The following is a 54667-nucleotide window of genomic DNA, read 5'->3' on the forward strand; positions in this document are numbered from 1 at the left end:
ATTGTATGTTGTCGTGTTGGTCGCATTCAGACGGTGAGGAGAACGTTGGAGACCAAGAATTCTTCGACGACCAGCAGGACCAGCACAAGTTTGTGAACCAAGGCAAGTATAGCATGGGCCTACCTTGATGTCCTATTTCACTTTAATCAATTACTCATTTGCATGTGTCAAATTTTGATACCCGTAAGAACATTCTAGTGATTGATTATCCTGTTCCTTGTCTCCTATGGGTTAAATGCATATGGGTAGATTGCTAGTGCTCTAACTGAACTTGATCTACATGATGATGAATGATTCTATGGAACTAAGAGTTTAACATGATTTATAACAACTGTTCCATAGGGCGAAGGTGCAAATGACCTTTGATCATGTTGCTCCCAGCCCTCCATAAGGTCTTATCTGTCGGCAAAAGCTAGGACTGGCAGTGCAACCAGGAGAGTCATATGGCTCTGACTTTAGCTCAGTAATAGGAACTTTTCTAGCTAGTTAGAGGTTACCTTTTTGGCGCAAACAGGGCTTGCCACGTTGGGTATAGGGCTGCCTCTATTCCTATGTGTATAGCCACGATGGATATGTGCCATAGGAAAGGGGGTTCCTACATCTGCCTGCCAAGGAAACCTAGCGGCCCTAACTTGTTAGAGAAACCTATGAAATGGCTTCATAGTGTACCCTGCCCGCTCACCTTGACAGTGACATGGGAGTAATTAACCCGAACATATGGGAATCACGACTCGCGGTGAATGTGCACCACCTCTGCAGAGGGTAACAAACTATTATAACAGCCGTGCTCACGGTCACGAGCGGCCTGGAAAACTCACAGAATAACTGGATACTTGTTGATGATCATTTAAGATGTTCTATGATGTTATACAATACACTTTACCCTGATATGTGTTCTTATGGGATTAAATGGGAGCTTAAGCATAAATTGATAACACCTGAGAATAAAAACTTGACTTACTAAAAATGCTAACTGCAGTAAACCAGAGTCAACCCTTTTTGAGCTTCATAACCCCATGTTAACTTGTTAAGTACGGGATGTATTTACGCTTGTTTATTTTTTTTATTTGGATAAAAATCCCGGATGGGTAACAGATGACAACGGGTATGAGGAATTCCCGGAGGATTTTTTAGGCTTGTGGTCAACCAGTTGACCTTCCCTGTGATGAAACCCACGAGAGTTTATTATCTTTTTATTTTTCACTGTGTGATGTAAGACTAAGTTGTATTATGGATCTGATGTAAGGACACCGTGATGATACTTTATATGATTTGTCGACTCGTGTGTGTGACTGATTCCTGGACACACATAAGTATTGTGCATTCAATTTTATCCTTAAAATTAGGTGTGACAACCTATCACACAGGCATTCATGCATATGCACGTGTGTACGTACGTGCAACATACTACCCTAAATAATCGCTTGCTACCTTACCAGGTTACTCCGTATATTGTATTGTATGGATCTCATCAGGCCCATGCTAACTAGCTAGCTAGTAGTGTGCCCGGCCATTATTATTAGCTAGTTAACTAATTAGCTGATGAAGGTCTTAGGGGATGTTTGGTTTGAGCTACTAAACTTTAGTAGCTACTAAATGGTTTAGTCATTTTTAGTAACTCTGGAGTTGGGGGTGTTTAGATCCAGCTACTAAAATTTAGGAGGTGTGTCGGAAGAATGTTGTATAGGGTGTTCGGATACTAATAAAAAATAAATTACATAATCCGTCAGTACTCCACGAGACGAATTTTTTAAGCCTAATTAATCCATCATTAGCATATGATTACTGTAGCAAACCATTGTCAAATCATAGACTAATTAGGCTCAAAAGATTCGTCTCGTAAATTAGTCGTAAACTATGTAATTAGTTTCATAATTAGTCTATATTTAACACTCCATGCATGTGTCCAAACATCCGATGGGAAAACGACTAAAATTTAGGAGGGGTAACCAAACACCCCCTTACTAGAGAGGACTAAAGCCCTTTTAATCACATTTAGTCATAGTGTTTGGTTAAAAAACTACTAAATTTACTAAAAGCTACTAAATTTAGTAGCTATTAGGCAAACCAAACAATCCCTTGGTACTACGAATACTGTACTGTAGTTGTTGCCGCCGATTAGATATTATGCATGCACACGTACGTGCACGTGTCGTCGTGGATGCCAATTCCACTTGTACTGTACACCGTGCTGAACGGGAGTCGTTGATCGACATGGTATGTTATTATGTACAATGTGATATATATGTTTGTGCTATTATTATTACTACTTGGTGTGCTCAAAACGTACTATATATATATATATATATATATATATATATATATATATATATATATATATATATATATATATATATATATATATATAATATCTGGAATTCTGGATCGATCGGTCCCAAGAAATAAGTCTAGCTACTTCAAGAAAAATCTCAGATGGCGTACTGCATGTACTCTCGAGTAATAACATGCGTGGGTGCCTAATCTAATTACTCACGCTTAGTTGAGGATTTGTGTGCGGTGTGCCCGTACTAAATAATAAGTACTCGATCATCATGAACTTGCACATGTAGCAAACCCAGAAACTACAACACATTTGCGTATGCAGCACAGCATAGGATCATCGGACAAAGCGAGGGGACATTGATCACAGATAATGGTTGTTGAACGGGGAATTGAACGGATGAGCGCTCATGCATGGCTACCTTAATAATGCGCGCGTTAATCAAATGGATACCATCTAGCTGGTCCAAAACGTAAAGAAGCATTTTTATGTGATACGGTGGAAGCAAGTACCTATGCTATCATGTACTAGTATATTGACGAACTTAATCAAACAACTATATATATAGTAGGCTTATTCATGATTTTGCCCCACTCAAAATATTTTTGGTCCAGTGAAAACATGGCACTCAAATTGGGTGCAAAAACAATCAGATCTGAGACAAATTTACTCTCTAGCTTTTTTTCACGAACATGCTTGGCATGTATTTCATTAAGAGGGAAAAATTACTGGATTCAAAATGACAGCACACACAGTTAATATAATTTCTTTTTATCATGCCACAGCACACACCGTTGCTAGTCCTTGTTCCGCGATTCCCGTTCACAACACGTATGCAAAGAGTGCCAGTTATTGGATGCTATTCCTGGTTTGAAAACGGGAGTGAAAAGGGCCGAAACGACGATCGGCCAAAGGAGCGAGACACAATTAAAATTCTTTAAAAGAACTTGGCCTATATCCAAAACCAACCCAAGAACAACTAGAGGAGCAGCACTTGCCAAGATCTCATAGTCAAGCGGACCTACGGAACCTAGAAACTTGGCTAGAGAGATGTGGAAGTGATCGGAGGGTGAAAAGGGCAAATCTTAACACTTTCAGCCAAAGCCATCTTAGCCTGTTTCTAAAACCGTCTTAGCCTATTCTTGCTGTTTTCAGCCATCAACCTCCAAAGGAGAAAGTCCAAATCCAATCAGACCATCATCTTTTGGCTTCTCACTTTTTGTTTGGTTAGTGGAATGAAAATGTGTTAATCACAAGCTAATAATTAATACTAGTATGAGGAATGAATTTATTTCATCCAAATTTGAGGGATGTGAGAGGACTAAGCAGATGCTCAAGGTCGAGGGGAGGGGTGAATTGAGCTAATCTAAAATTCTCGTGAAACTAAAACCTACCGCTTTTTGCCCATTTCACCCTTGTGCTTAAATTGTGTTTCTATCCTACCACACAAAATTTTGCACCCTAGTTCCAACCCTAGTCAAGCATGAAAATTTTAGTAACGTAAATACATAAAAGTAAATCACTCAAATGTAAAGGAGAAGGATTAGGAACATCGCGACGTCTTTTCCCGAGGTATCTAAGAGTTAGCACTCTCCACTAGTCCTCGTTGGAGTACCTCGCAAGGTATTTTCTCCCCCTTGATCCGCTCAAGGACCAACTGCTCTCTATGGGATGATACTTCGTCTCTGACGCGATGAATCACCCACAACCGTTTACACCATGAGTTGGGCCTCTCACGATCTCCACCGAGAGATCACCAAGCTCCCAATCACCACCGGGCCATCTAGGGTAATGCCGATCACTAAGAGTAACAAGCACCAACTTTCACTTGACCTAACCAAGCCTAATTAATGAGAAGAGTGGATTACAATTGCTACTCCCTAAGCACTAATGGAGTCCTTATTCTATGAATTATTAAATCTAAATCACTCCACTAGTCTTGAGCTCTCCCTTGGACACCAAAGAGTGCATGTAACTATTCTGAAATGTCAAGAGGGCTCTCTTGCACGAGATAGAGGGGTATGTATAGCCTCCACTCTGCAAACTAGCTTTTTGAACTCCACTCAGCAAAAATGACACCACCGGAAAAGTCCGATGATCGTTTGAACTGGGCACCGGAGTAATCCGATGCCATTCCAACGGTTATTTCAAAGCTAGTATTTACTGTATGGCATCATTAGCACATCCTCAGGTGGTAGCCATGCCGGACTAATCTGGTGAGCAAAAACCATTTCTATACCCTTACTGGAGAGCACCGGATGCTTACTCCGGTGCCATTCCAACGGCTATTTCAAAGCTAGTCGTTACTGTACGGCGTCATTAGCACATCCTCAGGTGGTAGCCATGCCGGACCAATCTGGTGAGCAAAAACCATCTCTAAAACCTTAGTGGAGAGCACCGGGTGCACCGGTGACCCTCCATTAGATTAATCCAGTGAGTCTGGAGGAACCTTTCTGTGCAGCACTGTTACCTTGTCGCCTTTGCTTTGGTTCTATCTTCTTCAGCAACACCAAAAGAATAGGTGGCACTATTCACTGAACAAAAATCAACTACATATACATCTTTGTCTGGTGCACCTCTGACTAGGGCATCGGATAAATTCGGTGCATGCAAAATACCCCATTCTCATCCAATTCAAACAACTTTAAGAATGGGCTAGCTTTCAAATGATCTTAGGGTTTTCTCTGAGCTATCTAGTGCTAAGTTTAATAAGTATATATGCGCCACACCCACTCACTAGACTCACCTAAGTCAATGTATTAGTTCGTACCCCCTTTATAGTATGATCAGAGGGGAAAAAAAGTCCTAAAGTACTCTAAATGTCTCCTAACGCCAAACGACGATAATTAGAATTAGTTCATCCTTAATCTTGTTGCTCATCCTTTGAAAACCAAAACAAAATCCATCAATAGGAGCATGGAAATCATTGATTACCCCATTAATCAATCATCATTGTGACCTAACTTATAATGCCTCTGCAAAACACACGTTAGTCGCAATTGATTGTGTTGTCATAAATAGCCAAAAACGAATTAGGAGTCTAGATACTTTCAGGATGGACGGCTCATGATCAAATTTTGGCTAAAATTCAGCGAAATATTAGCTGAACTTGAACACTTTGACAGGTCAAACACAAGTGAATCTCGGTTCGAAATTACCCAAATTTATGAGATTCACCTATTTCGGTTAGGTTAGAAATGTTTTATCATTTGAATCTGGGAACACTTGGTTACGAGAAATCACAACGTAGGAGGTAATTTGAGACTCCATCCCCATTCCCTGTTTTGTGATTGCATCTTTTTTTTTTCTTCGAGTGCCGTACTCCAAGAGGCCGGTCGCCGCGTTAATTATTAATTAGCACGCGTTCTGCGAAGTTTACCGTGACTCCTTGTTGACGATCCGCATATATAACCACGAGACAATCGAGAAGGTGCACCAAGAAATTAGCAAAGGGCCAACGCAGGCCAGGATCGGATATGCTGCCATTTGGGCGGCACGGCAATGGACATTGCCGGATCAGAGGTGCCGCGCAAGGCCGACGATGCATTCCGATCCCATTGAATATACAAAGGACTCCGTACGTCGCTGTTACACGCTACCAGCTAGCATCGAGGAAACGGCAGGCTGGGCAGCCGGTTTGTGCCAGGAACGCATCGACGAAGTCCAGAGTCCAGACAAGAAATTAGCAAAGGTGAACTGATTATTGGAGAGATTGTTACATCGATCCTACTGTATTAAAATCCTGGCCGCCTTAATACCGTGTAAGGCGGAGTGCCCAGATACGATGGCTTAATCCTGGCCAGGATCGGCTTCATTGTTAATGTTAACGTGATACATTAATTAATCAATGCAAATGGTGTTGGCATTATTTGTCACTTGTCAGGTTGTGGCTTGTCGCCTGAACTAGCGGACGACGGCACTGGACCGTATGCGGGTAGTACTATAACTGTGAGGAACGGAGTAGTCCCACCGCAGCAGGGCGGCAAGCGGAGGCAGCTATGGTCTCATTTGCAGCGTAGCGTGAATTGCCGCCGGCGGCCGGCCTCGCCGGAGTGCAAACGCTAGGTCAGCAAAGCAGAGAGCTAGCAGGAAGGGTCGAGGTCGTCGACGTCGAGGCATGGCGGGAAGATGGAGGCACGACGACAACCCGTTCGAGGAGGGCGACGGAGACGTCGTCGTCAACCCCTTCTCGGTACGTAACTCACGCTCTCGCAGCGTCGGTCCACTCGATCGTCCTCCTCGACCCCTGGGCCCTCGGTCGTTTCTCTCTAATTTTAACCAGCTCGTACGTCTGTCTCTCGTGATCAGGCGATGATTGCTGCTTATTTATTTCCTTCCTGCAGTATAAGGTGTTGTTGGTTTAGAGATCGAGTCCCCAAGTTTGAAGATTGTCGTCCCTCTCGCTCAAAATTCGATTATTGATTACATGTGAACGTATGACTGGATAAATCAAGCTTTGATAGTTGGAATCTTAGTTTCGATCGAAGAGAGTTTAACGTTGATTTCGCTAGTTTACAAAGACATAGTAGAACAAGAAAGCTAGATGGAGTGCAACGTTTTGGTACTTGAAACTCTTGTGCTTTCGTATTTCCATGTTCGATCGGATTTTTTTATATACTAATATAAACCCTGAAACTGAAACGATGGCAAATTATTGCAAAGTCCTCTTTTTTCAGTTGTGGAAACTCCGGGAGCTATTTGCATTGGCTCAAGTTTGCCTAACATTCTTCTAAACTTGCCAAAACTTGGCGAGAAAAATGCAACGGTGCCAACCACAACTCAGGTTGTCCAAAGAAATCTTGCCCCAACTTATTGTGTCAGTAACATATGGAATTAGAAAAAAAAAGGGGGGCAGGTCATGACTAACTTGAGTTTATATACACCTATGCAGTCACTACCGGAAACCGGCGATTTGCCGAGTGCCGAGGCTTTGCCGAGTGTATTTTATCGGGCACTCGGCAAATACCGTGTTTGCCGAGTGCCAAATAAAATACACTCGGCAAACAAAAACACACGGCAAAATACGTCTTTGCCGAGTGTTTTTTTCTGGCACTCGGCAAAGAAGCTTTTTGCCGTGTGCATTTTTTTTTGCCCTCGGCAAATCATTTTTTCGAAGCAATTTTTGAGGCCCTAAATGAATTCAAATGAAAAACTTTTCAACTACAAAGTTGTATAACTTCTCAAGATCTACAAAGTTTATTTTGGTCATTTCTTCATTTGACAAAGCGACAATAACGTTGTTCATAAAATCTACATATCTCATATCTCTCATATTAATTTCATGAAAGTAGAAGATACATATATAAGATTTGTGAACAATGTTACTACCACTACGTCGGATGAACAAATGACCAAAATAAACTTTATAGATCTTGATAAGTTATGAAATTTTGTAGTTGGCAACATTTTGATTTGAAATCATCTGGTCATGCAAAAACGACGTTTGAATTTGAAAATTTTAAAATTTGAATTTTTCAAACGACCTCGGATGAAAAAACTTCCTAAATGAAAATTGTAGATCTCCAAAAGTTATGAAACTATGTAGTTGACAACTTTTTGATTTGAAATCATCTTATCATGCAAAACTATGTTTGAATCTCTCAAATTTAAAATTCAAATTTTTCAAACGACCTCGGATGGAAAAACTTACTAAATGAAAATTGTAGATCTCAAAAAGTTATGAAACTTTGTAGTTGACCACTTTTTGATTTGAATTCATTTAGGGCCTCAAACAAGCAATTTACTCTCAGTTTGCCGAGTGCCTTTTTTCTAGCACTCGGCAAAGCCGTATTTTGCCGAGTGCCTATATTTTGGCACTCGGCAAAGAGGTATTTTGCCGTGTGCATTTTTTTGGTCCTCGGCAAATCAGTTTTTCGAATCAATTTTTGAGGCCCTAAATGAATTCAAATGAAAAACTTTTCAACTACAAAGTTGTATAACTTCTCAAGATCTACAAAGTTTATTTTGGTCATTTCTTCATTTGACAAAGCGACAATAACGTTGTTCATAAAATATACATCTCTCATTAATTTCATGAAAATAGAAGAGAGATATATATGATTTGTGAACAATGTTACTACCACTATGTCGGATGAACAAATGACCAAAATAAACTTTGTAGATCTTGAGAAGTTATGAAATTTTGTAGTTGGCAACATTTTGATTTGAAATCATTTTTCATGCAAAAACGACGTTTGAATTTGAAAATTTTAAAATTTGAATTTTTCAAACGACCTCGGATGAAAAAACTTCCTAAATGAAAATTGTAGATCTCCAAAAGTTATGAAACTATGTAGTTGACAACTTTTTGATTTGAAATCATCTTATCATGCAAAACTACGTTTGAATCTCTCAAATTTAAAATTCAAATTTTTCAAACGACCTCGGATGGAAAAACTTACTAAATGAAAATTGTAGATCTCAAAAAGTTATGAAACTTTGTAGTTGACCACTTTTTGATTTGAATTCATTTAGGGTCTCAAATAAGCAATTTACACTCGGTTTAGTATAATATATTGGGAACTAAAACGGAATCTAGATACAAGTGACAGTGTGGTGTAGTGGTAGAGGAGGTTTGTGCGCAGCGGGAAGGTCTTGGGTTCGAATCCCGTCGGCCGCGTAGCCGTGAAATTTACGCGAAAAAAGCCGGAGATGGATGGGCGCTGACCGGTGGGGGCCTCCACCAATTAAAAAAAAATTTCATTTTTTTTGGGTAAAAATTCCCATTTTTTTCGGCTTTTTTTCGGTTCCAACTTTGCCGAGTGTCGGCACTCGGCAAAGGCTTTGCCGAGTGCCCGACAAAAGACACTCGGCAAAGACGTCTTTGCCGACTCTTTTTTTGCCGAGTGCTCTTTGCCGAGTGCAGCACTCGGCAAAGCCTTTGCCGAGTGCAAATTGGGCTTTGCCGAGTGCCCCTGGCACTCGGCAAATTCACTGAGTCCAGTAGTGAGTAGAGTTGTTTATGCATGCAAACCTCGGGCGTAAGTGAGTGTTTACTATATATATATATAGATTATTGTAATTTTATGGGTTTGATTGGAAAGATTAAGTCGACACCTACTCTCTCTCAAATCCAAATTATATATCACTTTATTCTAACTAGCAAACGTGCCCGTGCGTTGCGACGGGAGAAAAAAAAAACTATCAAATTTTCATAAAAAATGAGAACCGGAACGATACATAGCTATTTATGTTTTACTCTTTTTATAAAATTTTAAAGCTATAGTTTATTTTATGATGACTATGGCATTCATAATATAAACTAATACTATATCATTTTAATTTTAAACTATCCATTCATCTTCTTTTGTGGATATATAAAAATTGTAATTCCAATCTCTAATTAAAGCTGGCAAGAAGTTGGTTGGGGAAATATCTAGCACTTGTCCGTTGGTTAATGATTATTATGATGGGAGACCACTCTCGGTTTTTCATATAGTAGTCCTCGTCGAAGATTACATTAGTACACGCACATAATTTTTGTTTCAAATGAAAATTGCATTAATAACTTTATTAGTAATGTAAATCTCTATTTTCTAAGGAGATCAAGGTTTAACTGCTCATAATATTATTATATCTATTGTTTTTAATATTTATATGTGAAAAAGAAAAAAACGGTAGTTAAGAACAGATCGAACCTAATAGAATCTCCTATCTCCTACGACTAAAAAGAACAAAGTGTGGATTTTTTTTATTTGCGACATTTTTTTTGGTTCGTCCGTCGACCCACGCCATCTCCCGCATGCACTGCCCTCTTGCGACAAACATGGAAAGTTTTGACCCTGATTTGCATGCGCTACAAATACGGAAAGTCTTGACCCTGATTTGCATGCGCTACAAACACGGAAAGTCTTGACCCTAATTGCCTCAAACAAGGAAAGCGATCACCCACATCTCACGCTCGATCATACCGCCCTCGTGCCACAAATATGAAATTCTTGACCCTGATTTGCATGCGCTACAAACACGGAAGACCATCGTCTCTCGTCGCTGCACGATCGAACGCGTCTTCTTGGTAGGACTCAAGCGCGTCACTGGTCGCTGCACAGAGATGATCGTCGCGTGCCCCATTCCTCAAGCCCCTGCACGATCGAGCTGCCCCTACTTCTTCCTCGTCGTGTAGTGGAGAAGCAACAGCAATGGATCATCCACCGTCTGCCTACCAGTGGATGCACCTGTGACTACATCATCGATCGCCGCAAGATCACCTCCCCGTGTGATCTCCCCTCCCCGTGCGATCTCCCCTCCATGACCTGCTCTATCATCTGGTTTGTGCGCCCGCGCCGTCATCCTCCCCGTGCGCCACACTGCCGCCTCCACGACGTCGCGCCATCGTCCTCGCCGTTCGCCCGCATCGTGCACCTGGAAACACCGCTGCCTCCACGACGTACGCGCCGTAGTCCTCGTCGTTCGCCTGCGCCATGCACCCGAGCCATCGTCCTCGGCTACTGCGCCACTACCTCGACGCCACCTGAGTCGTGCACCTGAGCCGTCGTCTTCACATATGTAGACCGATTAACGTCGCCCGTCCTCCATCGCTCGTCGTTCATGATGTTACACAACCATAGTTCATGATGTTGTAGACGTTCTTGTTATATAGTTAATCATCTATTTTGTTCGATATTGTGTGCCTACACATTTGGATGCCATTGTTTTTTAGCATAGTTAGCCCTTTGCCTGTACCAATCTCGTTTCAAGTAGCTCGAGCCTTATTTATTTACTGATAGTCTCAATTCATGAGCTTGGTGTACCAATATTAGATACTTTACTGGTAAAATATATTATATACTTTTCTCTTGTCAACTTTTTTTATGGCCACTGAATTTTTGGCTTGCTAATTTTTTTATTACACTGGGCGGTATTAAGATGTTTGGCATCAGGCCTTTGCACCTCTAGACCACGCTCGCTGAATTGGTGTTTCCGTAACAGCAACACCAAGCCAGGTCACAAAGTTATCTCTACACTGCAAAATGTCTGTGGATTAATCTTTGTTTATTTTTGAACAATCTGATGTAGGCAGGCAAGAAAAAGAATGATGATTTCTCACTAAAGTTAAACCTTAAAAAAGAGGGATTTCTCACTGAACTTGCCCTGAATTATTGTAATTTATTGTCATGGCTTATATTTGTAAACTCTAGAGGATGAGTTAATGGTTGTCATTGATATACTGATACTTGATGCAGAGCACAATTAGCTTCCATGTTATTGAGCTTAATATAATGATATTGTAACTAAGGTAACTTTTTATGTCTTGGCATGGCCATGTTGAGTCCAGGTTATAAATATGAAGCTCAGATAATTTAACTGGTAAAAATAGAAAGATGACAAGCAGTTCAGTTTTTAGGTTATACGTATAAAGCTCAAATAATTTTACTGGCAAAAATAGGAAGATGACAACCAATTCAGTTTTCTGAGAATGTGACAATTCATAGACATTGTTTTCTTAAAAAAATTATGGTCCTCTCTCTTTAATTGGATTAGTGATGATGTAAAAAAAGTTAAAAAAACAACAATGTCTCTATATCACATGTTTTCTTAAAAAAACACAGTGAATAGTCAAAAAAAATGTGGCGAGGCATTGCTTACTTGTTAATTATCTGAGTCAACAAAAAATTGAAAAGGTCTATATAGTAGAGTCGGTGAGCTTGCGACGTTGTGCTCTTCGTGACCGTGTTAATTTTATAAACTTTGCTTTTTGGATTGATGTCATTTTAATATGGGTATTTAATTTCACAGTATTGTTATTTTATCGCGCGATCCGTATGTTTTTAATATAAATTATTAGTTATCCCGTAGACGCATAGGCACGCTACCAAGTAGAAAAAGAAAAGACCCATAAAAAGACGTAACTAATCCCTCGTACGGGACGAAGAAAAAAAAAGACAAATACAGATAAACTTTTCTACGCTAATAAGGTAGACGGAAAAATGACACGTTGATTGGCCTGATGGCTTTGTTGCAGTTTTGAACGTTTGATTCGCTTGAGTAATTTAATTGTTTAAATGATGTGCAGCGGCTTATATATTTAATCCTTTTGGTTAGTCCTATCTACGGTTCAGAGACGAAGAGCATCTGGAACCGGTGAAAATCGATATTTGTTATCGTGACGACGGGCCAAACTCATTAGATTTGTTTCGATTTGGTCCGGTTGTCTCGTTTTGATATCGATTGGTACTCGATTTAGAAAATCTTTCCTGTGTCGGTCTCGAACTCTTCATTTAGCGCCCCTGTACGACCAGCTACCTAGATAGATAAGAAAATGTGACCGACGGACGAGAAATTGAGGGTGTTTTAGCAATATAAATTAGGATTGAGAGTGATCTATTTGGATTAGATTCCTATAGCTATCTATAGATTAGTTCAAATCTGTGTCCAAGCCGTATCTACATTTACGGAGCTAGGGGATCCAATTCCTATTCAAGTTACCAAGCATCGGACTAAGATCTTATTCCTATTCAAGTTACCAAGCATCCAACTATTTGTATTAGGAAGGTGGACCAAAAAAAATTGGCTGGATGTATTATGTTATGGGGAGTAAAAAGCTGGGTTGAAAGAGACGTATTGCTATATAGAAATAAATGAGACTTTGTCTAATTTATTTTCTATTTGAATAAGGATTCCTATTCCTATTCAGTTTATTCACGTTCGGAGAGATATGGGGTCATATAAGTTTAGATAGAAGAAACTCTCGACTACTGGTAGTTAGGGAGAGGTGGACGAAAAAAATAGATGGACGAAAAAAATTGCTAGAAATTTTGCTTCTTTATTATTAGGTATATAGATTTAAACTTTATCTAACTTTATCAAGTTTTTAGTCAAATAAATACACACTATCAAGACACATTCCATAGAAAATATATTAACATTTACAACTTTATCTAACTTTAATATAATCAAGTTTTTGGTTGATTAAGCTTTATAGGTCTTTGTTGCTGTGTTGTCTTTGTTAATTCTGAGTCTTCTCTTTTTTTAATATAATTGACAACTCTCTGACTGATATTTTTTTTTAAAAAAAATAGAAAATTCAATAAAACTAACTTCATGGTGTAAATATTGTGCATTACTGCATTTTTCTATAAACTTACTTATATTTGGAGAAATTTGACTTAGAATAAAATTAAGTGACCTATAATTTAGAATGGATGGAGTACTAGAATTTTCATCTAAATATATAGGTCCAAATGTTGGTTAATTTATATTCAAAGAAAGACAACATTTCTAAATGTGTGTCAGCTAAAGCTAAAATAGGCATTTTTTCGCATCGCCCATGGACATGGTCTTTAGTTTTTTATGAGATCATACTGCTCTTTGTATTTAGTTATTATGAGTTTGTGTTTATTTTTACTTTTTAATACTAGATGAGTGTCTGTGCGTTACAACGGTGCAACATAAATTGAATGAGATGTTTGTTAGCCAAGTTAAAATCAAGAATATATTAATTCAATTTTCACGTGTATTATACCATGATAATGTCTAGAAACACATTCATTATCGTAATGAATCTGAAATAAAAGCTAGGCTTGGAGCTTGTTGTCTGAAAGTTACGACAAACATCAGTTGCCTCAAAGGCTGAAAATTTATTGCTAGACATCGAATTGAATTTATCCATGCTCTGCCTTGCCAAAATATGTATACTCGGACTTACAATATCCTAGTCCGCATGAGGTATGGCAATAATTCATTTTTTGGGAAAAAATATTTGTTGTTAACACGCAACGCGAAGGACGACGAACGAGATTTGGATCACGATCATGATCATTGCATGGTGATATTCCAATAAATTCCTTTCTCTTCCCATAATTCTCTTTTCGTTTTATTCTATTTTATTTACTTGCCTTCCAGTGTCTCCATACGGTGATTATTTGCCTGCCGGTGATTCCGTGAGTTTTATTTCATTTTATTTATTTGCCTTCCAGTGTCTCTATGGGGTGATTATTTGCCTGCCGGATATGGATCGCATGAGATGCGGTGATTATTTGACTGCCGGATATGGATCGCATGAGTGTTTTAGTCCTATCGGATAGATGTTGACAATCCGTATGTTTTAGTCGTATAGATATAGATATATATATATAGAAAATACTAGCAGATATGCCCATTGCAACTCCTCAACCGGATGCCTTTGTCTAAAAAAACCATTCCATATTAATCCATATGATTCTGTTTTCAGAGAAGGCAATATCATTCCATTTCAATTTTTGTAGAGGAAATATAATTTCTTTTAGATAGACGGCAGGGAGCATGGGCTCATTACATTTTAGGCCCAAGCGAACAAACGGGCTTGAGTTCGACTAGGCTCGAGTCAAGCCGGGCGCCGGCCCAGCATCCTGCTCGTCTCGCATCCTAGTCCGGCGGGCGGCGGCTGCTCCGGTCTCCGGCGCACCGCGTGCCCGGCGGCGACACCTAAACTGCGGTGCATAGTCACTGGGTAGTTATTAGCCCACCCATCTCAGACGCTGGCTTCGCGGTTCTCCCTCCGCACGATGGTGCGTGCGGCACAGCAGCGGCGCGCTCTCTGGAGGGTGGTCGGCTATGTCTACGGCGCGCGCCGCCCCAACAGCGGTGACCTCTCGCCGCGCCGGAGGTACTTCGTTTGCGGGATTCGGTATTGATTAGAAGAACCTCGTCACGTATGATGTATCCACTATGCTTTCTCCACTTCCAGGTCGGATTGGGTCTTTTGGCTTGGCTGTAATATACCTGAACATTGCACGGAGTAACAAAATGCCCATTAACAAATTGCGCGATTATCTTAGCTGTTACCTGTTATGTGCTTCCTGCTCTTCACATGATTGGGCGTTTCTTCCGGAGATTGCCTGATTTCTCACGATCCTGTACATCTCTTTGAACCCAGCTTAGTTTCCGCATAACTCACTTCTCTACTATTGTATAAGAAATAAAATTTCTTAAACTTGGTCTGATGTTGCTACTAGGGAATCTATATACAGTGTACCCATATGTCTTCCATGCTGTGGTTTGTTCTATCGTATGATTCTTTAGCCCATTTATTTCGTTGATGTATCAACTTATTACAGACTTGCAATACAAAACGTATCATAGCAATCAATCAAACACGTGACAGACTGACACCATAAAACTGTACTTCTACATATCTTACTCATTTGTGTTATGCCTTGGCAAAACAGAAGACGAAAATATGTTGTGAATAGCACATAGGCATGCGGATTGCGGACACACTTGCCAAGCTCTGAATCAAAATTTAAAAATTTATTATGGGACCAAAATTATTTATGCGTGTTTCATTATCTTTGCTTTGGCTCATTATTACTGTCTAAGGATCATATCTTTTTGCTCATGTAGCATCCACGCCCAACTCCGCTCCCTCCTGAACCAGCTGGTTTCTACAATGATATTGGTGCATCTGTAGATATCCCACTTGATAACAAAAAGGTAGTTTGACTGCTTGAATTGCTTGGTTACCTATCGTTTACTACTATTTTAGCCTTTTTCGTTGATTTTGTACTATCTTTCAATCATTATGCAAAGCATCAAAATTACACATGTATGTCCACCTGATGTTCGGTTCCCATCATTCCATGTTTCCACTGTAAGCTAACAAATAAGTTTGCTATCTTTCTTTTTATTGAACCCATGGTTGGTTCTTATATGTGTCCTACGAAGTCACTGCTATGTCGTGGTATTGCAGAAAAGAAAAACTACCATGCAAGTGTCTGTACTCTGTAGGAATGTGATAGAAAACTCCATAATATTCTAAATAATTCTATTTGGGAAGCAGTTGTAAAACAGACAACTATTTGGAAGGCTGATAAAAAGGCTAGAAGTTAGGTTCAGGCTAAAGAGGAGGGATTAGAGACTAGTTTTCCTTTTCCCTTAGCAGTTTTCCTCTATGTTTCTTTCTTTCAATATCAGTATATCAGATCCTTTTGTGAGTTTGTCTACACAATCCAGGACCTCAAGAAAAAGGAGAGGGAACTTATGGCTAAAGAGGCGGAGCTAAACAGGAGGGAACAGGTATATACTAGTTAAGTCGAGTATATGATCTACCATTTACTGTTATTGTTTTATAAAGTATGCAACTAACTTTACACAGTTTTGAACTTTAGTATTTATTATATTGTGTAACCTTTTGTTCCTTTCTCTAGGAAATAAAAAGAAGGGAAGAAGCTCTTGTGAGAGGTAACCTTAATTTTATTTTTTGCATGTACCAGTTTTCTTCGGAAATGTCCCATGATTTTATATTATCACCCCTCTTTTACATGCAGCTGGAGTTTTAATAGAGCCCAAAAACTGGCCACCATTCTTCCCCATCATTCATGTTGACATTTCAAATGATATACCCGTGCACTTGCAGCGAGTACAGTATGTCTCTTTTGCATCACTCCTAGGTATGAAGCTAGGAAATGCGTGGATTAATTAAAAACTGCCCTCTTTAAGGATTACTGGCTTCCAAAACTATTGTAACTAATACTTTTTGCAAAATTCTCATGCAGGGTTGGTCATATGCCTCTTCTGGAACATTTTATGTGTAACTGCTGCTTGGATTACAGGGCATGGTATGTTCATAAAAAAAAAAATTATTTATGTGCTTCTAATAATCATATTATTTAAATTTGTTATTCCTGCTAGTTAGTATGAATGTTCTTCCATGCAGATCCTAGGATCTGGTTTCTGGCAGTCATATACTTCATTACTGGATGCCCAGGTGCCTACTTTTTATGGTACCGACCTCTTTATCGTGCCATGAGGTACTATATTCCTACTGAGCTTCCAAAACTATTTTTTTACAAAGTTTCTGTAAAACCATAAATTCACCTGATATTATAATGCTTTCACCAGGAAGGATAGTGCGTTCAGCTATGGATGGTTCTTCCTATTCTACTTTGTAAGATTTCTGTGTAAAACAAGATCCTTTGTATGGTCTCCTTGTTGTTCCATGGAGTAGAAAATCTGCTCATGACTTGGTATTGTCTCTGCAGTTTCACATTGCCTTCTGCATATACGCCGCTGTTTCTCCGCCATTCTTTTATGTGGGAAGATCATTGGCGTAAGTCTTTTGATAGCATAAGCTCTTTTCACATAGACACTCAAGTCTACATGTTTGTTATTTTACAAATACATGTTTCTATGAAGTAATTATTGTAAAATCGGGGCTTTTCTTAGAATATGTTGAATATAAGTAAAGGTTGCTTTGTTGTATCCAGTTTTATAACGCAGTGTGATAAGCTTGCTAATTTATTAGCTTTCTCGTGTGCATTATCTCGCTATTCGAACTATAATTTGCTTCATTTGTCTTATCTTATTATTTGCAGCGGAATTTTTCAATCGATCAGCGAGATAGGAGAGAATGCTGGTGTTGGGGTGAGTTGATACTATGTTAATACATGTACCATGAAAATACGAGGAACTAGAAATGATCAGTTGTCTTTACCTTCTATCAAATCTAGACATAAATCAGAATCAAATCGTTACCACTCCAGTCTCCAGTTCCCTTTGTCAATATTTCTATGCTTAGCTAGTGTAATAAAATATCAAGCTTGCTTTGCCACTGTTGTCCATCCCATAAAATGGCTTGAGCAGAACTAGTTACCTACTCCTTCAAGTTACTGCTGGAACCTGAACCATTGGCATGATTTTGTGAATGTTTTTCATGTGACATGTTCTTGAGACGGGGGTGCAGGGAGCGATTAGGGAATAACATCTGTGGCAACCATTTCCATGAGTTTCATACCACTGATACCTTTCGTGGCTGACAAGTACTTTTGCTTTCAGATAATGTACTTCATGGGATTCGCGTTGTTTGTGCTGGAGGCACTGCTGAGCATCTGGGTTTTCCAGGTAGGAATATACAGCATACATACACTTGAAAACATTCCTCCGACAAGTAAAACTGATGGGTTTTGTTCTGCAAACGTTTGTTTTTGTGGTTTGCAGAAAGTGTACTGGTTCTTCCGCGGGAAAGGCATTGAGGCGCAGATGAGGCCTGACGCCGCGTCTCGTGCGCCACCGTTCTGATGCCTTCTCCCCTGTAGTCCCGAACCAGGAGAGAAGAGGAATGAAGTATATGTGAATTAAGTTTGGTGTGACCGAGTGAACGCTGATTTTCAGCTGTTGGAGGAAGCAGTTTCGGGGTGCAAGCGCTACTTGTCAATTGCAGGTTGCAGCAGCGCCAGGCGCACAGCTGTAGCTGCTATTTTTGCCTTGTGGGGTTCCTTTCTTATCTGAAACGAAACTGAAATCCCCCGACAGGCGAAACAGAGAAAATGGAAAGACAGCCCCTGCATGTGGCCCCCGGACGCTTGACTTTTGCCCTTTCGGCAAAGCACGATAGCATACTGCTTGCCTGTGCTCATTTTTATATATTCTTTTGTGATTATGAACTCACATAGCATTTTTCGATGTAATCTGGCGAGTTTTACTTTTACACATTGCAAATGTGTCATGTCTCATGTGTGGCCCGAAAGGTTTCCTACGTGGCACGGAGTACATCGGGACGGTTATACAAGGGAGCAGGTAGGAGTAGGATATGGCGACGCCGTCGCTGTCTGGATGGCGTGGCTGGGGCGGCAAAGCCAAAGGTCCACCGGTGCCTCTTCCATTCGTTGCAACGGCTGATGATGTGTTTGACGGCGAAAACCAAATAAAGGTAAAATGCTGACGGCCGGGGATGGGTGACAAATCCACGCGGAGTCCTGCTAAAATTTTCGTCATCCCCCTGGTCCCTGCCCGTTCTAGACGCCATGGACGATGCGGCGGCGGAGGTAGTCAGGCATGGCTGCTTCTAGTCCGTCTGCGTTTTCTACGCGTTGGAGGAGATTGGGGGAAGTACACAAACACAAGGAGCAGAGGTCCAATTGGGCTGCTGCGTCCTCTGCTTCTTCTTCTTCTTCTTCTTGTGCTGCCCTGCCCCGAGTGCCCCTGTCCTTGTCCTCCTCTCTCTCCCTGCTGACATCGGAGCGGAGCGGAGCGGAGCAGAGCAAGGAGAGCCGCCAGGAGGGAAGGATCCATGGCGGGGAGATCCAAGTACGACAACCCCTTCGAGGAGGGCGGCGCCGACGAGGTCAACCCTTTCGCGGTAAGCCGTAAGCCTGCCCAGGCCCAGCTCGCGCCGGCGCTGAGCTCCGTCCGGCTCTTCCTCCCCCTGCTTCGATTGATTGCTTCTGCGTATCTGCTCCTTCGTTTCTTTCTTCCGGAGTTGCTTTATTTCCTAGCTGCTGCTCCTGCTGAGCTTGACTGCTTCCATGATCAAACTTTGTGCCAAGTTCAGTTGCAATGAAAAAGAACGGTATTCTTCAGAAGAGGAAAAGCCAGAGAACAATAGAGAAAGGCATGAGATAAGGTTGATGCTTGCAGAGAATAGACGATCACATGACTCTGTATCTCTGCAACTGGATTGAATTGTGTTGGAATTTCTATACAAACATGATCATGCAGGGGATCTGAGCTAAATCACCGGCCAAGGAGACGGATGAGTTTTTATTGTATCAATTTTTTTTTCTCGAACTGTATGCACCAACCTGATGGGGAAAAGTAGGCTTTAACACTGAGATACCAGTGAGTTGTGATCGGTTACCTTATTAAAATTCATTTTTTTTTCTCAAACTTCCGAGTGAAGGATTCCAGGAAAATCCTGTTACCGGCTTACTGCTGGTAATAATAGATTAACCATATACTTATATACCCCCCCCCCCCCCCCCCCCCCCCCCCCCCCTCCGCCTTCCTAGTTGCTTGCAAGCCCTGTTCCTTGTGCTTAGAGTTCATACTATGTATGCTCAAGTGATCAAGTCCTTATTAATCTTCCCTGCACACGCGCGCGCACACACACACACACACAATTCTGCACTCATGCTGCTCTATTCTCCAGGACCAGGCTAAAAGAGGAGGATCAACTGCTCAGTCCAGCTATTCCGGTGGCGCGTTCTACACGACGGTGAGTCTGCAATGCACGGAATGTTTCAGTGACAAAAAAGTAAAATAAAATGCTTTAGCTGAATGATCATGCGAATACAACATTGCATTCACGCAGCAATCACAACGCCCTTCTGCTCCTCCTAGCACACGCCTTTCGCCTCTTCCTCCTGAACCTGCTGACTTCTACAATGACTTTGCTACCCCAGTGGATATCCCCATGGACACAAACAAGGTAGTTGCGACTATTCATGTTACTAGATGGATGTTATCGACGTTAAGTCTAGTAACATGATAATTCATTCTTGCTTGGTTGTTCATGCACATAGGACATGAAGACAACGGAGAAGGAGCTTCTGGCCAAGGAGGCCGAGTTGAACAGGCGTGAGAAGGTAACTGGATCCAATACAGAGACTGGAATAGTTGGCATCAGCATGCTGTTCTTGATGATTTTGTGGAAATGGTCTTTGGTCTAACATACTATGGCGCAAAACTTTAGTAGAAATTATCCCGTACCTTGTATATTGCCCCAGTTTGTTGATTTCTCTGTTAAACCTAGCTCTGCTCCATGTAGGAAATAAAAAGGCGAGAAGATGCTGCAGCACGAGGTGGAGTTTCAGAGTTCATCATCTGACGTCGCTTTGCTATTTTTTGACATCATTCGCAAATACTTCCTTTCACTAATAATAATAGCATCGTTATCCATGTTCTCTTGCAGCTGGCATTGTATTGGAAGAGAAAAATTGGCCACCATTTTTCCCCATCATTCATAATGATATTGGCAACGAGATACCTGTTCATCTGCAAAGAACACTGTATGTTGCATTTGCGTCACTCTTAGGTGCGTTTTCTTTTATCCTTTATCTGAAATGCCATTGTTAGTACTTACCTGTGCTTCATGTTGTCTCCACGCAATAACGGTCTCTCATTATAATACAAAATTTATTAATGTCTATCCTGATATATGTCTGGTAGGGTTGGTCTTGTGCCTGTTTTGGAACATAATCTGTGTTACCGCTGCCTGGGCAAAAGGGTCAGGTATGCGATAAAAACCGACGTCGTATGGTTCATGGCCATGTGCATCTGCTGATGAAGAGGCGAGGGCAATTTAATTCATTATCTAAAGAAAGAATGTGTGCTATTTTGTTCCTTGGTGCAGGTCCTAAGATATGGTTTCTTGCAATCATATACTTCATTCTTGGATGCCCTGGTGCCTACTACCTTTGGTACCGGCCACTATACCGTGCAATGAGGTAAATGCAATGTTATCCATAAGTTGTTTCCTCCCCATAAATAATATCTCATTCTATGGGTTTAAACTTTGAAGACATATTAGCATTGCATAGCCTCATATAGCTTCTGTCCACAACACATGTGTACAGGAATGAGAGCGCTCTTAAATTTGGATGGTTTTTCCTCTTCTACTTGGTAAGCTTCCGGTAACATTGCTGTATTAGATTGTATTAACGATAAGCCGTATTAGATTGTGTTAACGATAAGCCTATAAATCTCACATGCTCATGCTGATCACACGCAGGTTCATATCGCCTTCTGTGTGTATGCAGCTGTTTCTCCTTCAATTCTCTTTGTGGGAAAATCATTAACGTGAGTTATACATTTTTTTACACTTTACGCTATTGTTTGGACATCTTTCTTTCTTGAGAAGTCCTGAATCTGAATTGTAATGTAATTTTCTTCCACCTGTCTACTTGTCGTGCAGTGGGATTCTTCCAGCAATCAGCTTGATAGGCGACAGCGTCATTGTTGGGGTGAGTGAGTTTACCGCTATTATTCAGTTTGAATCCAGTAAATCAGAATTCCACACGACAGTACCTATATTTCCTGCAAAGACAAATGATATATACATCAAAAACAAATTCTTGTCTCGCATAACATGTTTTCTGGACACAACAATAACTCTCCATTGCATGTTAAAACTATTTTGACCTGCAGATCTTCTACTTCATTGGCTTTGCATTGTTCTGCCTGGAGTCTTTGTTAAGCATGTGGGTCATTCAGGTGAAGTCACTGCCAACTGCTTTTCTATTCATCTCTTGATACCTTCAATTGGTTCTGAACCGTAAGCTTTGCTTCCTGCAGCGTGTTTACCTGTACTTCCGAGGAAGTGGGAAAGAATCAGAGATGAGGCGGGAAGCAGCACGCAGTGCAGCGAGGGCAGCATTTTGATGAAACCGTATCTATATATATATATATATATATATATAAGCACGACATGTATACTGTTCATAGTTTGAAGTGTTTTAGATCAACAGACATATGTAGAGTAGGGTTGGTGTACTGTAAATCTTCAGGATTTTTCTTACCACAGTGTTTTGAGCTCGTGTCAATATGACAGTATTAGTATGGAGTAAATACACATGGACGGATGAACCTAGACTATTTGTTCCATATTTGCAATTTTGTGTCCCACCTATTATCAGTTATTGTAGCAATAATAAAGTTGTAATGATGTTCTCACTCAAGATTTTTAGGAAAAATATTGCAAAAATATAATTACATGTCAAGGTGGTTCTACTCATACCCACTCACAAAGAGCTTTCGGTTTTTTTCTAATACCAGCAAATAAAAGTTCTTTCCAAAAAAATACCTGCAAATAATAAGCGTTCTCTAAACCAAACACACAACAGTGGCCGTCCATCACCGGGTGGTCGGCTCGTCCACTGTTGCATCCGCCCTCGTCCAATGTAACGCCCGGTTGGGCAGATGCAGCTACGTGATGGAAGTTTTTTTACTTTCTGATTATCCTGTACAGACTGCATTGCCTAATAGCCATCCAGCGGCATTGTGATTTGTATCTGACATGCCCAATTTGAAAGAGTTTTGACCGAGAATAAATGAGATTGACCTGGGACCTTCTTGACGAGTTCCTTTCATAATTCTTCAGTTCAGTTTGCCAGCTTTCGTTTACTTCGCTGCCTCTGCAGAACATCCTCCTCACTGGCTGGAAACAGGGTACGCTTGGTACTTGTTAACGGAAGACATTGAACTGAAGCGCTCCTCAAATTAACACGGTGATGTGGACGTGAATAGTACGTGATCTCTGGACAAGACAATACATCGGCCAGTCCCACTCAGATTGCTGTCTGAAACTCTGAATGATGCATCCCTCAACTGCCTTTCAGCATCTCTGCAAACTCAGAGCCACTTGCCTCTATCTGCAAAATCATACAGCACCGACAAACACAAACATAAGGTTACACAAAATCTCTCTCAATTCCCGTCAATGGTGTTATCAGGCTAGTCTTATTCTCCATCCCAAAATTAGCTCGCACAAAAAATATGCGTGTGGCCTGCTTTATTTTGTTTAGTACTAGTACTGTACTCGTCGGCTACTCGCTCAGGCAAAATGCAACGGGAGATTCGTTCAATCTTGGAAAAGAACGGCCAATGAAATGAACGGGTGAGTTGAGGCATATTACCCTTTTTCGATTCAGACAAGTGAGTAACAAACCTGGATGGTGAGTCCTGAAACAGATCGCGTGAGGTCGCGAGGGCTCTAGCGCCGCCGCTGCCACCGTCGTCCTCGGCTTCAGGTCGCATCCTCGCCGCCGCCTGAGCCCACCACTGGAAGCCCCGCGCGGACGCAACGCAAGGAAAAGAATGCGGCGGCGGGGTTCTTTGGCTCCTTCCCCGTGTGCGTTGGCGGCATCGTGGGCACACAACACGGGGCGCCGTCCATGAGGACGACGGTGCTGTCTACTTTCGTGGACTGCGGAGAGTCTCTCCATCCACAATAGGCGTATGATCTGCTTCGTCCTCCGGCCGTCCGGCGGGCATAGGCGTGGGCGTTGAAGTTGAAGATGTGGTCCGATTGCTGATTGCTCTTCGTTAGTGCTCTGATCGGGATGGGTGTGGCGCACTGCGGCTGGGAACCGAGCAAGCTCATGGTATGCAGGTGTTAGACTGAACTGAACTACATTATCGAGTCAAAGAACTCCACTTTGTGTTAAATTGTTTGGACTTGTGCCATGAAATTTCTTGCTCGAAACACACTTGTATTGACGGGGTCGTAACATCGTTTAGCTTTTTTTTCTTCTCTAAATTGACAGATTGTATTGCCACAAAAGAATTCTAGTATTCTGTAGATGATGATTATGTGGCCGGAATTGCATCTAGAAGCTTGCTGCTTGTCGCCCGAGTGATCCAGACAGCGGCGCTGCCATCACGTGCCCACTCCCACAAATAAAGGGCACGCAGGGGCATTTCGGCATGCATCTACACCCTTCCAATCTAGTCACACATAATTAAGTTACAGGCACCACCACTAGCTTATAAAACCAGGCGCCAAGCTCACAGCACGGATCACGGATGACAACGATTTCTAGGCTAACACATCATCCACGGGCTGTCTACGGTCACACGTCTCCATTTCTCCATGGACGAGACGACAGGAGAACTCAGATGGCGGCAAGGGTGGCTGGACGGCGGCATGCCGCAGGGGCCGTTGCTTGCCGTTTCGAGCATCGTCGCCTTCTTCCTCTACCTGACATGGCAGATCGACGAGTACGAGGAGCAGCTGCGCAGGCGCGGGCAGGCCGGGCTCTGCGTGCTCCTGCTGCTCGGGCTCCTCGCGCTGGTCGTGCTCGCGCACCACGCGCTGTTCGACGCCGACGGTAGGTTCGTCGTGCCGGCCGTGTCCTGGTGGTGGCGGGGCCAGTTTGAAGGTGGCGCGTCGTCGGACACGGACCGCGGCGGCAGCGGCACGTCGCCGTGGGCTGTCGCGGCGGTGGTGGCGCTCCTGCTGGTGTTGGCATCGCACAAGTCGTCCTTCCAGATGTTCCGCCCGCCGTTCTACCTCAAGTAGCAAATAACTCGAGTGCAGGCGTGGTCATAGTAAATGATACGGAGTAGGTTCTATGAAAAACTTTTGTGCTGTACAGTTGATGTGTTGTATCGTCGGCTCTGCTTATTTTTTTACACTTGGATTGGATGGATTCACCGGCTGCTGGGATATTCCAGCTGACCAGCGTATACAGTTATTATAGGTTGGTCCTGTCCGGTTAAGTTCTCGATTGGATACGACTGCTTTTTTTTTAAGTATTTAATGACGTTATTCTTTTAGCGATGTCGAGGACTAGGTGGACGTGCGTCCGTTCATAGGGGTGAGTGTGCGCTCTAGTATATGAATGTCTGCGTATGTAACGGCTAGCGCCTCAACGCCCGCACCCCGCATATGCACGCTGTTGCATCCGCCGCACGTCTACTTCAGGTAGGGGCCCACGGCTCTCGTTTCCCGCACATGCGCACGCCCACGCAGGGCCACATCTCCTTTTGCGCCTGCACCTTTCCTGCGCCTGCCACTCGTGCCTCCTACACACCCACGTGCATGCACACCGGTCCAATAGCTATAGTAGGCGGTTGTGGCAGATGAGTCCACTACAACATGTGCAACACCGGATCTACTTCTGTGACATCTAGATGAAATATTTGCAACATAAATCTGGGATAGTTGAAACACAACATACATCTGAAACACCAGAAAAACACGTGTGTAGTCATTCCAAAACATATGCATGTGTGAAATATATGCAACATCTAGATAAAACACTTGTAACATACTTCCTCTATTTCTAAATAACTGTCGTTTTCGCTTTCCGAGAAACAACTTTGACTATATATATAATATTAATATTTATGGTAAAAATTAATATCATTAGAGTTAGATAGATCTATTTTTATAATAAATTTATTTAGAGATACAAATGCTGCACATATTTTTTTTCAAATCCAGTCAAACTTATGGCACGGAAACCAAAAGCGACAGTTATTTAGGGACAAAGGGAGTATGTGTGGAACATATGCAATATCAAGATAAAACACTCGCAACATATGACTGAAACAACTGAAACATCTAGAACAATACACTTATAATATACGTGTATTGCCCTGTCAACATATGCAACATCAACATGAAACACTTGCAACATACATATGAAACACTTGAAACATACATTTGCGGTGCAACATCTTCTTGCTGATTGGGTGAATTGAGGCTCATCGATGCGGAGCTCGACGCCACGAAGGTCGCTAGTTGCGGAGCTCATCGACGGCGTGGATCTCAGCGGCGTAGCTCGCCGGCAACACGCAGCTCGTCGACGGCAGTGCGCGCAGAGTTCAGCAATAACACGTGGATGTCGACGGCACGGAGCTCACCGGCAACACGAGGCTCTCCGCGCGGTAGCGCGCAGAGAGTAGGTGGGGTATGGCCATGACACAAGCAGGGCGGGTGGCTGCGCGAGTTCGAGATGAGGAGGAGATGCACAAGCTCCACAGCATCCTTCGTCTCCCTGTTATTTTCAATGGAGAGACGGAAGATAGAGATACTAGATGGAACCGGAGAGAATAAGTTTAAGTGGCTACCTGACGAAAGTATGAGATATTTGTGTGATGGGTATAATATGTGAACAACGTGAGTCCACGTAGCGTCGAACGTCCTGACGCGGATTGGACCCCTACGGTGGAACATTACGAATTATAAATTCTTTTAGTTTTTATAGATATATAACTTTCATTATATATTTGGACATAACTTATATCTACTCCTTCCGTCTCAAAATAAATATACTTCTAGAGCTTTGGTGCAAAGATCAATGCTAATGAGAAATTACATTTATACCCTTGTAAAGATGTAATCATTGTACCTCGCGAAAAGAGAAAGTAGAAAAAGACAACTAGAGTTAGTTTGTCTTATACCTAAAGTTGTATTTATTTTGGGACAAAGTTTGAACTTTAGAAGTACATTTATTTTGGGCAGGAGGGAATAAGTTTTTTTTTTAGCAGATGGACGGAGGGAATAAGTGTTATAAACAAAATTCACATGCCTCAAAAAATTTAGATAACACTTTCAATTTAGAAATGGAGTGAGTTGGGCCCACAGGCTTCTTCCGCACAACGAACCTCAAAGTTTTTTTTTTTGAACTCAACGAACCTCAAAGTTAGTTGGGCTTAAGCCCATAATCGGTCAAACGACATCCACCGTGGCCCGTACCGGGATGAAATTGATGGGCCTCCGGCCTCAGGGACAGGGGTCCAGCTTTTCACCCTCTCGGCCTCTCTTCTTCCCGCACCTGCCGCCCGCGCCGTGCTCGACATTCCCCACCGGAACTCAAAGTTGCCAGCCTGTGCCACCCGCCGCATCCGCAATCGCATTCTCCACCATGTCCGCCGCCCAAGGGCTCCTCGCCGACGTCCCAACGCTCCGGATCTTAGTTGGTCGTCTTCAAGGCTGCCGCGGCCTCCTCCGATCCCTTCCTTACCCTACTCGCCGACACTTGCGGGCGGCTTCCTGCGCGGCTGCGCGGGGAGGCGAGGGCGGCACCATCTCCGTTATCGTGGCGGGAACCAGGCCTCGCGCGGCGGGTGTTCGGCCGACAGAATGCCGCGCAGGAGCGCCGTCCCCTGCAACTCACTCGTCAGGCTGGGCCAAGGTATTTGAGCTGCTCCGGTCATGCATTGAGGTGTACTGCAGTATCCTGGATCGACACATCCCATAGAAGAATCCTCCTCACCGCTGACCCATTCCTCAACAATCTACAACTAGAGATATTTGAGTACCTCCTGACATCTATTGCCTGAGTTGCCTCTGACTGCCCAATGGAACAACATATGCTGGATCACATTCTATTTGTTATGTGTGTTCAGGAGATAAATGAATGTGAACCAAAAATGTGAATCATGGAGAATAAGCTTAGGGGAGCTGGTCTATTTACTTGTAATATAATCTTCTTCATGATGAATCTGTAGGATCAGTAGTTTGTTGTCAGTTTGTATAATTCATTGTAAACTGATGGTCGAACAAAACGTTGACTAATGTGGATCCTAAAATGACTTCTAGTTTCGGGTTGGAAGAAAACAAGAGCACAGTCATGAACCATTTTAAATAAAAGAATCTAGAATCAATATTAATTTGAAATACTTCTAAAAAAAAGTAAATTGTTTTCAAATTTTCAGAATTTCCAGCAAGTTTTTAGTCGTTTGTGAATTTCCTTCTTGCTTACATTATACTACCAGTATGATTTGGGATTCTATATTGTTTCCCTGAGGCTCCTACTCAATTTATTGATGTTATTATGCAGTGATTGATTGTTGAAAGTATAATTGTTCTGAGGCATCTGGTAATTTTTTTAAAAAACAAATAGCCCATTCTGGCTGAATAACAATGTTGCCTAGTTTGTGACAGAGGAAATGTATCCACAAGACATATGGAAAACTCTGTTAGCTTCATGCCACGATCATATTTTTAATAAATCAGAAAGCCAAGAAGATGCTTACAAGAAATGTAACCCATCCACAGAAACATGTTGAGAAAAAGATGACAAGAAGTAAAGTCCAAAAGCAGCACCAATCATCAGCATCACGACAAGACATCCCAACCTCTTTCTTAAGCACCAAACAACCACCAATACTCTCCATGTCTGTAAAGCAAGTTCATTTCATGGGTTTTAACCTTCCTTCACCATCCACTAGGGCTAAGAGAGATTGAAGAAAGCTAATCAGGTTCTTCATTAGGTAATTTTCTGCTATTCACATCAATCGACTAAGCAGAAGTGCTATTTATAATTGCATCTTTTTCGAGTACAGTCTGTTTGAACTTTATATTCCTATGCAACTTCAAATTTCATCCGCTAAATTTTGATGCATCAACATTTTTTCTCAACAGGAGATGCTTTTCCAGAGTTCCAAGCTTATGATTGCCAAAGCTATGACTTTACAATTACAAGCACTACATTATGCGGATAAAACAAGATCACTACAACTTTTAGAAGAATTATTGTACGTTTCATGCAAAAGATGAAGTTTTCCTTTTCCTGATTAGTTGGTCTTGCAAACAACATGTAGCTGCCACCTGCCGGTGAACTTTGGGATTACTTCTGGGATGCGCAAGAGGAATTTCATGATAACCAAATTTATAGTTTTTAGCTGGGTCGCTTATTGTGGTTTGATTTTTGCTAAGTTTTTGTTGGTGCTCTTTGTCGCTTTGCCTGTACTAGAGTAGTTTCTTTGGCCTTGTGTCCCATAGTCACAGGTCTTGTCAGTTGTCGAAGGCTAGTTGCTCTGGTCTAGTTTTTTTTCCGTTGGGGAGGGGGATTCTTCTCTCTCCTTTGTACTATTTTTCTTTCTCTCTTAAAGAAATGATGAGCAACTCTCTTGCGTGTTCGAGAAAAAAATTAATCAACTCCTTAAGGGGCACAAATAAAAAAAAACATGGCATTGTATATTAGAAGTAGGGACGACACAAATTTGAGTAGAAGAGGACAAAAGCTGTGAGGCACAAAGTTTCAAGCTAGCTAATTTCTGAGCAGGACTTTCACTGTTCTGTTGACAGAAGAACTAGCAGCATGCTGACCACTTTTATCCTTTTTTTCTCTGCAGCTAATAAACAGGACATCTTAGTTGTGATAATACATTTTCGGCAACCCTGTTTTGGAAGGTAAATCCCTCAACGCATGGCCAAGAAACAAAAGTGAAAGGTGGGGTCTATCTTTTGTAGATCATAAACTTTTCAAGAACAGCTAGATCTAGTGGAGCTCTAGCACAATGGAAAGTCCTGAGTATTGCGAGATAAACTCAAATACGACTCTCGACTACATAAACCGACTGTTAATGGAGGAGGGCACTGATGAGAAGGCCAACATATACCAACGACATGATGCACTTCAGGCCATGGAGAAGCCATTTTATGATATTCTTGGACAAGCATATCCATCTTCACCTAAGGAGACAATGATCAGTAGAGATACCCAAGTAGATTGTCCCCAAGACAATTATAGTGAACAGGCATGCAGTGGTAGTTTTTTCACTGATATTCTTGGGCCACAAGGTATGCACCTGGTTGCCAATGACTGGGCTTCTGAATGTGACTATTTGTCTTTGCAATTTGAGAGAGGTGCTGAGGAAGCAAATAAGTTTGTCCCCAGTATTGTGAAATTGGTTGATCTGGACAGTAATGGCCTTCCTGATTCCAATCAAATGATAAAGGCAACAATTGGACAAAAGGGCAAGCATGTAAGCAAAATACAGAGTCATCCACATGTGGACTTGGAGTTTTTGGAAGCAAAGAACAGTAAGCATTTGGCCATCTCGGTTAGTGAAACAACCCGGGATGAAATGTTTGACAGTGTTCTGCTCTGTGATTGGCAGTTCCATTGTGATGTTGCTCATCTTAGAGAAATTAAGGCAAAAGAAGCAAACAGCAGTTCACAGAATGTTCGGAGAAAAGGATATGGCCAAGGGCAGATGAAGTCACGAGGTAAGGAGAAAGAGGAGGGGATTGACCTCAGGGCTCATCTCATGCAGTGTGCACAAGCAATAGTAGTAAACAACCTTCCATTTGCCAGTGAGCTACTGAAGAAGATGAGGCATCACGCTTCACCATATGGAGATGGCTCTCAGAGGCTGGCACTTTACTTTGCAATTGGTCTTGAGGCACGCTTGGCCGGGACAGGGAGTCAAATGTATCAGAAACTGATGGAGAAACGAACAAGGGCCACAGACATGTTAAAGGCCTACCGCCTTTTCAATGCAGTGTGCCCTTTTGCTAGGGTGGCATACTACTTCTCCAACCAAACAATTGCTGACCTATTGAACGGGCGACCAAAGGTTCATATCATTGATTTTGGCATCACACTCGGCTTTCAGTGGCCATCATTAATCCAGCGCTTTGCGAAGCAAGGTGGCCCCCAAAAGCTTCGTATCACAGGAATAGATGTACCTCAGCCAGGTTTTCGCCCCCGTGCAATAATTGAGGCGACAGGAAAACGCTTGGCCGAGTATGCAGAAATGTTCAATGTGCCTTTTGAGTACCAAGGGATCGCCTCACAATGGGAAGATATCTGCATCGAGAATCTCAATATTGACAATGATGAGGTGCTTATAGTCAACTGCATGTACAGAACAAAATATCTTGGTGATGAGACAGAAGACATAGATAGTGCAAGGGATAGGGTACTGCGTACCATGAAGAGGATCAACCCAGAGGTTCTCATTCTTGGCATTGCGAATGGGATGTACAGCTCCCCATTCTTCCTGCCACGATTCAGAGAGGTTTTGTTCCATTATTCTGCGCTGTTTGACATGCTCGATGCAACTGCTCTCCAGAGTGACGAAGATAGGATACAGATAGAAAGGGATCTGCTTGGGGCAAGTGCACTTAACGTTGTAGCGTGTGAGGGTGCAGAAAGGATTGAGAGGCCAGAGACTTACAAACAGTGGCAAGTGAGATGTCTCAAGGCTGGGTTCAAGCAACTTCCTGTTAATAAAGCAATCCTGAAGAGATCAATAGATGAAAAAAACAAGCATTATCATGAAGACTTTGTCATCGACGAAGATAGCAGATGGCTGCTGCAAGGATGGAAGGGGAGGATAATGCATGCAGTGTCCTCATGGAAACTGAAAGAATCATACACTAATCAGTAAGATCCAAGTAGATCTTTGTGAACAAGTCAGCTAAACCTGTAATGATGTTGTCAGGACCTTCAGACAATCTTCAGCAGAACGCTTTAAGTATCTTCTAGTCTAGACTCTCATTTGAACAAATGTAAGTGCCACATTAAACAAGGCATAAATGAGATTTAGGAAAGAGGTGATGGGTATAACAGATTGAACAGACATAGCAAGTATGAGCACCCTGGTCTATTGGTTCAGGTTCTCCCCACCACCTTCCCTGTCTACCCACTGATCGCAATTGGTGTCCCTATGTGGCTACTCTGGCTATTGACAAGATTCTTTTTTTTCTTCAAAGGGAGATCAACGGGAGGTATCCACCTTGTTGCCTGGGAAAAAAAAAGTATGTATGCCAAGCGAGCTCGGAGGGTTGGTATTCATTCATAATCTTGTAAATCTTCAATGGGGTCTATGGATGCGCTGGTTGTGGCTCCAAAAAAATGCAACCTGGTTGACCTTGAGCGGGACTGCAGTTACCTATTCATGCCAACACTTCAGCATTGTTCACTTCTCAATTATCATAACACACTGTTTTGGACTTGTCGGTGTTTCGAGTTGCCACCAACAAGTAAATTTCTAATATTGCGCGTCTGGCTCGGATGGTGTGCTAAGAGGACACGAGGTTTATACTGGTTCCGGTAGAATGTTCCTATGTCTAGTTCGTTGTTGCTGCTCGTGTTACTTGCACTGAAAGTTCGTAGTAGGGGTTATAAACGGTCGAGAGAGGGACATGTCCCAAGTCTCTGGTGAGAGGAAAGAATGGGTGTTGAGTGCTCGGTCGCCTCCCGACTGTGTGCTTGTGTGCTCTAATCGGTTCGGGGTTAGAGCCCGAATCGGTGTGATGTGTTTCGATGCGTTCGAGTGGAATGGAGTGGAGCCCAGCCCTCTTCTTGGGACGCCTTGCTTTCCCTTTTATAGGCTGTCGACGAAATATGGTCGACAGTCTACCTAGGGGTATGCCCAAGGTAGTAGATTGTCGGCAGACAGATGCGCAAGCTACAAACAAGATGGTGACGCAAGACAGATACGAGCTTTTATCCAGGTTCGACTGCCGTGAAGGCGTAATACCTACGTCCTGCGTCTGATTGTATTGCTGTATGTCAATGAGAGATGTTTTTTAGAGGGGTCCCCTGCCCGCCTTATATAGTCCGGGGGGCAGGGTTACAGATCTGGAAACTAATCCTAGTCAGTTACAATTGTCATAGGTGACCGGATAAGGATTCCTATTCTAACCGACCAGGATCTTGTTTGACCTCCAAATCTGTCTTGATTCCTTGCGCGGGATTCCGAACAGATTGCCTGGGCCGCGCGTCGTCTTCTAGTGGGCCAGACCCCCTGATCCGGGCCGGCCCAAGTCTAGCCGTAAGGGTATAGAGGTTAGGGTGTGTTTGGTTGAGCTGTGGCTGTGGAAAAAGCTGCTGTGGGTTGTGAGCTGTGGAAAAACTGCTGTGGGCTGTGAGCGGTAGAAAAGCTGAAAGCTGTTTGGTTAAACAAGTATAAAATATACCTTCTATCTTTATCTCTCTTGAAACAACTATGAAAGAGCTTTTTATTCCACTAATTTCAAAAAGCAGAAAGCCAAAAGCCAAAAGCAGGGTCAAACCAGTTTTCAAAAATATACTACGGAAAAGCAGCTGCTTCTGAAAAAACAGCCTCCAAAAGCAGCCCCTTTGGTTGAGCTTTTGGCTTTTGGGGCCAAAAGCCAAAGCCAAAAGCCCAACCAAACGGACCCTTAATACCCCCACAGCTAGCCCCCGAGCACCATGTATTATGCTGCGACACGCCGTTCGATCTCCTTCGACTAATGCGATCCGTCTTCATGTCATCTCCAACTGGTTGGAACATTGACCAATCGAATGTGCCAGCATTCTGGTCAGAACAGAGAGCAGTAGACCACGATTATAGCCGAAGATTCTGGTTGTCCGAAGAATGCATGGTGCTCTAAAGAAAAAAGAAAAAGATTTCTTTCCTTATCAAGTGTGCCCACTTGTATTTCTGAAAAGAAATGTAAGTGACCCTTGGACAATAGTAGTTCTAGCAAACAGTCAGAGCGTAGGGGTCGATAAAATAAGCACATTCACCACAAGGTGAAGTGTGCCCACTTAGTCCCTGAGCCTGGTAGTAGGTGACGTAGGCACTTGGTGCCAGGGTCCAAAAAAGAATTCTCACTGAAGTTGAGAATCCAATCGTCGTACAAGCAACACGAGATGTACCGGCAGGTGTATCGTACCGATGTAGTCCCCGAGCTTGCTGGAAGGCGAGGTATCAGCCTTGTAGCAAGGTCTAAATAAATGCCTCTCGACTGTATGCGAGTACAAATCACATGTAGCTAAGGAGAGCGGTCTCCGAGCAATGTTCGAAGAGTGGTCGGGGCAGTCCCCGAGCATGAGAGTGATCGGAACAGTCCCCGAGCACGATAGTGGTCCGGACAGTCCCCGAGCACGATGGTGGTCTGGAGAGTCCCCGAGCACGATGGTGGTCTGGACAATCCCCAAGCACGATGTTGGTCTGGACGGTCCCCGAGCACGAGAAGTGCGGCGAAAAACCATATGCCACTTGTACCATTTTTTTGATTGCTCTGTCAAGTCCAATCTGACACGTCTGGTCAAAAAAGTAGACGGGTATAGCACGTCATACTGCCTTCTTGTCTTTTCAAGCAAACTGTTGTGTGGCACCTGTAAGTAGGTGCGTCAGCGTGGGCCCTCTCACACTGGTAACGAAGAGGCGCATACACTGATAACGAAGAGGCGTATATATTGGCATAGATCTTGAGGCTGTGAAAACGACCGTCTGCGACGCGTGCGCATGTCTCCCAAGAATCTCGGGCAGACAAAACAGCAGAACTCTTGGTTAAATACAGTATAGAATTGGTAAGTTACTTTTTACTGAACCCCATTGCCATTCACAGCCGCAGCCATCTTGTTCCTCTCGCCAACCCTAAGACCTCCGAAATCACCACCAATCAATCCTCCGCCGTTTCCTCGTTCATTAGCAAGGCTAGATTCATGGCGAAAAGTGACGCGCAGAAGAAAGCAGGAGTCATGGCGAAGGAGTGGTGGAAATCGAGAAGCAATGAGCAGACCATTGAAGACCTCGTCGCCATGGGAGTACTCCACAACAAGGAGCTCGTAGGATGGCGTGCGCCAGAGGGCGAGGGGTACCCCGATCCACAACCAGGTGAGATCGTGGTGTTCGAAGACTTCTTTAAGCGGGGATTTGGGGTTCCGGTACATCCTTTCCTTCAGGGGCTCTGTCTGTACTACGAGATTGGGATTTGCAATCTGCATCCCAACTCGATCCTCCTTGTCGCCACTTTCATTCATCTTTGCGAAGCATATGGCGACTTTCAGCCCCATTTCGATTTTTTTGCCATCTTTTCTGTCTGTGGAAGAAAGGAAGTGGCGGCTTGAAGATAGCCGGAGGTGTGTACCTCAACCTCCATGACGGGATGAAGGCCCAGTACCTGCACTGCCCATGGAACACGTCGCTTGACGACTGGTACAAGAAATGGTTCTACATCCGCGAAGAGCCGAACACGATCACACTGTGCGACGTGGGGTTCATTCTGGAGAAGAGGACAAGCTGGTCGGAGAAGCCCAAGCACCTAGAACAGATTCTAGAAATATTTGGGATGATCCCGTGGAAGAAACTGGATGGTCCGAGCGTGGTTGGGAGCTTCATCAGCCGACAGATCTAGCCCTGCCAGAGGAGGGTACATCCTGGCTACGAGTACCAAGGTAGCGCGGACCCGATGAGGACAAGGCAGGGGGCGCTTGAGAAAAACAAAGTCAGAGCCAGAATTGGAGAGCTATTTAACTTAGCTGATCCAAATTATGTCAGATTAAGCGACATCGAGCACGCTTTCAAGCTCGCCCGACCTCCCCCAAAGGTAACTCATCTTGCCTTGTACCCGTAGTCTTATATTGTGGTAGAAACTTACTGTGTTCACTTCCATTTGTTTCCCAGATTAATGGTCGGGATAGAGCGACAGTGTTTGTGTCGCCACCCCCTGGAGTAGATTGGCCGCAAGTTGCTGACCCAACCACCTAGACCAGCGTCAGGTCGAGGACGTCGACTGGGTCGTGCTCGGAGTTGGAGAAGAGGTAGCAGCCAAAGCTGCTGGTAAGCGGTCGGCGGCCAGCAAACGTCGTCAGGCGATCTTTACTTTGTTGGACAATGACACAAAGGAGGGAGAGGATGCAGACATCTTTCATCTCGTCCCTCAAAAGAGGAGACAACTAGAGTCGATGGAGCAAGGTGGCTCCTCCATGCTGGTGGAACCTACATCGCCGACCACTACAGCACGAAGGACAAGCAGCGGAGGGGTCGAGCACCAAGGCCCAGCGACGGTGCTGGATGTAGAGGGAGACCAGGTGTCACCAGCACAGCACGTAGAGCAAGCACGGCCGAAGAGACGCGCCTTCGCCACATCATTCCACGCTTCCAACATGTAAGTATTTGTAACCTTGATGTAAGCTAACAATTTGTATTGAATATGGTTGCCTTCTGAACTTATCTCGGATGTACTAGCTCGGCATCCGCTGAAAGTCCGGACCAACTAGCCGGGTGCGACGTGGCTCCACCAGCAATTTCAGAGAAGACTGCCCAGTAGCTGGCCATCGAGGAACCCATAGCAGAAGGTCCATCGGGGCCTCAGCAAACAAGCAGTCAGACAACAGTCCCTGAGCAGGGGGTCGAGGGAAGAGCCGAGCCAAGCACAAGTGCTCCGAGCGCTAACCCTATTGAGGGCAACGCCTCAGCATCAAGGGTAACGGAATAGATTGAGGAACAGCAGCCGGAGGTGAGAGCACAGAGCACGTTTATCGATGCTATAGCCAGTGGGAAGGCCATAGTGATCGCAGAAGCTGCTAACTTCGGACCAGCACCGATACCCGAAGAAGAGCCCGAAGAGGATGAAGTAGAGGAGGTCCTGGGCCGTCCATAGGACAAGCGACAACATGTGTATGTGTCGTGTTGGCAGAACGACCAATGGTTGTTCATGTGTCGCGTTGACGGAATGACCAATGGGTTGTTCATGAGGAAATCCCAGAGGTCGAAGAGACCAAGAAAGTTGAACGAGCGGTGAAATGGCTGGTGACGGAGGTCCATGTATGCTTTGCTTCACCACCTGATCTTGCTGTCTAGTCAAACTTTCTTACTTAGCTTTCTACACACAGGACTTAATGAAGACCGCAAGGTACCATAAGAAATACTTCGACCAGATCGAGGGGATCACTGCAAGCAATAAAGAGCTGACGGCGGAAGTGGAATGCTTGCGCCACTGACTTGAAGCCACCAACCATGAGAGGACGGAGCAAGAGTCCCAGAACTAGAACCTGGTCGTCTAGCTCAGTAACAAAGAGCAGGAAAGAATAAGTAAGTAGTCACTTTATCACAACGAATGCTGACAAGTGTTGTTGCGTTGTTGGTAGTAACAGCTGTAGTGCAGGCTTAGAAGCCAAAGTGGTCCGTCTCCGAGAGGAGAACAGTCGTGCGGTCGTGGAGTGTGATCGCCTGAAAGAGGACAACAGAAAACTGGCACACGACTAGTCGCAGCTCTAGGACCACACGACCAAGATGAAAGAGGAACTGAAAAGTAAGTTTTCCAAACCCCTTTGCTCACTTTTGTTGCCCGCCTTATCTTGTCGTGGTATGACGTTTTAATAGCTTGTGCGGTTTCCAGTTTTAGAAGTTAATGCCATGAAGCATCTGGAGGCCATGATAAAAGACCATGACGGCTAGAAGGCGCAGTGCCAAGAGATCACCAAGGATCGGGACACCTAGAAAAACCGGTGCCAGGAGGTGGCAACGGGCATTTTGCCGGTCCTTAACCTCATCGATCCAGCGCTTACAGAGGACATGCCAAGGACGCCACAGCTGGGACTGGTCGATAGATGCCAAAAGGCATGGGGATGGTTCCAGGAGTTCGTGAAGGAGGTGGGTGAGTACACAAGTGCACATGTGCTAAGCATGGTACATGCTCACTACCCCTTGATCGATCTCAAGCGCATGGAGGCTGGATACCCAAAGGAGGTAGATCCAAACAAGGTTGAGGAGCTTCAGATGACCCAGCTGGACTTGTTGGCAAAAATAATTAGCGACATTAACCTATGTGGAGGCGGGACAACACCTGTACAGGGAACGTCATCAATAAGTCAGCTGGAAACGCCATCATTTTTAAGCCAACCGGCGAAGCCTACGGTCTCGACCAGCTAGGCATCGGCAGGGCCATCTTCTTCAGCTCGACCAGTACAAGAGTCCCCGAGACTCGAGCACGATGTCAGGCCCAGCGAGCAGCAGGTGCCGCGTGCCCCGACCAGCCAATAGTATAGGCTATAGCTGTAGAAGAAGATGTAGTTGTGTTATTATAAACTTGGACCTTTTCAGGCAAGCTTGTAATAACGTAACTGTATATCAGCATAAGCTTGTTTGTTTTGTAGAAAATGTATTTAAGCTTGTATTTCATGTTGGTGTAACTAAGTGAGAACATGTTAGCGCTCTGTTTAGTTGTACCAGTTTAGTCGACACGTCATCCTAAAAGGTTTGTATGGTCCTGGTTTGTCCTGTGGTCGGAGTGTGAGGTGCGTAGCTTGTGCACACGTAGACACACACAAGTCAAACCAGAGGGGACCTACCGATCACTCGTAGCGTAGAGAGCAGATCCCATGCATGCGTTGGGAGGAACCAGAGATAGGGCCTGCTCCGAAAACCCGGGAAGGAATGGTGGTCGGTTTTGACTGGTTGAGTTAGAATAACAATAGACTTCGAAGTGACACATTAGAGTGTTTGGAGAAATCATAATAGCTTTATTGAATTAAATCGAAAGTACAAGAGGAGTACATATCTTAGTGGTTAAGCATAGAAACGCCTAAGCTTGTCGATGTGCCCTGAATTGGGTATGTCTGTACCGTCCAGGTGAGCTAACCTGTAAGATGTTGGTCGCGTAACCTCCTTGATCATGAAGGGCCCTTCCCATGGGGTTGCGAGTTTGTGAACACCAGCCTGACTCGTCTTCCACTTCAGGACCAGGTCCCCAACCATGAAGAACCGCTCCTTAACATTCTTGTTGTAGTACCTGCGTAAAACAGCAAGGTATTTGGCTGTACGTACGCAAGAATCGAGCCGCTTCTCTTCTGCACTATTCACTTCTAGCTCCCGCACTTCATTGGCCTTGTCTTCATCGAAGTTCTCAACCTGTGCTGATCTGAAGGCTATATCTGCTGGGAGCACTGCCTCAGCGCCGTAAACCATAAAGTATGGTGATACGCCGGTATTGCGACTGGGCTAGGTTCTGAGGCTCCAGACCACGGCTGGTAACTCTTTGAGCCATATTCCAGGAGCTTTGTCATTTTCTCTATACATCCTCTTCTTAAGTGCGTCCAAGATCATACCATTTGCTCGCTCGACCTATCCATTAGCTCTAGGGTGCGCCACCAAGACGTATTTTACTACTATGCTTCTTTCATCGTAGAAGTCCCAAAAAGCGTTTTCGGTGAACTGAGTACCTAGATCAGTGATGATGCTGTTGGGTATGCCGAAGCGGTGGATGACCTGATCGATGAACGCAATAGCCTTTTCTGACGATGCCTTGACCAGGGACATGTACTCTATCCACTTGGAAAATTTGTCGATCAACACGAAGACGCATGTAAATTTCCTAGGGGTCGGTTTGAAAGGCCCGATCATATCCAGTCCCCAGCATGCGAAGGGCTAAGAGGCTGGTATTGTCTGAATCTCATGTGCTGGTACGTGGATTCTCTTGGTGAAGAACTGACAACCTCCACAATGGCGGACTAGCTTCTCTGCATTGGCTACGGCTGACGGCCAATAGAACCCTGCCTGAAAAGCCTTGCCAACTAGCGTTCTCGAGGCCGCGTGGTTGCCGCAGGAGCCAGAGTGGATTTGGTCCAGGAGATGTTCGCCATCCTCTTGAGTTATGCACTTCATCAAGATTTCCTCCTTTGCGTTCTTGCGCCACAATTTGCCATCAATGAGCAGATATTGCTTACTGCGACGCGTCAGGCATTCGTTTTCTGTCCAATCGGTGTAACCGCTACCATCTATCAGGTACTTGATGAAAGGCACTCTCCAGTCAGGCTCCTTAGTGGTCGAAGGTGGTTCGGTGGTGTTTGACGCCGGAACCATAGCCACCAATAGCTGGTCTGGAAGCTTGTCGGCCGCGGGATCTTCTTCTTCGATGGAAGGCGTTAGCAGGTCTTGAACAAATACGCCATGTGGGACTTTGGCTCGGGATGATCCTAGCTTTGACAGCGCATCTGTTGCTTGATTTTTGTCCCAGACTACATGTGTGTACTCGATGCCATAGAACTTACCTTCTAGCTTTCTGATCGATTTGCAGTATGCATCCATCTTTTTGCTGGTCGTATCCCAGTCCTTGTTGAGTTGGTTGATGACCAGAGCCGAGTCTCCGTAGACATAGAGACGTTTGACACCGAGCTCGACTGCAATGCGCAGACCATGTAGGCATGCTTCGTACTCGACGGCATTATTAGACGCCAGGAAATAAATCCTGAGGACATATTGTAGCTGCTCCTTAGATGGTGACACAAGAAGGACTCCTGCTCCTACACCGTCGATGTTGAGAGAGCCGTCGAAGTACATCTTCTAATACTCATCGGGCCCCTGAGAGGCAGGTGTGCTTAAGTCTATCCACTCGACGATGAAATCAACAAGTGCCTGAGACTTGATTGTAGTACGGCTTGCAAATTCCAAGGAGAAAGGGCATAGCTCCATTGCCGATTTGACGATGCGCTCGTTCGCATCCTTGTTGCGAATGATGTCTCCTAGAGGGTTCTCGGTCATGACCACCACACAATATCTGTCGAAGTAAAGTTTCAACTTTCGGGATGTTATCAGTATGGCGTAGATCAGTTTCTAAATCTATGGGTACCTGGTCTTAGATTCATTGAGTACTTCACTAATGAAATAGATTGGTCACTATACTTTATAGACGTGGCCGGGCTTGTCGCGCTCGACCACCATGGTAGTGGAGACCAATCGATTAGTTGCCACAATGTAAAGCAGGAGGGTTTCGTCTTCTCTGGGAGCAGTGAGGACCGGAGGTGATGTAAGGAATTGTTTCAGCTGTGTGAAGGCAGCGTTTGCTTCCTCCGACCATTCAAACTTCTCGGATGCTTTGAGCAGCTTGAAAAACGGTAGTCCTTTTTCACCTAATCTTGATATGAAATGACTTAGGGCAGCCATGCATCCAGTGAGCTTCTGAACATCCTTCACCTTTTTGGGCAACTTCATGTCCAAAACAGCTTTGACTTTCTCCGGGTTAGGGCGTATGCCGTCGTGACTGACGATGTTGCCAAGCAGTATACCAGAAGGAACACCAAAGATGCACTTCTTTTGGTTTAATTTCCATTGGAATGTGTTAAGGGCTACAAAGGTGTGTTCTAGGTCGTCAACAAGGGTATATGCTTCCTTGGTTTTGACAACTACATCATCAACATAAGCCTCGATGAGGTCATCTTTTATCTCATCTTTGAGGCAGGCCTGTATGGCGCGTTGGTAGGTAGCCCTGGCGTTCTTGAGCCCGAACAACATGGTCATGTAGCAGTAGGCGCCGAAAGGCGTGATGAAGGATGTTTTGATCTGGTCGTCCTTTTTGAGAGCGATCTGGTGATAACCAGAGTAGCAATCGAGAAAGGAAAGCAGCTCGCAACCGGCAATTGAATCTACGACCTCATCTATGCGAGGTAAGCCGAAGGGGTCTTTAGGGTAGTGTTTGTTGAGATCAGTGTAATCAACGCACATTCTCCATTCATTATTCTTTTTGCGTACAAGAACCGGGTTGGCTAACCACTCCGGATGATACACTTCTTTGATAAATCCGGCTACCAAAAGCCATGTAACTTCTACCCTAATAGCCTCCTTTTTGTCGCGAGTGAACCGTCGTAGCTTCTGCTTGATAGGTTTGGCCTTGCCGTCGACATTTAAGGAGTGCTCGATCAAGTTCCGAGGTACACCGGGCATGTCAGCGGGTTTCCATGCGAACACACTCACATTGCTCCTCAAGAACCTGATGAGCGCATCTTCCTATTTAGGATCTAGGTTGGCCCCAATAAGGGCCATTTTGCTAGGATCACCGTCGACCAGCTGGATCGCTTTGTGCTCCTTGGACTTGATGTTCTTGCATGGGGCCTCGAGCTCTGGGATCTCCAGGCGATCGGTTGGGGTCTTCTTGGTGTCGAACATGGTCTCAGCCATGCGAATAGAGAGGTCGTGAGCCTCTGCTATTTTGAAGCTATCATCCTCGCAGGTGTAAGCTGCGTACACGTTGCCCCTGAGAGTTAGGACCCCCTTCTCAGTAGGCATCTTGAGCACCAAATACCTATAGTGAGGTATGGCCATGAACTTGGTGAGCGCTGGTCGACCAAGGATAGCATGGTAGGTGCCTTCAAAGTTGGCGACCACGAAGTTGACGTAGTCGGTGCGGAAGTGGTCTAGGGTACCAAATTGCACATATAGCGTGATCTGCCCAAGAGGTGTAGAGCTCTGTCCGGGGAGAACACCCCAGAACTATGCCTCATATGGCTTGAGATCAGCCTAGGTTATCTTTAGGGCTGTCAAACTATTCTTGAACAATATGTCGATGGAGCTGCCGCCGTCAACTAGAACTCTGTCGAACTGAATCTTGTTGATACAAGGATCGAGAACCAGGGGAAAATGCCCTGGCTCAAGTATAGCAGCCCATTGGTCCTTTTTGCTAAAGGCGATCTCATGGTGAGACCAAGGAGGAAGCCACGGATCGGCGATGAGGTTGTCGGTGTTGGCTACGTTCAAACAAGCGCGGGCGAGCAGCTTGCGTTCTCATTTGGTCTCGATGGACACTTTGCCCCCAATGATGGTATGTACGCGATCTGTTGGCTTGACATACTTGTGACAGGGATCTGCGTCCTCATCATCGTTGTCCTCATTGCGCTGTTCCCCTACATCGTTAGGCTTGTCGGACGTATTCAGAGTCTGTTGACACGTGTAGATAGACTTGAGAACACGGCAATTCTCCATGGTATGGTTTGACTTGGGATGGAGCTAGTAGGGCCCTTTCAATGCTTTGGCATAGTCTTCTTTGTAGTTACGACACCCACCACCCTTTTTAACGGTGTTGACCTCGCCATCGTCTTCTCGAGCACGCTTGCCCCTGTAATCATCACGGCGATTACACCGCTGATTACGCTGGTCGCGGGAGTCGTTGCGCTAGTTGCGGCGATCAAAATTGTCGTTCCGACCATGGTTGTCGCGGTAGTCATCGCAGTGTGGGGGGTGGTCGGAGCGTGGAACCCTTGCTGCTTCTTTGATAATTATCTTTTTAGCATCATCGGCATCCGCATATTTTTTAGCAGTGGCTAGGAGCACTGTGACTGATTCAGGTCTCTTGCGAAGAAGCTTATCCCTTAGGGCATCATGGAAGTGGAGACCAGTGATGAAAGCCTCGATTGCCTCATTGTCGGAGATTGACGGGACCTTGATGTGCATCTCCGAGAAGCATCGGACGTACTCACATAGTGGTTCATCTTTGCAATCTCGAATCCAATGCAGATCATATTTGTTGCCGGGTTGCTCGCAAGTAGCAATGAAGTTGTCGATGAATGCTTGCTTGAGCTCTTGCCAAGAATCAAAGTAGTTCGCTGGCAAGCTGACCAGCCATTGATGGCCTGCATGGCCGACGACGACTGGGAAGTAATTAGACATGATGTGCTCATCAGTCATGGCTGATCTGCACGTGGTTTCGTAGAGCATAACCCATAATTTGGGGTTCTCCTTGCCGTCGTACTTCTAAAGTTTCTCGAGCTTGAAGTTCTTGGGCCATATGACTTGGCGAAGGTGAGAAGTATTGTATCGTATTCCATACGGCGATAGCTTTCGTGGGATGCACGATCGTGGGCTCTTTGGTTAATGCGATCACGCAGATCGCGTTCTCCGAGGTAATGGCGGAGATCGTTATTGCCATCATAGCGATCCTGGTTGCCACCTTGGTTAACCCTACGACCACGGTTATCACGACGATTGTCGCGGTTGTCTCGGCGGTTATCGTCCCGGTAGTTGCGGCGGTTGTCGTCCCGACCACCATCACGGCCACCATCTCCGCCTTGACGGTTGTCTGATGGGTCATTGTTGCGTGAGCCACGTTGGTTGGGTGGCTATGAGCGACTTGAGTACTGGCGGCTGTGGCTTGACTCGACTGAGACGGATGGAGCCTGGGCTTGATTTATAATCTCTGCGGTCTGGGCCATAGCAGCCGTCATGTAAGCTTGTATATCATCACGAACTGCCTAGGTTTCTGGGGTATTGGGTAGTCGTTGCATTGTCGCCATAGCAACAGCTATGTTGGTGCTTGGAGTCCTAAAGACCTACTTGTCCCCCACCCTGTCGAAGGCATTGTTGAGGTCGCGTGGTTGGACCCTTATGCGTCATGCCTCCTCTTCTGCCTCAGCTTTGATTTGTCGGCGATTAAACCGGTCAATATTGCGTGCTTCGTGTGCTAGCCTTTCTTGTTCTGTTTCGCCAACTGCCGGTGGTTCGTCATTACTGACAATATTGATCAAGTCCCCTTGCCTTGGTGGAAAAGATGGGAATCGTGGGAACCCTGGGGCGTGGTCTGGGATATCCAGATCATATTCAATGCCCTCATCATCATGATGTTGGAGTTCGGTGTGGACAGAGGTATTAGATGCGATGCTAGACGAGGAGCTTGAGCCACCCTCTTGAACTGTGTAGATGGATCCTTCTTGATAATCCTTAATTCGAACCATGTTAATGAAGTTGCGTAGGCCATGGGGCTGGGCCTGGTAGTTCTCCATCGAGGCTTCATACTCGGAGAGCCGGAGACCCGTCGCTGAGGCCGGCCGGCGACGAACGGAGCGCCCTTCAGTAGTAGATGTGACCACGAGATCCATACCGAGTCGTGCAGGATGACTGGCCCGAGCTGGTCGGGTAGATCTGTTGTGGGGAGTGGTTACCTGCTCATTAGGTTGACTTTAAATCGAACTTACCAGTGCTAGGGTTTCAGCAAGTTTGGTGCCGACCTGATCGATGGAGTCGAGCAGGTCGGTGTTGTCGATCTGCCTCCCTTTGTAGCGAGGAAGCGGACGACGGGTTGTCGACGTGGCTGAAGACGATGTAGGCGTGGCCGGAGCTAGATCCATCGTGGTCGGAGCCATAGCTGATGCAGGTGAAGTAGTGGTCGACGCAGATTGAATCCGTGCCTCCTCCGTGGTCATGGCGATGAAGTCGTCGGAGCCAGTGGTCCAGGTGATCTGGCCGATGGTGAACGTGAGGCCATTCGGCGTAGCCATGGAACTAGGGATGATGACCATCTTGTTCGCTTGGAGAGCAGTACGCACACCCCCTACCTGGCGCACCACTGTCAACGAAATATGGTCAGCAGTCTACCTAGGGGTATGCCCAAGGTAGTAGATTATCGGCAGACAGATGCGCAAGCTACAAACAAGATGGTGATGCAAGACAGACACAAGGTTTTATCCAGGTTTGGCCACCGTGAAGGCGTAATACCTACGTCATGCGTCTGATTGTATTGCTGTATGTCAATGAGAGATGTTTTTTAGAGGGGTCCCCTGCCCGCCTTATATAGTCCGGGGGCCAGGGTTACAGATCTGGAAACTAATCCTAGCCAGTTATAATTGCCATAGGTGACTGGATAAGGATTCCTATTGTAACCGACCAGGATCTTGCTTGACCTCCAAATCTGCCTTGATTCCTTGCGCGGGATTCCGAACAGATTGCCTGGGCCACGCGTCGTCTTCTAGTGGGCTAGACCCCCTGATTTGGGCCAGCCCAAGCCTAGCCATAAGGGTATAGGGGTTAATACCCCCACATAGGCCAAGGGAAAGCATGTGTTACAGTCGAGGGAAAAGGGGAGAACGAGAAGGAGAAGAGGTCCTCTAGGATCGCCGGGTCCTTTTCCTTCATGTGGGTCCCGTTGACCCTGTAGACATCAACAGGGATAGCTCCATGTCGTGGGCCTATCCATCACTGGCGCCATGCACAGACGTCGTCTCTCAGTCATGGTGCCCCACTCTGTCCTGGCGGACATCGTGGCGAATTGACACGCCTATTAGTGCTCGTACGAGGGTTAGGTAGAACAGCATAGGTACGCTCGACGCTGTTCCTGATGTGAATCCCTAGGTATGGCCCGTCACGGCCGTGGGTTACATCGGGACATGCCGGTCACCTCTCTGGTGTCAGAGCTTTGATCTAGGCCCATTCGCTTGGACCTAGAGTGGTTGGCGGTGGTATAGGTCTCCGTCGGGCGAGGCGAAGCCCGCGACCTCAGGGTCGGGCGAGACGAAGTCCTCCTCTAGAGGCCGGGCGAGGTGGAGCATAGACCCCAGGGTTGAGTGAGGCGGAGCCCATGGCCTCGGGGTCGAGCAAGATGGAGTCCTCCCTGAAAGGTCCTAATGGCTAGAGGGGGGTGAATAGCCTAACAAAATTTCTACAACAGCACTTATCAAAATGGTTAGACAATTATAAGGCGAAACAAGTGTTGCGCTAGCCTACTTAAAATGCAAGCCACCTACCACAATTCTAGTTTAGATAGTGTCGATTCACACAAAATCTATGACATTACCCTATGTTAGTGTGCTCTCAAAAGCTAACTAAAGAGCCACACCAACCAAGCAAGCAAGCTCTCACAATTAGCTACACTAAAGAGCTTTTCAACTAGTTTGCGGTAAAGTAAAGAGAGTGATCAAGATAGTTATACCGCCGTGTCGAGGAGTGAACCAATCAATCACAAGGATGAATAACAATGAAGACCAATCACCTCGGAATCAAAGGATTTACACTATGATTTTTACCGAGGTTCACTTGCTTGCCGGTAAGCTACTCCTCGTTGTGGCGATTCACTCACTTGGAGGTTCACGCGCTAATTGGCTTCACACGCCAAACCCTCAATAGGGTGCCGCACAACCAACACAAGATGAGGATCACACAAGCCACGAGCAATCCACTAGAGTACCTTTTGGCTCTCCACCGGGGAAAGGTCAAGAACCCCTCACAATCACCACGATCAGAGCCAGAGACAATCACCACCCTCTGCTCAACGATCCTCGCTGCTCTAAGCTGTCTAGGTGGCAGCAACCACCAAGAGAAACAAGCGAAATCCACAGTGAAACACGAACACCAAGTGCCTCTAGATGCAATCACTCAAGCAATGCACTTGGATCACTCCCAATCTCACTATGATGATGAATCAATGATGTAGATGAGTGGGAGGGCTTTGGCTAAGCTCACAAGGATGCTATGTCAATAAAAAATGCCAAAGATTTTTGAGCCACAGCCGGCCATGGGGCTTAAATAGAAGCCCCCATGAAATAGAGCCGTTATACCCCTTCACTGGGCACACTGCGCTCTGACCGGACACTCTGGTCATACTGACCGGACCCTGGACTCAGCATCCGGTCCACTGATGGACGCCACGCGTCACTAGCTTCAAATGCTGTTCGTCAGATTTCAACGGCTATGAAGCTGACCGGACGCTAGAGCCACAACGTTCAGTCGAGTACAGTAAGCTCCCCGAGGCGTATTTCTTCGATCGGACGCGTCCGGTCCACCTTGACCGAATACAGACCAGCGTCCGGTGCAATACCCTAGGTACTGTGCCGACCGACCAGTTCGACCGGGCGCAAGCAGCCAGCGTCTGGTGCTTTCAGACCCAGCGTCCGGTTAGTTGACCGACGCCAACGTCTTCGCGACCAACTTCTTTTCACTTCTAACTTCTCCACCCTTGCTCAAATGTGCTAACCACCAAGTGTATCACCTTGTGCACATGTGTGAGCATATTTTCACAAACATTATCAAGGGTGTTAGCATTCTACTAGATCCTAAATGCATATGCAATGAGTTAGAGCATCTAGTGGCACTTTGATAACCGTATTCCGATACGAGTTTCACCCCTCTTAATAGTATGGCTATCAAACCTAAATGTGATCACACCCTCTAAGTGTCTTGATCTCCAAAACAAAATAGCTCCTATGGTTTATACCTTTGCCTTGAGCTTTTTGTTTTTCTCTTTCTTCTTTTCAAGTTTAAGCCCTTGATCATCGCCATGCTATCACCATTGTCATGTTATGATCTTCATTAGCTTCTCTACTTGAAGTGTGCTACCTATCTCATGATCACTTGATAAACTAGGTTAGCACTTAGGGTTTCATCAATTCACCAAAACCAAACTAGAGCTTTCAATCTCCCCCTTTTTGGTAATTGATGACAACCCTTATACAAAGATATGAATTGAAATTCAATTGAATCCATGTTGCTTGCCCAAGCATATTTACCATGTGTAAAAGGATATGGATAAGTTTCATGAACCCTAAATGGTAGCAATTGCTCACCCTACATATATGCTAAGAGTTTGGATTATAGCTTGCACATATGTATAGATAGGAAATATAGGAGCCAATGTCTACCAAATGATGCTAAGGTATAAAAGATGGACCTTTGAAGCATGATACCAATCGGAGTGCACCATTATACCATCCTTAGCACAATGGTTAGTTCAATATCACTTGGAAACATATTTTAGAAAGATACCACTTGTAAAGACTTATTTGGAAATGAAAGTTATCTAGTGATTTCATTTCATCATTCAATCTTACAACTAACATTCATCACACAAGCATGGATGTGTAAATTTAATACTTGTGCCATGCAAGCAAACATATGAAATGCACATTCAAATGCACCATACAAGTTCATGAGCTTGCTCCCCCTACTTGTGTGCTCAAAATTTTAGTTGATCCCTTTCCTTTGTCACATCTCTCCCCCTATGTCATATATCAAGATATCTTTATGTTTCGGATCCCTTTTTCACTATCTTGTTTCTCTCTCCCCCGTATCTTTGTTTCTCTCCCCCTTTGTCATCAATGACCACAAAGGTCTAAATGTGGATAGTATTATTTGTAGGATCGAGATTATCAATGTCAATCAATGGGGTGAGGATCATTTTCTCAAATTTGGTCCAATCTAGATTATTTGCCAAAGATATTTAACTCGGTTTGATCCAAGGACAAGCTTCTTCACACCTCAAATAAGGGTTATCTTGTACCATGTTGAGTTAAACACTTATAGTTCATTTTCTAGATTAAACACTAGGTTTACAAGCCCATAAACATGTCATATGCCATCACTAGATCAAATTAAGCATAGAAGCAATAGTGATACCATATAGACATCAAGATTATTTGATTTTCATGAATGAGCCTAATAAAATAGAACCACTAGAAAGGTCCTAATAAAATTGAAAATATGATTAGATGCACTAAAACATGTCCTTAGCAAGGATGTATGCCATGCCAATCAACTTTTACCTTGGATTGCTCGAAGGAGAGGCATGTCATATGAGTGGGGGTGCATCAACACATATTTGAGAAATCCAATATGTTCAACTCATTCCTTAGCTTGCAAAACATTTTCTCATCCAATGGCTTGGTGAATATGTCGGCAAGTTGATCTTCGGTGCCTATACTCTCAATGCAAATGTCCCCTTTTTGTTGGTGATCTCTTATGAAATGGTGGCGGACATCAATGTGCTTTGTTCTTGCATGTTGAACCGGATTGTTTGTCAACTTGATTGCACTCTCATTGTCACATAGCAATGTCACTTTCTTGAACTCGGTTCCAAAATCACTCAAAGTGGCCTTCATCCAAAGTACTTGTGCACAACAACTACCAGCGGATATGTATTCGGCTTCGTTGGTTGATAATACAACACTATTTTGCTTCTTTGATGACCATGAAACAAGTGATCTTCCCAACAATTGACATGTGCCCGAGGTGCTCTTCCTTTCAACCTTGCATCCCGCATAATCCGAGTCGGAGTAACCAACTAGCTCAAACTTTGCTCCTTTGGGATACCACAAACCAACATTTGGTGTATGCTTCAAGTACCTCAATATTCTCTTTATAGCCTTCAAATGACTTTCTCTTGGTGAAGCTTGAAATCTTGCACACATGCATACACTAAACATGACATCTGGCCTTGATGCGGTCACATAGAGTAGGCTTTCAATCATAGACCGATACAACTTTTGATCTACCATATTTCCACTTGCATCACTATCCAAGTTGTCATTGGTTCCCATTGGTGTGCTAATGATTTTGCTATCAATCATGTCAAACTTCTTGATCATGTCCTTGATGTACTTGCCTTGACTCACAAATGTACCATTCTTTAATTGCTTGATTTGAAGACCAAGGAAGTAGCTTAACTCTCCAATCATGGACATCTCAAACTCATTGGCCATCATCTTTCCAAACTCATCACAAAATTCTTGATTGGTTGATCCAAATATGATGTCATCAACATAGATTTGCAATATAAATAGATCTTTTCCAATCTTCTTGATGAAAAGAGTGGTGTCAACCTTGCCCATGGTGAACCCTTTAGAGAGTAGGAAATCTCTCAATCTCTCATACCATGCTCTAGGTGCTTGCTTCAATCCATACAAAGCCTTCTTCAACTTATATACATGGTTGAGCTTCTTATCATCTTCAAATCCAGGAGGTTGCTCAACATATACTTCTTCATTGATGTAGCCATTGAGAAATGCACTCTTAACATCCATTTGATAAAGCTTGATGTTGTGAGCACAAGCATAGGCTAGCAAGATTCTTATTGCTTTCAATCTAGCAACCGGGGCATATGTTTCTCTAAAGTCAAGACCTTCAACTTGATTATAGCCTTGTGCTACCAATCTTGCTTTGTTCCTTACTACTATCCCATCTTGATCTTGCTTGTTTCTAAAGACCCATTTGGTTCCAATCACATTGTGTCCCTTTGGTCTTTCTACCAACTCCCATACTTGATTTCTTGTGAAGTTGTTTAGCTCTTCATGCATAGTATTCACCAAATCAACATCCTTCAAAGCTTCGTCTATCTTCTTTGGTTCAATGGATGACACAAATGAGAAGTGTTCACAAAATGATGCCAATCTGTAACACCCCGGTGTTACGATCTCGTTTAGCACTGCGATTTAGGCTAAAGAAAAATTACCGAAACGAGTTTCTCGAATGTTAAAATTTTAAATATTGCGCTTAGGGTTAAAATACCATTTTTAGCAAACTATATAAGACAATACCATGCAGTTTAGGGCACTATGGATGGGCAACCCGCATCCTTTACACACATACTTGAGATTTCCAAGCCTAGCGGAGACTGGGAGATTAATACGATGGAGTGACAGAACAATGTAGATCGTGTAGACGGCTATCAGTCTACCGATGTAGTACCACGGCAATTTCACTGATGGACGATAAATTTGAGGCACTAAACAATATGAGGCCCTGTACGGTTGCACGGCCTGCACATCCATGGGGCACGGCCCTACACACACATATGTATATATATATATATATATATATATATATATATATATATATATATATATATATATATATATATATATATATATATATATATATGCACACACATTCTGCATTGTCGAACACCCGCCTGCCTCCGTGGTCACGTCAGGATTAATGCCTTGTCGCGATAGCGCTACCTGCCTCTGCTGTCCCTTGGTCTTTGTCAGCTGTGTTCCATGGATGCATGGACATGTGGCCTGGTGCTTGAGACTTCGCCTTGAAGCAAAGCTCAGTCCGTCGGCTGGCCGGGTCTCATCTTTGCAATTGCACGCATGCTCCATCTCCCAAGCCCCTAGCTAGCAACTCGCAACAATAGTCTAATACAAGCATGCATGTGCATTTCTCTTTTGTTTAGAGTGAGGACGGGCTGATTGGAGACGACGGGATGGCGGCACGTTTCTCTCCCTCGCATCCTTTTTCCTGAGAGCGCTTTAAAGAAGGTTGGCTGAACCCCCGGTGCATCTGTGGCCTGCGCCACTGCCTGTCGGCCTCTACTCGCGTTGGCGTGCCTGCATGCCTTGTCTGCACCATCATCAGCCATGTGCGTTCCTATGCTGACCACTGTGGCGAGGACGCCCAGTTAGGCCAGGCCGTGCCGATGCTGGTGTCGTGTTGTCTCTTCGCAGTCGTGGCGCATCACGTTAAGGCCAAGACCAGTCAGACCGGTTTCTCACTCTCCTAGGCGCAAACGCCTCCCCGCGCGCAGCTCCTGCTCTGCCTTGCCTCATCTCCTCTGCGTGTCGCACCGAACCCACTCCTTTTCCTGTCACCGTGGCCATCACCGGGTCGTGGAAAGCCACCATTGTGCCCTGCTGCTAACCGTGCATGAGCACGCCCGCGTTTCTCGGGTCCGCGCTGGGTCTATGGCTCCATGGCGTCGTTGGCTGCTTCAGTGCCTGCTGCTCCTCAATGTGCCCGGGCCGTAGCGCTCCGCCGTCGTCTGCACCCGGCTCCCCTTGCTGCCACTGCCGTTGTTCCACGCTGCCGCGCATGCCCTGCACTCCTACGTGGCCACGCCCTCGCTGCCTCCGCGCGCGTAGCGCACCCGAACACACGCGGACTCCCTTGGTCTCACACTGGAGCCACCACACCACCGCCTGCTGACCGTCATCGGCAAGCCGTTTCCGTGGCCAGCGGATGGGCTCCTAGCCAGTGCTCTATTTTGTGGGAGGAGCCGAGGTGAGAAGCCCAAGAAGAAGTTTTATACATGGTCCTTTTTGCTAAATACGAGGCTCACGTAAACAGTGTGTTGTACAGCAAGTTGATTTAGAGAAAGCTTAGGGGCCTAATCGCTAAAACGCCATCCACGCTTGGGCCGCGCCACTGCGCACCTGGGCCGGTCGCGCCACTGCCGCGCGCTGGGCTGCGTTCGTCCAGCTGTTGGGCCGGCCGGAAGCCTGTGCGTCTGGGCCGCCGCGTCTTGCTGGGCCAGCCGTTGTGCGCGTAGCCGCGTCCGCGTGGACTGGCCATTCCAACTGCTGGGCCGCCGTGTGCCTGCGGGCTGAGTTGGCCGCCCAGGCCTGGTCTTGTTGTGTTGTTTTAGTTTTTGTTAATTTAGTGCCTTTCTAAAATTGAGAATGAAGTGTAGAAAAATCATAAAAATGCCAAACTAGTTTTGTTAGGCTTCTAAAATCAGGATCTACCTGCTAGTATAATTTATTCATATAGTTGGATAATATTCTTGGGAGCTATATAATTATTCTAAGATACTTAATATTATAAAAATATAAAATTGTAAGAACTTCCATGATAAATTGGTAATAGTATTGGATCTGAAATCTTTACAGTAGGTTCCTAGCAATATTAGCTGCTCATCGTAATTTTTGTAGCTCTAGAATAATTAGTTGCTTGATAAATAATGATGTCCTATTACGAATAAAGAAACACCGTTGGTTTATATAACTAAAAGAATTGTTGAGAAATAACGTCTTATGCGACAACATGGATATGTAGCCTAAGTACGGTCGTCGTTAGAGCTAGCCCGTTAACTCGAGAGGCGTACGTCATATTTTATGAGTCACGATTGCAGTTGATTAATTACATCTTTGCATTGCATCACATGCATATCATATAGGTACGATGATGGGTCAATGGATCGATCGCAGGATGCTAGGGAGTCTGAAGATGACGCAATGGGCCTTCTATCCAGTTGATGGTGGATGATCTAAAGATGCAGATACTAACTGTTAATATATCTTACCCAGGCAAGCTCCAGTGCATAACCCCTATATTCTGTAGTTTAAATTATATTTGTGCATTAAGTTTTAAGGAGTTGAATGAAATCCACTTGCATATATATCTTTATCCTATGAGTCTTACTAGTATGATAGTATCATGTAGATTGCTATGCTACAGGACTCCAGTAGAAGTCGAGTGATTGCTTGTCACTCACGAGATATATGAAATATGTTACTATATGATTATCACTTGGAATATCTAAAATGGTGGACAGGAAAATGGGACCGGGCAGGGATGTGGTTTGGGTATTGGTGGGTGTAAGAAGTTGTGTCGTCGTGGAGGCGGGTCATAGCTTGGTTACACCGTTTTTCCCTGTCTGGTCGGTTAAGGACCGATCATTGCATATGAGTCTAGGTAGGTCATAGACTTATTATCTCGAGCACATACTTGTGTATGGGCGCTTGGAAGACTTGTTGCTCTCTTGTCGCGGATCTGGCTCTTTCTGGACCGACTGTTAGAGTTTTATTTTGGTGGAGGAGGTTCTTGCACCGCGCTGAGTCCGGGACTCAGCGCGGGGGCTTGGAGTCCTAGTTTGGATAGGGACCTGGACACCCGGGATAGGAGAGTGATGGGTTGGTCCTGCTTGTGCCTAGGGTATAAGTAGGGCGTGTGTTTTCGGGGTACCTAGATAGGGGCATTGATTCGCGAATCGCCGGGCGATCCGGTATGACTTGTCTACGGTTTAGCATCATAGTAAGAACTGGAAGATGAAAAATAGAAGATGGACAAAGGAAATCTGATTGCTTACCACCTGCTTGAAAGTAGCACAGGTGCTTACATAGAATGGTTAGTTAATGAACCAATGCGGCTATTAATAAAAATCAAATATAAGGACGCACGCTTAGTAATGCTTCCTGCAAATGCAACCCACAATCCAGATAGCATTGCATATCTTCGTAGTCTTTTCTTTTCTCCTGTCGGGTAAGTCTTGCTGAGTACAATTGGGTACTTAGGGTTTTATTCCCCCTATTGCAGGTGCCAGGTGGATGCTAGAGCTGACCTTTGTGTGTGGATTCCTCCTGGTGGGCTCAGCAAGGATTCCTTTATGCTGCGATCATAGTTGCTATTTATAACTCTCACCAAATGCTTTTATAAATGAAAGTTTCATAATCTGTTATCGTAGTGTATATATCAATACTTCATCATGTCATTAATAGATGTTTATTTCCATTGTAACTCTATTTGTAACACCCTAGGTGTTTGTCGCCAGTTAAGCAATGGGTTTAAACTCAACCATGACATGTTAAGTGGTGATGGAGATGTTAGGTCAAACATATGAAAATGAGCCAGCACTTAAACTTGGACCATACACCATTGCTTACATGCTGCCCTTTCTAAAGAGTATGCTTGGGAAATGCTGGATGCACATCTTTCATGTGTCTCACA

At 44.5% G+C, this 54667-nt stretch overlaps 4 protein-coding genes across 11 annotated transcripts; all 4 read left to right on the plus strand.

Annotated features, from left to right (window-relative positions):
- The first annotated feature begins 14589 nt into the window (after positions 1-14589).
- LOC136517456 (secretory carrier-associated membrane protein 4-like) lies at positions 14590-18886 on the plus strand. 2 transcript variants are annotated; one of them, XM_066511123.1, is made up of 13 exons: positions 14590-14864; positions 14946-15114; positions 15602-15691; positions 16211-16273; positions 16405-16438; positions 16525-16647; positions 16753-16815; positions 16914-17007; positions 17099-17144; positions 17239-17306; positions 17572-17620; positions 18032-18097; positions 18194-18886. In XM_066511123.1, the coding sequence occupies exons 4-13, from the start codon at positions 16238-16240 to the stop codon at positions 18272-18274; spliced, it is 660 nt and encodes a 219-aa protein (XP_066367220.1). In that variant the 5' UTR covers positions 14590-14864; positions 14946-15114; positions 15602-15691; positions 16211-16237; the 3' UTR covers positions 18275-18886. The 2 variants fall into 2 exon arrangements, with proteins under 2 accessions (XP_066367220.1, XP_066367147.1); XM_066511050.1 differs by lacking the exon at positions 14946-15114.
- Positions 18887-18959: 73 nt separating this feature from the next.
- On the plus strand, positions 18960-22576 carry LOC136483322 (secretory carrier-associated membrane protein 4-like). 2 transcript variants are annotated; one of them, XM_066480344.1, is made up of 13 exons: positions 18960-19334; positions 20124-20189; positions 20286-20402; positions 20497-20559; positions 20742-20775; positions 20886-21008; positions 21143-21205; positions 21327-21420; positions 21550-21595; positions 21705-21772; positions 21888-21936; positions 22121-22186; positions 22268-22576. In XM_066480344.1, the coding sequence occupies exons 1-13, from the start codon at positions 19266-19268 to the stop codon at positions 22352-22354; spliced, it is 945 nt and encodes a 314-aa protein (XP_066336441.1). In that variant the 5' UTR covers positions 18960-19265; the 3' UTR covers positions 22355-22576. The 2 variants fall into 2 exon arrangements, with proteins under 2 accessions (XP_066336441.1, XP_066336447.1); XM_066480350.1 differs by having other exon boundaries at positions 20130-20189.
- A 1933-nt stretch (positions 22577-24509) lies between these two features.
- Positions 24510-24992, plus strand: LOC136483334 (uncharacterized). The gene has a single exon (XM_066480361.1). It carries the CDS (start codon positions 24564-24566, stop codon positions 24990-24992), a length of 429 nt encoding a protein of 142 aa, XP_066336458.1. The 5' UTR covers positions 24510-24563.
- Positions 24993-27280: 2288 nt separating this feature from the next.
- LOC136483340 (scarecrow-like protein 9) lies at positions 27281-32154 on the plus strand. Of its 6 annotated transcripts, XR_010765426.1 has the most exons (5): positions 27281-27615; positions 28482-28696; positions 28848-28960; positions 29561-31831; positions 31929-32154. XR_010765426.1 is itself a non-coding variant. In XM_066480368.1 (4 exons), the coding sequence occupies exon 4, from the start codon at positions 29726-29728 to the stop codon at positions 31601-31603; it is 1878 nt and encodes a 625-aa protein (XP_066336465.1). In that variant the 5' UTR covers positions 27281-27615; positions 28482-28696; positions 28848-28960; positions 29561-29725; the 3' UTR covers positions 31604-32154. The 6 variants fall into 6 exon arrangements, 5 of the variants coding, with proteins under 5 accessions (XP_066336465.1, XP_066336471.1, XP_066336488.1 ...); XM_066480368.1 differs by having other exon boundaries at positions 29561-32154; XM_066480374.1 differs by having other exon boundaries at positions 28655-28696; positions 29561-32154.
- Positions 32155-54667: the final 22513 nt, after the last annotated feature.

This window comes from Miscanthus floridulus, chromosome 1 (assembly GCF_019320115.1).
Source record: "Miscanthus floridulus cultivar M001 chromosome 1, ASM1932011v1, whole genome shotgun sequence".
NCBI classification, from domain to species: Eukaryota; Viridiplantae; Streptophyta; class Magnoliopsida; order Poales; family Poaceae; genus Miscanthus; species Miscanthus floridulus.

Bases quoted from the DNA above. Each gene is read 5' to 3' on its own strand.
- LOC136517456 (XM_066511123.1), top strand. From the start codon at position 16,238: ATGGCTAAAGAGGCGGAGCTAAACAGGAGGGAACAG. The intron at 16,274-16,404 runs GTATATACTAGT...TCCTTTCTCTAG, and splicing joins AGCTAAACAGGAGGGAACAG to GAAATAAAAAGAAGGGAAGA. The intron at 17,145-17,238 runs GTAAGATTTCTG...TTGTCTCTGCAG, and splicing joins GGTTCTTCCTATTCTACTTT to TTTCACATTGCCTTCTGCAT.
- LOC136483322 (XM_066480344.1), top strand. From the start codon at position 19,266: ATGGCGGGGAGATCCAAGTACGACAACCCCTTCGAGGAGGGCGGCGCC. The intron at 20,403-20,496 runs GTAGTTGCGACT...TCATGCACATAG, and splicing joins TCCCCATGGACACAAACAAG to GACATGAAGACAACGGAGAA. The intron at 21,773-21,887 runs GTGAGTTATACA...CTTGTCGTGCAG, and splicing joins TTTGTGGGAAAATCATTAAC to TGGGATTCTTCCAGCAATCA.
- LOC136483334 (XM_066480361.1), top strand. From the start codon at position 24,564: ATGGACGAGACGACAGGAGAACTCAGATGGCGGCAAGGGTGGCTGGAC.
- LOC136483340 (XM_066480368.1), top strand. From the start codon at position 29,726: ATGGAAAGTCCTGAGTATTGCGAGATAAACTCAAATACGACTCTCGAC.